Raw genomic sequence first — 71,769 nt, 5'->3', positions numbered from 1 at the left:
TAGAGACTCTGTCTCAAGTAAATAAGTAAAAAGGACTGGGGATATAGTTCAGCAGTAGAGTGCCCCTGCATTAAACAAATAATAAATAAATAAAAATAAAATTAATTGTGGTGATGGTTGCCTGTGAATATAACAAAATCCAACATTTTTATTGTTCTATGTTTTTGTGTGGTGATTTAAAAAATATTTTTATTTGTGTATTATAATTATACATAGTTGTATTCATTGTTACATATTTGTATATGCACATGATATAACAGCATAATTTAGAATTATATATTTTAAATGGTATGTTGTATATTAGTTATGTGTCAACAAATAAAGGCAATCAATAAAAAAAAGACTTATATATGGAAGAACAAAGGATGCATCAGAGTGTTTGTCAGGAATGCCACAAACATAAAGACACTGGAGTAACATCTTTGAAGTGTTGAAAAGCAAAAGTCATCAATCTAGTATTCTATAAATAGAAAAAAAATCCTTCAAAATAAATATGAAACAGCACACTTCTAAACAACACTTTCCTCAAAGAAAAAGTCTCAAGAGGAATGAAAAAAATATTTTAACTAAATGAAAATTTAAAATACAATTTATTGGACTGAGGTTGTGGCTCAGGGTACAGCACTTGCCTAGCAGGTGTGAGGCACTGGGTTTAATTCTCAGCACCACATAAAAATAAACAAATCAAATAAAGGTATTGTGTTCATCTACAACTAAAAAATATATTTTAAAAAATACAATTTATCAAATTTGGGGGGATGTAGCAAAAATAGAACTTAGAAATTTACACCATTAAATATATATACTAGAAGAAAAGATGATCTAAAATCAGTAAACCTAAGCTTCTATCTTAGGAAACTAGAAAAAGAAGAATCTAAGCCTAAAGCAAATAGGAAAAAGGAATAATAAAAACAAGAACAGAAATCAGAAAATTGAAATGGAAAATAGGGAAATTCAATGAAAACATAATCTAGTTTTGAAAGATAAATAAAATTGACAAACCTCTGTAGAACAATCAAGAAAAAGAAGACATAAATTGGAGTCCGATGTAAGTATTGACAAGTACAAGTATTGATACATGTTTACAACAAAGATAAACCTTGAGATCATTATGCTAAAGTGAAAGAAGCCAGTCACAAAGACTACATATTATATTGTTCTATCCGTATAAATGCTCAGACGAGGGAAATATATAGGAACAGTAAGTAGATTAGTGATTGTGTAGGTCTAGACAGAAAGAGGTTAAGGGAGAGGAGAGTAATATCTAAAGGGCAACTGATTTCTTATCTGCTCCCCAGTTTTTAAAAATTGTGGTAAAATACACAAAACATAAAATTTACTATCTTAACCATTTTTCCAGCACTTTTTTTGTTTGGTGCTGGGACTTGAACCCAGGCTTTGTACATACACTCTACCACTGAGCCATATCCCCAGTCCATCTTAACTATTTTTAAAGTATATACTTCACTAGTATTAAATATACAAATATCACCATTATCTCCAAAACTCCTTTCATCTTGTGAAACTGAAACTCTGTTCCCATTGAACAATAACTCCCTATTCCTCCTTCTCTTTATCTAGTGGCAACCACCATTCTAGTTTTATGATCTTGGCTACTCTAAGTACCTCATATAAATGGAGTCATATAACATCTGTCTTTTTGTTACTGACATTTCACTTAGTATTATGTCCTAGAGGTTCATCCATGTTCAGTCTTTTTATAGACTGTATGATATCACATTGTAAGTACATATCGCGCTTTCTTGATCTGTCTGTTGATGGACATCTGGCTCTCTTTCAATCTTGGTTATTAACATGGTTGTGCAAATATAATTTTGAGACTCTGCTTTCATTTTTCTTGAATGTATAACCTGAAGTGGGATTGCTGAATCGTATGGTAATTCTATTTTTAATTTTTGAAGAATCCGCAAACTGTTTTCCACAGCAGCAGTCATTTTACGTTCTCACTGACAGTGCAAAAGGGTTCCAACTTCACATTCTCACCAATACTTGCTGTTTTCTGTCATCCTGATGAGTATTTTGATAGTAGTCATCCTGATGAGTATTAAGGGATATCACACCATGATTTTGATTTGCATTTTTCTGATGATTAGTGATGTTGAGCATCTTTTGACAATCTTATTGTTTCTTTGTATGTATTCTCTAGAGAAATGTCTATTCAGATCCTTGCTGGACGCCTGCAATCGCAGCAACTGGGGAGCCTGAGGCAGGAGGATCATGAGTCCAAAGCCAATCTCAGCAAAAATGGGGTGCTAAGCAACTCAGTGAGAAATAAAATACAAAAATAGGGCTGGGGATGTGATTGAGTGCCCCTGAGTTCAATCCCCGGTATCCAAAAACCAAAACAGATCCTTTGCCCATTTTAAAATCAGGGTACTTTTTTGTTGTTGTTGAGTCATAGAACTTCTTTATGTATTCTGGATATTAACCCCTCATCAGATATATGATTTATAATTTTTTTCCTCTATATAAGTTGCATTGGGGGTAGTTAATGAGGATTGAACTCAGGGACACTTGCCACTGAGCCACATCCCCAGCCCTATTTTGTATTTTATTTAGAGACAGGGTCTCACCGAGTTGCTTAGTGCCTTGCTTTTGCTGAGGCTGGCTTTGAACTCGGGATCGTCCTGCCTCAGCTTCCTGAGCTGCTGGGATTATAGGTATACGCTATTATACCAGGCTATAAATTGCAGTTTTACTCTGTTGATAGTTCCCTCTAATATGCCAAAGTTTTAAAGTTTGATGTAGTCCCATTTATTTACTTCGCTTTTGTTACCTGTGCTTTTGGGATCATATTTAAGAAATCATTGCAAAATCCAAAGTCTTGAACTTTCCCACCCATAATTTCTTTGTGGAATTCTATAGCTTTAGGTCTTAGGGTAAGCTCTTTAATTCACTTTGAGTTAATTTTTTATGTGTTATAAATTTAAGGGTCCAATTTTACTATTTTGTATATTTAGATTTCCCAATATCATTTGTTGAAGAGACTATCCTTTTCCCATTGTGTGGTCTCAGCACCCTTGTTTAAGGTCATTTGCTCATGGACGAGGTTTATTTCTGGACTCTATTCTGTTTCTTTGGCTTATGTGTGTAACATTTTGTTGGGTAAATTGTCCTCATTTGGTTAGGTGAGCACACATTCTAGCAGACTTCTGGGACCTTTTGCTATGTATCCCTCATTTTTTGAGAACTTCTTTGCTTTCTGGCATAAGAGGTTACATTCTCATCACTCATGCACCAGCCTCAAAATCAGTCATTTCTCTAAAGAGCCTTGCCCCTTTTAGTGGATATGATATTAAAAAGCCAGGCATGGTGACACACACCTATAATCCCAGCTATTTCGGAGACTAAGAGAGAGAGATCACAAGTTCAAGGCTGGCCGTGGCATCTGAGTGAGACTGTGTCTCAAAATAAAAAAGGGTAGGGATATAGCTTAATGGTAGAGTGTCCTGGGTTCAATCCCTAGTACCAAAAAATGAAAATAAAAAGCCAAGATCTGGATGCACATACTTTATTAATGAAGTTTCATCATTCCCTCTCAGCAGATAGAATTTGGATATGTCTAATACAAAACCACAGAGTTCACTCTAGCTTTTATTCTTTCTGTATTTTAACTCCCTCGTTAAGACAGTGAAAGCCTTGTCTTCCACTCTTGTATTTAATCATTCCCTTTCCCCTCATATGTAACCAATCTCCCACCTCCTATGGGCTATGGCAACCCACAACAGTTCATTCTTCCCCTAACCCATTCTGACTCCCATGCCAAGCTGCATCCAACCACAGACACCTACCTCATTCTATGTGGGCTGTAATAATCCACAAGGCTACTCCCTGTGGGGATGCATCGGGTGACCTCACTCCACCAGTTTCCCTCTTCCACACGTACGGGCTCTTGTTGTTTAGCTCTGACAGACTATGTAAGCCTGCCCCCATGTGGGCAAGTCTTATCACTCAGCTTGGATCTGACACCATACTCTAGGCCAGTTTTCCTTATGGACTCCCACTTTGCCCTTAAGAAACTGATATTATTTCTTTCTTAAATGTTTGAAATAACTCACCTGATATTTTCTTTGTGGGAATTCCTTTAATAGAGGATTCTTCAGTTTTTTTTTGTACCAGGGATTGAACCCAGGTATGCTTAACCACTGAGTGACATTCCCAGCCCTTTTTATATCTTATTTGGAGACAGGGTCTTGCTAAGTTGCTTGAGACCTCGCTAAATTGCTGAGACTGGCTTTGAACTCATAATCCTCCTGTCTCAGCCTTCCAAGCCGCTGGGATTATAGGCACATGCCACTGTGCCTGGCCACCTTCATTTTTCTCTCATGTCTGTTTTTTTTTTTTTTTTTTAATATTTTTTTAAGTTGTAGATGAACACAATATCTTTATTTATTTTTATGTGGTGCTGAGGATTGAACCCAGTGCTAGGCAAGTGCTCTACCACTGAATTACAACCCCAGCCCCTCATGTAAGTTTTTATAGTTGTTTTTTGTTCTAGGAGTATGTCCATTTCATATAAATTTTCCAGCTTATTAGCATAATTATTTAGTGAACCCTCTTATCTTTTAAATTATGTAAAAATTTCATTAATTTTTTTTTATTCCTGATACTGGTTAGTTTTACCTTCAATTTTTTCTGTCTTGTTAGGGGTTTAATTCTCTTTTCTAAATACCAATTGTTATCTATATTGAATCTGTTTAATATTCCACAAATTTCTACTTGTGTCTTTATGATTGTGTTCCTTCTATTATTAAATTTTGTTTTGTTATCTTATTGTGGCAGAATTGGGGGATTAGTAGTTTTTCAGTAAAGGATCAGGTGTTGAATATTTTAGGCATTGTGAGCCATGCAATTTCTATTGCAACTGTTTGCTCTGCTAAGAGTACCAAAGCAGTCACTGACAAAAATAATGAATCAGTGTAGCTGTGTTCGAATAAACCTTTATAAAAACAGGCAGTGAGATGAATTTAGCCTATGGGTCATAGTTTGCTGACCTCTGACTTAGAACATTAAATTCCTTGTTAGCCTGTTTTTTCTCTTGGCTTTTATCCATATCATGTCTTCTGGTAAATCAGATTAATTTTTGAGTACCTGAATTACACGTGAAGAACTGTAGATAGTGTGAGACTCTAGATGATAATCTTCCCCAGATAACTTTTGCTTCTGATAGGCAGGTAGATTTATGTCACTAGTAGTCCTTTTTAATCCCTCTAATCCAAACAGGCACCGAGATAATGTAAGACTGAGACTTTTGGGGTCTCAAATGAAAACCCAAGATGTACACCTTCTCTTAGCAGCCCTCTCTACTTTTGTCCCTTCAGCTCTGTGCATCTGTGAAAAACCTTGTGTAGCTTCTAGACCTCTTGGTTTCCACTTTCAGAACTGGCAGGGAGAGGGGGCTTCAAGTGCCAGATTTTATCTCTGACTTTCCTCCTTTCCTAGGTTTGAATCCCATAATTCCTCTGGCATCACTTGCTTTCTGATGTTTTCAAGAGATGACTTCTGTATCTATTCTAGTTGTTTTTAATGAGAGAAAAGGCCTAAACCATTGTTCTCCCACTGTTGGGAACAGAACTCTCATTGTGGCAACCATTTTGGGTCAGCATTTCCTAGCACGTAGTATGGGCTTTCAATGTATATATTTGAGTCTTCAGTATTTATTGGCCATTCATATATCTTCTTTGGAGAAATGTCTATTTGGATCCTTTGCAGATTTTTAAATTGGGATACTTGGGTTTTTTGTTGTTAAATTGTAGAAGTTCCCAATTATTCTGGATAGTAATCTCATCAGATATGAGATTTACCATTACAGTTGGTCCTGTGTATCTGCAGGTTTTGCATCCATGCAAAATATTAGGATTGAAAATATTTGGGAAAAAATTGTGTTTGTACTGAGCATGTATAGATTTTTGTCATTATTCCCTACACAATGCCGTGTAACAACTAATAACTGTTTTATGTTGTATTATAAGTAACAGAGATTATTTAAAGTATATGGTAGTGTGTATATAGGTTACGTGCAAATACTATGCCATTTTAAGTGAGGAACTTGAACATTGTGAAATCTGGTACACACAGGGGGTCCTGGAACCAATCCCTGTGGATACTGATAACTTAATTTTCTCTTTGTATAGGTTGTCACTTATTCCGTTGTTTCTTTTGACATGCAGATTTTGTTTGATATCCCCTTTTTCTATTTTTTGCCCTTGTTACCTGCATTTTTAGGTATCATATTCAAGAAGTCATGGCCAAATCCAATGTCCTGGAGACTTTTCCCAAATTTTCCTCAAGGAGTTTTGTAGTTCTAGGTCTTATGGCTGGATCTTAGCCAGGCATGGTGGTGCATACCTGTAATCCCAGTTACTTGGGAGGCTGGGGCAGGAGAAACCCAAGTTTGAGGGTAGCCTTGGCAATTAGCAAGAGCCTGTCCCAAAAAATAAATAAATAAAAAAGGCTGGGAATATAGCTCAGTGGTACAGAGCTTGCCTACCACCATTGGGGCTCTGGGTTCTGTCCCTATACTAGAAAAAAAAAAAAAAAAAAAATCATTGCCAAATCCAATGTTCTGAAGATTTTTCCACATATTTTCCTTGAAAAGTTTTATAATCGTAGGTCTTATGATTAGGTCTTGTCTAAGTTAGCTTTCTATCACTGAGACAGAATATCTGAGAAAACAAAGAAAGATTTATTTTTGGCTTATGGCTTCACAAGTTCCAATCCATGATTGCCTGTCTCCATTATTATGGGCCTGTGATGAGGCAAAGCATTAAGGTGGAAGGGTGTGGAAGAACAAGCTGCTACCTTATGGTAGTGGGGAAGCAGAGAGGGAATGAGAGCAAGGGCCAAGGACAAGATCTTGTCTCCAAGGACATGCCCCCAAGAACCTACTCCCTTCAACTAGGTCCCACTTCCCATAGTTTTCACACTCGCCTGACAGTTCATTCAGCTGTGATGGATTAATCCACTGATGAGGCTAGCACCCTCATGATCCAATCACTCTTCAAAGGCCCCACCTCTGAACATTACTGCATTGGGGATCAAGTCTTCAACACATGAGCCTTTGGGGGACATTCCAAATCCAAACCATAACAGGTCTTTAATCCATTTTAATTTTTCTATGTAGTGTAAGGTATTCTTACACTACTTTATTCTTTTCCACGTATGTAGATATTCAGATTTCCCAACATCATTTGTTGAAGACTGTTCTTTTCCCATTGCGTAGTCTATGTACCCACCCTTGTTGAAGATCATTTGGTCATGTATGTAAGGGTTTGTTTCTGGCTCTTTTTGATGATCCATTGGTCTGAGTGTCTTTATGCTAGTATCATCCTGTCTTAATTACTGTTTTATAGTATGATTTAAAATCAGGAAGTGTGAGGCCTCCAACCTTGTCCTTTTTAAAGACTGCTCTGGCTGTTTGGGATCCTTTGAGATTCCATATGAATTTTAAGATTTTTTTTTTTTCTTAAAAAATGCATTGGGATTTTATGAAGATTGTATTAAATCTGTAGATTGCTTTGGGTAGTATGGAGAGTTTACCAATTTTCAATATGCTGGGCTGCAAGCATGGGATATCTTCCTATTTGTACCTTTGATTTCTTTTCTTAAATGTAAGTTTATTTACTTTTTAAAAATACTTTTTAGTAGTCAATGAACGTTTATTTTATTTATTTATATGTGGTGTTGAGAATCACAGTGCCTCACACATGCTAGGCAAGTGCTGTCACTGCACTACAACCCCAGCCCTGTATCTTTGATTTCTTTAAGCAATGTTTTATAGTGTTCAAGTTTTCACCTCCTAAGTATTTTATCCTTTTTGATGCAAAAGTTAATGACCATTCTCATAATTTCCTTTTCTGATCAGGCATTGTTAGTGTAAAGAAACACAATTGAGCCAGGCAGATGATGCATACCTTAATTCTAGTAACTCAGGAGTCTGAAGCAGGAGGATCTGAGACCTTGCCTTAAAAAAAGAACCAGAGATGTAGCTCAGTGGTAAAGTACCCCAGGTTCAATCCCTAGTACCAAAAAGAAGAAAAAAAAATTTTTTTTACTCTAGTGTTGATTTCGTATCCTGTAATTTTGCTAAAATTGCTTTTTAGTTGTGATTTTTGTACAATCTTATGGTTTTCTAAATACAAGATCATACTGTCTGCAAATACATATTTTACTTTTTTCAATTTTGATGACTTTTTCCTTTTTCTTGCCTAATTGCTCTAGCCAAAACTTCCCATGTTATTAGTGCGGAGAGTGGACATCCTTGTCTTGTTCCTCAGCTTACAGGAAAAGATTTCAGTCTTGCACTATTAAATATGATGTTAGCTTGTCATATATGACCTTTTCTATGTTGAGGTAAATTCCTCATATGCCTAATTTGATGCAAATATATTCGTTAGCGATATTAGTCAATAGTTTTATTTTATTGTTGTCTTTGGTTTTGGTAGCAGGGCAATGCTGACCTTACAGAATGAATTTGGGAATGTTCCCTCTTTCTTAATTCTTTGGAAGAGTCTAAGGGGGGACTGTTATAAATTCTTCAAATATATACAGTTCTCCAGTAAAGCTTCATGGTCATGGGCTTTTCTTTGTTGAGATTTTGATTACTACTTCAATCTCCTTTCTAGTTTTATGTTTATTCAGATTATGTCTATTCATACTTCTCCATGATTTGGTCTTTGTGGATAGTTTGTTTCTAGGAATTTATTCATTTCTTTCAGATTATTCAATTTATTGGCATATCTGTTCATAGTAGTGTCACAACCCTCTTAATTCTGTGATATCTGTTGTAATGCCTTCTTTTGTTTCCAATTTTAGCTACTTGTTTTTTCCTTAGTCTGTTTCTCAATTTTGTTACCAAAAAAGAAATGTTTTATTTTTTTCCTATTATATTTCTAGTTTGTTTACATGTCCTCTAATCTTTTTTTTTTTTTTTTTTTTTTTTTTTTTTTTTTTGCGGTAACCGGGGATTGAGCTCAGGGCCTTGTACTTGTGAGGCAAGCACTCTACCAGCTGAGCTATCTCCCCAGCCCATGTCCTCTAATCTTGAATCCTACCTTCTGTTGACTTTAGGTTTGTTCTTTTCTAGTGTTTGAGGTGTGAGGTTAGGTTGTTTTCAAATATCTTTTTTAAATTATTTTTTTATTTTTTACAGACTGCATATTGATTCATTGTACACAAATGGGGTACATCATTTCATTTCTGTGGTCATATATGATGTCGATTCATACCATTCATGTAATCATACATGTACATAGGGTAATGATGTCTGTCTCATTCCACCATTTTTCATACCCCACCTCATCTCCTTCTACATAATCTAAAGTTTCTCCATTCTTCTCTCACTCCCCACTCCCCCACCCCCATTATATATCATCATCCACTTATAAGGGAAAACATTAAGCCTTTGATTTTTTTGGGATTGGCTTATTTTGCTTAGCATGATATTCTCCAACTCCATCCATTTACCTGCAAATGCCATAATATTATTCTTATTTATGGTTAAATAATATTCCATTGTTTTTTTAAATTTTAATTAAAAATCATAAATTTACATAGGGCAATGTTGTTTGATTCATTTTGTTATTTTTTCCCATCCCCCCTCCCCTCCCACCCTTCTTTTCCCTCTATACATTCCTTTCTTCCTCATTCTTACCACCCTCCTTATCTCTAACCCTAAACCTAACCCTAACCCTAACACTAACCCCTCCTACCCCCCCATGTCCTCATCCGCTTATCAGCGAGATCATTCGTCCTTTAGTTTTTTGAGATTGGCTTATCTCACTTAGCATGATATCCTCCAATTTCATCCATTTGCCTGCGAATGCCATAATTTTGTCATTCCTCATGGCGGAGTAATATTCCATTGTATATATACGCCACAGTTTCTTTATCCATTCATCAACTGAAGGGCATCTGGGTTGGTTCCACAATCTGGCTATAGTGAATAGAGCAGCTATGAACATTGATGTGGCTGTATCTCTGTAGTATGCTGATTTTAAGTCCTTTGGGTATAGGCCGAGGAGTGGGATAGCTGGGTCAAATGGTGGTTCCATTCCAAGCTTTCTGAGGAATCTCCATACTGCTTTCCAGAGTGGCTGCACTAGTATGCAACCCCACCCGCAATGTATGAGTGTACCTTTTTCCCCACATCCTCACCAACACCTATTGTTGCTTATGTTCTTGATAATCGCCATTCTAATTGGGGTGAGATGAAATCTTAGGGTAGTTTTGATTTGCATTTCTCTTATTACTAGAGATGTTGAACATTTTTTCATATATCTGTTGATTGCTTGTACATCTCCTTCTGTGAAGTGTCTGTTCATTTCCTTAGCCCATTTGTTGATTGGATTATTTGTATTCTTGGTGTAGAGTTTTTTGAGTTCTTTATAGATTCGGGATATTAGCGCTCTATCTGAAGTATGATTGGCAAAGATATTCTCCCACTCTGTAGGCTCTCTCTTCACATTACTGATAGTTTCCTTTGCTGAGAGAAAGCTTTTTAGTTTGAATCTATCCCAGTTGTTGATTCTTGCTTTTATTTCTTGGGCTATGGGAGTCCTGTTAAGGAAGTCTGCTCCTAAGCCAACAAGTTGAAGGTTTGAGCCTACTTTTTCTTCTATAAGATGCAGGGTCTCTGGTCTGATTCCGAGGTCCTTGATCCATTGTGAGTTGAGTTTTGTGTAGGGTGAGAGATAGGGTTTTAATTTCATTCTGTTGCATATGGTTTTCCAGTTTTCCCAGCTCCATTTGTTGAAGAGGCTATCTTTTCTCCATTGCATATTTTTGGCCCCTTTGTCTACTATGAGAAAATTGTATTTATTTGGGTTTGTGTCCGTGTCCTCTATTCTGTACCATTGATCTACCTGTCTATTTTGGTACCAATACCATGCTTTTTTTGTTACTATTGCTTTGTAATAGAGTTGAAAATCTGGTATTGCGATACCCCCTGCTTCGCTCTTTCTACTGAGGATTGCTTTAGCTATTCTGGGTTTCTTATTCTTCCAGATGAATTTCATAATTGCTTGCTCTATTTCTGTAAGGTACATCATTGGGATTTTAATTGGAATTGCATTGAATCTATATAGCACTTTTGGTAGTATGGCCATTTTGACAATATTAATTCTTCCTATCCATGAACATGGGAGATCTTTCCATCTTCTAAGGTTTTCTTTAATTTCTTTCTTTAGTGTTCTGTAGTTCTCATTGTAGAGGTCTTTCACCTCTTTTGTGAGATTGATTCCCAGGTATTTTTTTTTTTTTTTGATGCTATTGTGAATGGGGTAGTTTTCCTTATTTCTCTTTCTGAAGATTCATCACTTATGTATAAAAATGCATTCGATTTATGAGCATTGATCTTGTAACCTGCTATTTTACTGAATTCACTTATGAGTTCTAAGAGTTTTCTGGTGGAATTTCCAGGTTCCTCTAAATATATAATCATGTCATCAGCGAACAGGGATAGTTTGAGTTCCTCTTTTCCAATTCGTATCCCTTTAATTTCTTTGGTTTGTCTAATTGCTCTGGCTACAGTCTCAAGAACAATGTTGAGTAGAAGTGGTGAAAGAGGGCATCCCTGCCTTGTTCCAGTTTTTAGGGGGAATGCTTTCAGTTTTTCACCATTTAGAATGATATTGGCCATGGGCTTAGCATAGATGGCCTTCACAATGTTAAGGAATGATCCCACTACCCCAATTTTTTCTAGTGTTTTGAGCATGAAGGGATGCTGTATTTTATCGAATGCTTTTTCTGCATCTATTGAAATAATCATGTGATTCTGAACTTTTAGTCTGTTGATATGGTGAATGACATTTATTCCGGATGTTGAACCAACCTTGCATCCCTGGGATAAAACCCACTTGATCGTGATGCACTATCTTTTTAATATATTTTTGTATGTGATTTGCTAAAATTTTGTTGAGAATTTTTGCGTCGATGTTCATTAAGGATATTGGTCTGAAATTTTCTTTCCTCGATGTATCTCTGTCTGGTTTAGGTATCAGGGTGATATTGGCTTCATAGAATGAGTTTGGGAAGGTTCCCTCCTCTTCTATTTTATGGAACACTTTGAGAAGTATTGGAATGAGCTCTTCTTTAAAGGTTTTGTAGAACTCGACTGAGAACCCATCTGGTCCCGGACTTTTCTTTGTTGGTAGGCTTTTGATGACCTCTTCTATTTCATTGCTTGAAATTGATTTATTTAAGTTGTGTATATCTTCCTCGTTCAGTTTAGGTAATTCGTATGTCTCTAGAAACTTGTTGATGTCTTCGAGGTTTTCTGTTTTGTTGGAGTAGAGATTTTCAAAATAGCTTCTAATTATGTTTTGTATTTCACTCGTGTCTGTTGTGATATTTCCTTGTTTATTCCGAATTTTAGTAATTTGAGTTTTCTCCCTTTTTCTCTTTGTTAGCGTGGCTAAGGGTTTATCAATTTTGTTTATTTTTTTCAAAGAATCAACTATTTATTTTGTTAATTTTTCCGTTTCTTTTGTTTCAATTTCGTTGATTTCAGCTCTGATTTTAACTATTTCCTGTCTTCTACTACTTTTGGTGTTGGTCTGCTCTTCTTTTTCTAGGGCTTTGAGCTGTAGTGTTAAGTCGTTTATTTGTTGATTTCTACTTCTTTTGTTGAATGCGTCCCATGAAATAAATCTTCCTCTCAGTACTGCTTTCATAGTGTCCCAGAGATTTTGATATGATGGGTCTTTGTTCTCATTTACTTCTAAGAATTTTTAAATTTCCCTCCTGATGTCTTCTGTTATCCATTCATCATATAATAGTGTATTATTTAATCTCCAAGTATTGGAGAAGTTTCTGTTTTTTATTCTGTCATTTATTTCTAATTTCAGTCCATTATGATCTGATAGAGTACAAGGTAGTATCTCTATCTTCTTGTATTTGCTAACAGTAGCTTTGTGGCATAAAACATGGTCTATTTTAGAGAAGGATCCATGTGCTGCTGAGAAGAAAGTGTATTCGTTCTTTGTTGGATGGTATATTCTATATAAGTCGGTTAAGTCTAAATTGTTGATTGTTATTGAGATCTATGGTTTCTTTATTCAATTTTTGTTTGGACGATCTATCCAGCGGTGAGAGAGGTGTGTTAAAATCACCTAGTATTATTGTGTTGTGGTCTATTTGATTTCTGGAATTGAGAAGGATTTGTTTGACGTACATGGATGAGCCAATGTTCGGGGCATAGATATTTATGATTGTTATGTCTTGCTGATTTATGCTTCCCTTAAGCAGTATGTAATGTCCTTCTTTATCCCTTCTGACTAGTTTTGGCTTAAAGTCCACATTATCTGAAATGAGGATGGATACTCCAGCTTTTTTGCTGTGTCCGTGTGCATGGTATGTTTTTTCCCATCCTTTCACCTTTAGTCTATGGGTATCTCTTTCTATGAGATGGGTCTCTTGCAGGCAGCATTTTGTTGGATTTTTCTTTTTAATCCAATCTGCCAGTCTATGTCTTTTGATTGATGAGTTCAGGCCATTAAGATTCAGTTATTATTGTGATATGATTGTATTCCTAGTCATTGGACTCATTTTTGTTTTTTGACATGATTTGGTTTCTCCTTTATTTGGCTATTCCTTTAGGCTAGTTCCTCCCGTTGCTGATTTACATTGTTGTTTTTCATCTCTTCCTCATGGAATATTTTGCTGAGAATGTTCTGTAATGCCGGCTTTCTTTTAGTATATTCCTTTAGCTTTTGTTTATCGTGGAAGGATTTTATCTCATAGTCAAATCTGAAAGTAAGTTTTGCTGGGTATAAAATTCTTGGTTGGCATCCATTTTCTTTCAGGGCTTGGTAAATGTAGTTCCAGGCCCTTCTAGCTTTTAGGGTCTGGACTGAAAAATCTGCTGATATTCTTATTGGTTTCCCCCTGAATGTAATCTGATTCTTTTCTCTCGCGGCCTTTAAAATTCTGTCTTTATTTTGAATGTTAGGTATTTTCATAATAATGTGCCTTGGTGTGGGTCTGTTGTAATTTTGCATATTTGGAGTCCTATAAGCCTCTTGTACTTGGTTTTCCATTTCATTCTTGAGATTTGGGAAATTTTCTGATATTATTTCATTGAATAGATTGTTCATTCCTTTGGTTTGTTTCTCTAAGCCTTCCTCAATCCCAATAATTGTTAAATTTGGCCTCTTCATGATATCCCATAATTCTTGTAGATTCTGTTCATGATTTCTTACCATCTTCTCTGTTTGGTCAACCTTGTTTTCAAGATTAAATATTTTGTCTTCAATATCTGAGGTTCTGTCTTCCAGGTGTTCTATCCTATTGTTTATGCTTTCTATGGCATTTTTAACTTGGTTTATTGTTTCCTTCATTTCAAGGATTTCCGTTTGTTTTTTTTTTTCAGTATCTCTAACTCTTTATTGAAATGCTCTTTTGCTTCCGTTATTTGCTCTTTTAACTGTTGATTAGTGCATTCATTTAATGCCTGCATTTATTCTTTCATCTCCTTGTTTGCTTCCCTGATTGTTTTAATTATGTACATTCTGAACTCCCTTTCGGACATATCTTCTGCTGTGCTGTCATTGAGTTTTATTGATATAGTATCTAGGTTTGTTTCAGACATTTTCTTCCCTTGTTTTCTCATATTGGTCAGATGTCAATGGGACTCTGTGATATTGTAGATTTCCTCTATTGGCTTATAGTGACCCTGTAGATTTCCAGTGTATCACCTACCAGCCTTCAGTAGCCAGAAGTCTTGGATTAATTTAATAATGCAGTGCTTCCGAAGAACGCTGCCCCTAGCCCGCTACTGGTTCCAGGGAGAGAGACCTGGAGAGGTCTCTTGTTGCACAGCCCTGGTTCCAGAGGCTGGTTGTAGGTTGGAGGTCTCCACTGGCTTGGGGACTTGTGGCTGGCTCTGCGTTGAGAGGCTCTCACTGGGTGGTCTGCCCTGGGAAGCTAGCCTAGAGAGGCGCTTCCCACCGGAGGGGGCTGGGCTGCTTGGGGGAGTCCCTGGCGCCCTGTGCTGGTCTCTGAAGCAACCTGCGGGCAGGCCGGAGCTGGCAGCAGGGTGGGCCTGAGCTGGCTGCGCTGCTTCTGTGCAGAAGGGCTCTCACTGGGAGGCCTGTTCCGAGAGGCTGGAGGATCTGTCCCTGTGGGTGGAGCCCACCACCAGACTGCACCGAGCTGCCTGGGGGAGACACTATCTGCCCTGTCCCACTGTAATAAGCCACTCAAATCCGGGCCTGCCGCCCAGCTGAGCTTCGCTGGGTGGGGGAGACTCACCCCGTGGTTCTCTTTTAGTCCGAGACTCTCAATGCCTCCCCTTCTTGAATCCTGGGTTCTGGGGCAACTGGAGATGCAGTCACCCTCTAGTCCGCCATCTTGGATCGCCCTGTGGAAAAAGCCTGCAGCTGCAGGGGGACAATGCTGCCTGGAGAGGTCTCTGGCTGCCCAGCCCTGGTCCCAGAAGCTGCTTGCGTGTCGAATATCTCCACTGGCTTGGGGACTTGTTGGCTGGCTCTGCGTTGAGAGGCTCTCACTGGGCGGTCTCTCCATTGTGTTTATATACTACAATTTCTTTATCCATTCATCTGTTGAAGGGCATCTGGGTTGGTTCCACAATCTAGTTATTGTGAACTGAGCTGCTATAAACATTGATGTGGCTATGTTACTGTAGTATGCCGATTTTAAATCATTTGGGTATAAACCAAGGAGTGGGATAACTGGGTCAAAAGGTGGGTTCATTCCAAGTTTTCTGAGGATTCTCCACACTACTTTCCAGAGTGACTGCACCAATTTGCAACTCCAAAAGCAATGGAAAAGTGACTTTTTCCCCACATCCACACCAACATCTATTGTTGTGTTCTTGATAATAGCCATTCTAATTGGAGTAAGATGAAATATTAGCATTGTTTTAATTTGCATTTCTCTAATTACTAGAGATGTTGAACACCTTTTCATATATTTATTGATCACCTGTGTGTCTTCTGTAAAGTGTCTAGTTCCTCAGCCCATTTATTGATTGGGTTCTTTGTATTTTTGGCATAAAGTTTTGTTAGTTCTTTATAAATTTTGGAGAAAAGTGCTCTGTCTGAAATGCGTGTGGAAAAGATTTTCTGCCATTCTGTAGGCTCTCTTTTCATATTATTGACTGCATCCTTTGCTGAGAAAAAGTTTTTTAGTTTGAGTCCATCCCATTTATTCATTCTTGCTTTAATTTTTTGTGCTTTGGAAGTCTTGTTAAGGAAGTCTGATCGGAAGCCAACATGATGAAGAGTCGGACCTACTGTCTTCTATTTGGTGCAGGGTGAGAGATAGAGGTTTAATTTCATCTTACTGCATATGGATTTCCAGTTTTGTCAGCACCATTTGTTGAACAGGCTATCTTTTCTCCATTGTATGTTTTGGCTCCTTTGTCTAGTATGAGGTGACTTTTTATGGGGTTTGTCTCTGTGTCTTCTACTCTGTACCATTGGTCTACTGTCTATTTTGGTGCCAATACCATGCCATTTTTGTTACTATTACTATATTGTAGTATAGTTTAAGGTCTCAATCAATCTAACAAAAGAGGTGAAAGACCTCTACAATGAAAACTATAGAACACTAAAGAAAGAAATTGAAGAAAACCTTGGGAGATGGAAAGATATCCCATGTTCTTGGATAGGCAGAATTAATATTGTCAAAATGGCCATTCTATCAAAGGCGCTATACAGATTCAATGCAATTCCAATTAAAATTCCAATGATATAGAAATAGAGAAAGCAATCCTGTAACTTCATCTGGAAGAATAAGAGACCTCGAATAGCCAAAACAATCCTGAGTAGGAAAAGTGAAGCAGGTGGTATCAGAATATCAAATCTCTCTTCTTTTTTAATCTAAGCATTTGCCACTGTAAACAATCCTTAGTATTACTTACACTGCCTTCTATAATTGGTATGTTATATATTTGTTTCCAGATATTTTCTAAATTCTCCTGTGATTTCTTCTTTGACTCACTGGTTGTGTAAGAGTGTACTGTTTAATTTCCACCTATTCATGGAATTTCTTGTTTTCCTTCTGTTATTGATTTCTAGTTTTATTCCATTGTGGTGTAAAAGTTTTGTATGATTTCAATCTTCTTAAATTTGTTAAGTCTTCTTTTTTGGCTTTAAATTTGGGCTATCTTGGAGAATGCTTCATGTACCCTTGAGAAGAATGCATGTTCTGCTGCTGTTGTCCGGAGCATTCTTATATTGGCCTGTAAGGCCAACTATTTTGTTGTTCAAGTTCTATTTCCTCATTGATCTTTTGTCTGGTTGGTCTATCCTTATAGAAAGAGGAGTATTGATGTCTGTCACTACTATTACAAGTTTTCAATTTTTCCCTTCAGTTTTTTGTTGTTGTTGTTGTTGTTGTTTGGTACCAGGGATTGAACCCAGTAGCACTTAACCACTGAGCCACATCCCCAGCCCTTTTTGTTTTACTTTGAGACAGTCTTGCTAAGTTGCTCAGGGCCTCCATAAGTTGCTGAGGTTGGCTTTGAACTCGTGATCCTCCTGCCTCTACCTGAGTTGCTGGAATTACAGGTGTGCGCCACCACACCCAGCTTTTCCCTTTTGCCTTATATATTTGGGAGTTTTAATGTTAGGTATATATAAACATATTTGGTATATGATCCTAATGAATACACCCTTTTACACTATATATCATTTGACTTGTGACAACTTGTCTTACATCTTATTTTGTTCAATATTAAGCATGACCACTCCTGTTGTCTTAAGGTTTCCATTTATATGGAGTATCTTTTGCATCCTTCACTTTTAGTTGTGTGCATTCATACAACAGGTGAGTCTTGTGGACAGCATAATGATGTTTAGATTGAAGGCTGCATATACACAGTGATTCTATATTTCCTAGTGACATTATAGCCATCTTAGTTTGTGTAAGTACACTTTATGTTAATGATTTTTTCAGAACATATCCCCACTGGTAAGCAATGCCTGACTGGAGTTGGATCTTGTTTTTTTAGTCCAGTCGGCCAATCTATGACTTTTAATTCACTTTAAACTACATTTAAAGTAGTTACTTACCATTGCCATTTACTTGTTTCCTGAATACCTTATAGCCTTCCCCTGCCCTTTCTTCTCTTGCTGTTTTCTTTTTTGTTGATTTTTGTGGTGATACATTTTGATATCCTTCTCATTATCCTCTGTATATATTCTGAAGATCTTTTCTTTGTAGTTACCATTGTGATTCCATAAAGCATCTTAAAGATATAACCATCCATTTTAAAAATGATACCAACTTCATTTGTGTATAAAATGTTAACATGTCCTCTCTCCACTTTACTGATGACACTAATGATCTCTTTTTAGAATGAATTCCCATTAACATAGATTTATAATTACTTTTTATTCGCTTGTTTATAAAATTTTATGCTGAATTTAAAAATTACATAACTACACTAAGATTATAGATGTCTATATAGTAATTCCGTGTATCTGGGGGTGAATGTCCAGACCCCATACAGATACCAAAATCCATTAATGCGCAAATCCCTTAAATAAAATGGCTCAGTATTTGCATATAACTTATTCATATCCTCCTAGGTACTTTAAATCTTCTCATTTATAATGCCTAGTACAATGTAAATGCTATGTAAACAATTATTATACTGTGTTGTTCAGGGAATAATGACAAGAATTAAAGTCTGTACATGTTCAATGTTTTTTTTTTTTTTCCAAATATTTTGATTCATGACTGGTTGAATTCATGCATGTGGAACCTGTAAAGTGTTAATTGTATATTTACCTTTATAGGGGCCTTTACATTTCTGTATGGTTATGTCCTTTCATATGCTGCTGTTTGTCATCTTCTCTCTTCAACTTAAAGGACTCCTTTCAGTACTCCTTGTGGGCATGTCGCATGGTAATGACGTCTCAGTTTTTTGTGCACCTGAGAAAGTCTTCATTTTTTGTTCATTTTTGAAGATGAGTTTCATTGGATAGTGTGCTTGGTTGGCAGTTTTTTCTTCCAGTTCTTTGACTATATTGTATCACTCCCTTCTAGTCTGCAAGGTTTCTACAGAAAAATCTGATAATCCAATAGAAAGCATTCTTGTACATGAATTGCCTTTCTCTTGCTACTGTCAAGATGTTCTCTTTGTGGCTTTTGACAGTTTGATGATGATGTGTCTTGCTGTGGTCTCCTTAGATTTATCCTAGTTGTAGCATTATTTGAACTTTTCATTTGTGTATCTATTTCTCTCAGATTTGAGAAGTTTTCAGCCACTATTTCTTCAAGAAGTTTTTCTTTCCCTTCTCAAACTCTCATAATGTGTATATTTTGCTTGATGGCATCCCATAAGTTCCTTAGGATCTCATTTTTTTATCTTTTTTTCTCCTCTGCCTCGGTAGTTTCAAAGTCCTGTTTTTTGAGTTCTCACTGATTCTTTCTTCTACCTTGCTATGGTTCTGACAAAGTCCACGGTATCAAGTGTGGTGCTATTGAGAGGTGGTTGGGATCTCTTGAGAGTTGGGGCCTTGTGGGAGGTCGTTAGGTCATTGGGATTGTGTCCCTAAAGAAGACTACAGGATCCCAGTTGGTCCTCTCTGCTTCCTGGCTAATGATGTAAAGTTTCCTTCAACAGGCATTCCTTGCCATTACCATTCAATACCCTCAAGAGAGGCCCAAAGCAAAAGTGAATTTTTCAATTCAGGTACTATAGTCTTTAATTCCAGAATTTGTTTGGTTCTTCTTTATAGTTCCTCTTTATTGATATTGTTTGTTCATTATCATTTTCCTGATATCGTCTGTGCTTTTAATTCATTAAACATCCTTATGATCTACTTTTGAATTCTTTGCAACACATATTTTCCATTTCTTTCAGGAAATGGAATTTGTTTCTTTACATGTGCCATGTTTCTGTTCCTTTTTGTCTTGTTAATTTTTGCTGGGATTTCAGCATTGAACAATCTCTCCCAGATTTTGTGATCTGGTCTTATACAGTGAAGACTTTCTTAACCCAGTCTGGCTTGAGACCCTGGAGGTGTCTCAGGCCTTTTCTGGAAATGCATTCTCTCTTGACTTAGGTATATCAACTAATTGAAGATGTTTGCTGGTCAACTCAGGAGTTCCTGGTGTCTGTGATAAGGTGACCTCTCTGGTGCTAAGGTAATCATGATTGATCTCCACCTAGTGTGTGTGTACTACAAACTCTGAGGTACTTCAAATTTCCTTTGTTCTCAGAGACCCCAACCTCACCCATCCTGTTCATATCAGTTATTGGATTCAGGAACAACAGAACCAGTCCCTCTGGCAGAAGAATATTGGACATTTTCTATACCTTTCTTTCCCCCAAGGAAAAGACATGTTGGAGTTTTTCTAATTGTGCCATTTGTGCAGGGAGAGGGGTTGTGTTGGGAGGCTCTGGCAAGAGACACTGCCCTTAATCTTCCTACCCCAGCCTCATTGAGGTTGATTTCAGCCTCACCTATAACTAGGTTTTAAATTTTTCACAAAGACATCTGGTCTGTGTATCTCTGTTCATTTCTGTGTTGGGGAGGGCCTATGTTCTATCATCTTACTGATGTCCTACAACGGTTTTCAAAAGACTATTTCTACTTCCTCCCCTCTCATTCCTTCCTGAATTCACTTGAGTGATCCTTTTGTCCTCACCACACCACTAATGCTACTCGGCCACTAGTGAACTAAAATTGTCAAGTCAAACCTTCATCTTAGTCAATCTCAGTATTAGGTGACATTTTATCGCTCCCTGTTGTAAAACCTGGCTTCTGCAACACTGCCTTCCTCCTTCCCTCTCTTCCATCCCATCTTTCCTTCCTTCTTTCATTTTTTTTTTTTTTTTTTCAGCTCTTATCTCACAGGTTACCTCCTTTCAGTCTTTACTGAATCATTCTCAGTTTAGTTTCCCTATTTTAAATAGGAATCATCCAATGTTTCAGCCTTCTGGTCTTTTTGTCCATCACCATTTTCTCAGTGATTTCATCTAGTCCCACTGTTTTAAACACTGTATATATACCCATACTTCCCACAATTTTGTCTCCAGTGCTGTCCTTGACCCTGAATCCAGATATTTCCATTTGATGGGCTAATAGTTTTCTCAAACTCAATATATTCACGTGAAAATTTTTATTCCTACCCCTTCAAAAAAGATCCCACCCCATTCCCCAGTCTTCTTGAACACAGTTAAGGCAGTTCCATTTTTGGTCAGACGCCCTGGAAATATTCTTGATTTCTTTCTTTTACATTTAGCTGCTTAGCAACAAAGGAAGTTGGCTTTATCTTTAGAATATACTGTCATATACAGTGGTGCACACCTGTAATCCCAGCAACCTGGGAGGCTGAGGCAGGAGGACTGAAAGTTGGTCAACCTTGGCAACTTAGAAAGACCCTGTCTCCAAAAAGTAAATAAATAAATAAATAATAAAAGGGGCTGGGGATGCAGTTCACTAACAGTGCATTCTTGGGTTCGCTCCTCAGTACTGACAACACACACACACACACACAGACACAATCTTAACTGTGCTGTCTCTTCACTGTAGTTACCCTAATTTAAGCCACTATAATGTTTCACCTATATTAATGTAAAATCATTCCAACTGATATGACCATTTCCACCACTGTCCCCTAAAAGCTTATTTTTCAAATAGCAACCAGTAATAAAATGTTAGACCATATAACTTGTTTGCACATACCCTTTCAAGTTTTCTTTCATACCATCAGTAAAGCTAAAATCCTTACCATTCCTATATTTGGTCATGTCCCTAAATATCTTCCTGAACATATTTCCAGCCATTCTCCTTTCTCATTCTGTCAGTCTTCTGAAGTCTCATTTGCACTTTTGGATTTACCATTCCTTCTACAAGAGTGTTTTCCCTAAAAGCCACATGGCTATCTTTTATGTCACACCTTTTAAGAACCATTTCTGACAAACCTATACTTGAAAACTTTTTATAATACTTTGCTTTTAACAAAAACTGATATAGTCTATCACTGTCTTTCCTCACTAAAAATGAGCTCCAAGAGAGAAGAAATGCTATCTATTATACTCACTGTTATATTTTTAGCATCTAAGTCTGGGGTCAACATATTTAACTGAATGAATGCATTCTACCTCAAGAGAGATGCTAAACTGAACTATTCCAATTCAGACCCCATATTTGACACCATATGCTTTTTCAGGACATCCCCAATACTGCAGCACTACCTTTTGTGGGGTGGGGGTGGGGGGAGGGGCAACCCTGAAAACTACATATATAAGCTCAAAAGTGACATTCTTGAACTACATCTTCAACATATTTATCTCTGTAATATCTAAAATCTCAATCATAGTAGACTGGGAACCCACCAAACTCACTGAAATGTATCCACAGCTTCATGAAAAACTTCTCATTTTCTCACTAATCTTGAGATGAAAATTTATTTAGTTTAGTCCTAGAGCAGTGCCAGGCATCCAACAGGTAAATCAGTAGTTCTGGATGAACACACACTGACTGTTAATTAAGGTTTTGAAGGATTCCAAGACACTATTCACTGCCAACCAAATCCTAGTTTCATCAGCCCATGTTGGCCTATCAACTAATGGAAGTTGCTTTCAACACTGTACTAGGACACTTCTGTCCCAAGAGGACTCTGGTTCTGGTGACCTTCATCTTGGACAATTTCTTCAGGAAGCGAACTCCAACTGAAGATTGCAAAATTTGAGAATTGTTGCACTCAAAATAGTATTACAAAAAAGGTTGCACCACACCACCATAAGGGCAGAAATGATTTTGCACAGATGGTTAGTGTGGGGTACAAAGTCATTAAGCTTGGATACTGGTCCAAAATGGATAAAATTCCAGAGCAGTTTGCTTCAAAGATAATGATTATTAAGGAAGATAATGGTTATTAAGTCTTCTCAGTTATATTAACTTGTACTGATTTGTTATCCCATCTAAGACAATGAATACAAGCACTTTGTGTAACATCACATGACCAAATGTTTCAGATTGTTTACCTTGCTACTGACCTACAAATACCATCATTGGTTATTGCACTCTTCCCAACTCTCAGTCCAGTACCTGGGACAATGGTGACCAGGAACTTCCTCTACCCAGTGCTAACTTTAAGGCTATCCTGAGAGAAAGCAGTGTCATAAGCTCACTTCAAATAATTTCCTTATATTTATGAAAGGAATAGAGTTTTAAAAATGTTTGTCAAGTTATACATGTCTTTCATGTTGCAATTCTCTGATGGAGCAGGAGACTGTTATCTCCCACTTCATCCTAAAACAAAATTTCAGATATAAATAGAAGAAAAATTTAAAGTACCAAGTCATGTTCTTGGAGAAATATCTAAATATACTTAATTAAAAAAAAAAAAAAAAAACTTTCACTAGGGTTCAAACCCAGGATCTTGTGTATGCCAAGCAAAGCACTCTACCACTGAGACAAATTTAAAACTTTAAAAAATTTTTTGAGAAAAGTTCTTGCTCAGTTGCTCAAGCTTGTCTTGAATCTGTGATCTTCCTGCCTCAGTCTCCCAAGTAGCTGAGATTACAGGCAAGTACCTTGGTACCCAAACCCAGCTGAAATATTTTTAATGATCATTTTTCTAGGTATGATAGTAGCTTAAATGGTTTAGAATCCAGACTTATAAAACAGTATGTACTATTTTTATCTATTGTAAAATACATCATATATGTGCACTAAAATGTACATTTACAGCCCAGGGTAAAAACATGAGCATCAACATTGTGATCAACAGCTACATTCACATAAGGAGTCTCCTCTGGAATCTCAATTGTATTCCTTTGCTTCCAGAAAAATGCTGAATTGTATTAATAATTTCCTTGTATTGATTTTCTATTATTTCCCTAAAACAGGAACCTTTAATGCGCAAGTCACAATTTTGCTTGTTGGGGAACTTTACGAAGGTGGAATACTGTATGAATTCTTCAGTGATTTGTTTTCTTCCAGTCAACATAATTTAAAAATTCATTTATGTAGCTAGAATTGTTTTCAGGCTACATAGTATTTCATTTATGAATGTCCTACTAATCTGGTCTACTGGCATATATGTATTTTGTGGTGGTGGTGGTGGTGGGGTACTGGGGATTGACCTAGGGGCCTTACCACCAACCTACAACCCCAGTCCTTTTTATTTCAAGACAAGGTCTAAATTGTTGAGGCCTTGCTGAGTTACTGAGATTATAGGCATGTACTGACACCTTGCTATGGGCACACATTCAAGCTATTTTTCCTTTTTTGCTATTAGAAGTAATAACCATGCTATATGTATTCTTGAAAATGTGTCCTGGTGAAAAGATGGAAGAGTTTTTCTAGGAAATACATGCATGCTTACTTTATAAAAAAATACTAACCTGTTTTCCAAAGTGGTTGTACAAACTTGCACTCCCTCCCTCCCACTTCCTAACGTACCATATCCTAGCCAATATTTGGAACAAGTTAAAAGATTTTTTGGCCAATCTTGCAAATGTAAAATGGCACCAGTGACTTTCATATGCTTTTCCAGATCACTAATGGAGTTGAATTATTTCATTTATTTATGGACTGTGTTTCTTCTGTGAAATGGCAGTTCATATCAATTGCTCACTTTTATGCCAGCTTTCTTTTTCTTCCATATTTGTGATTTATTTATTCTTGATAGTAGTCCTTTGTTGGTTATATGCATTTCAGGTATCTTCTCAGTTTGGGACTTCTCTTTTCACTTTCAATGATCATTAGTTCTTAACATATTCAAACTTATCTTTATTATTTTTATGTCTTAAGATATGCTTCTCCAACCAAGGCCATAAATTATTTCCTATACTTTCTTTGCCTCTCATATTAAGCCCATATTTAACCAATCTAGAATTGATATCAATGTATAGCATTAAGATACTATTTTAAATTTTGCCATCCCAGTGCAAATCATGGCAATTCCCATTCTATCATAAATCTAGTTTTCATACATATGCAGCTTCTATTCTCTACATGTGGTTCCTTTGTCTATTCATGCACAAAATCTGTACTACCTTACTCATGCAGGTCATTGGTATCTATTTGGAAAGTTTTCCCCCACCACCTTCTCCTTGGTTATCATTTGCCTCTGGATTTCATAAAAGATTCAGAACCAGACTGCCACATCAAAAAACACGTCTCTTAGGATTTTCATTCCATTTGCACTGATGCTATGGGTCAACTTGGAACATAAAATGCTAACTCTTCCTGTCAATGAACATAGTTATATCTATTGATTTGGATCTATCTTAATATCTTTGATTCAAGTTCAAGATTTTCTACAATGAGGCTTTTTTTTTGGTACCAGGGATTGAACCCAGAGGTGCTAAACCATTGAGCTACACTCCCAGACCTTTTTGTTTTGAAACAGGGTGTCACACCAAGTTGCTTATGGCCCAAGTTGCTGAGGCTGGCTTTGAACCTACAGTCCTCCTGGCTCAGCCTCCTGAAGCTACTGTATCAGTCTTCTAAATTGATTTTGCTCAAATTTTCATTCTAATTTACCCATAGATTCTTTCACATCGTATCTTCACACATCATCTGCACACAATGACTACTAAGAATCGATCCTGCTGTCACATTCTCTAGGATGGCTCTTCCAACTCCAAGATAAGGTGGATCACTGCTTTACTACTGTAACTTCCTTGTTTCCTCATCTGTAAAATAAGGAGTTCCAATAGGATTGTTTTGATGCTTATATGAAATAGCACATGGGAAAGTGACCAAATCTTTTTTTTTTTTTTTGACTTATCAAAACTTTAATCTTCATTAGTGATGTGAGCAACATATTTGTTGAATCAAATAGTAGCTCTTGAATGTTGGAAGAATATTTTCCCAGTAGTTTTTTTAATGTTCACAATATAATGGCTATAGGTAAGATACTTTTAAGTTTAATCTTTATTATTAACCTCATAACAATAGATAATACTAGTAAAATAATTAGAAAGTTATCAGTTTTGGTGTCATATTTAAGAATCCATTGCCAATTTCAAAATTATGAATGTTTACCCTTAATTTTTCTTCTAAGAATTTTATAATAGCATTTTTTTCTTTTTTATTTATTTATTTATTTATTTTATTGTAAACAAATGGGATACATGTTGTTTCTCTGTACATGGCGTAAAGGCATACCATTTGTGTAATCATAAATTTACATAGAGCAATGTTGTTTGATTCATTCTGTTATTTTTCCCTTCCCCCCACCCCTCCCACCCGTCTTTACCCTCTATACAGTAGTTCCTTCCTCCATACTTGCCCCCCCTCCCTAACCCTAACTCTAACCCTTCCCTCCCCCCCATTATGTGTCATCCTCCACTTATCAGCGATATCATTCGTCCTTTGGCTTTTTGAGATCGGCCTATCTCACTTAGCATGATATTCTCCAATTTCATCCATTTGCCTGCAAATGTCATAATTTTATCATTCTTTATGGCTGAGTAATATTCCATTGTATATATATACCACAGTTTCTTTATCCACTCATCAATTGAAGGGCATCTAGGTTGGTTCCACAGACTGGCTATTGTGAACTGAGCAGCTATGAACATTGATGTGGCTGTATTTCTGTAGTATGCAGATTTTAAGTCCTTTGGGTATAGGCCAAGGAGTGGGATAGCTGGGTCAAATGGTGGTTCCATTCCAAGTTTTCTAAGGAATCTCCACACTGCTTTCCATAGTGGCTGCACTAATTTGCAGCCCCACCAGCAGTGTATGAGTGTACCTTTCTCCCCACATCCTCGCCAACACCTGTTGTTGCTCGTATTCTTGATAATCGCCATTCTAATTGGGGTGAGATGGAATCTTAGGGTGGTTTTGATTTGCATTTCTCTTATTACTAGAGATGTTGAACATTTTTCCATATGTTTGTTGATTGCTTGTAGATCTTCTGTGAAGTGTCTATTCATTTCCTTAGCCCATTTGTTGACTGGACTATTTGAATTCTTGGAGTTTTTTGAGTTCTTTATAGATTCTGGAGATTAGTGCTCTATCTGAAGTATGATGGCAAAGATATTCTCCCACTCTGTAGGCTCTTTCTTCGCATTGCTGATAGTTTCCTTTGCTGAGAGAAAGCTTTTTAGTTTGAATTTATCCCAGTGGTTGATTCTAGCTTTTATTTCTTGTGCTATGGGAGTCCTGTTAAGGAAGTCTGGTCCTAGACCAACAAGGTGAAGATTTGGACCTACTTTTTCTTCTATAATCTGCAGGGTCTCTGGTCTGATTCCGAGGTCCTTAATCCATTTTGAGTTTAGTTTCATGCATGGTGAGAGATATGGGTTTAGTTTCATTCTGTTGCATATGGATTTCCAATTCTCCCAGCACCATTTGTTGAAGAGGCTATCTTTTCTCCATTGCATATTTTTGGACCCTTTGTCTACTATGAGAAAATTGTATTTATTTGGGTTTGTGTCCGTGTCCTCTATTCTGTACCATTGATCTACCTTTCTATTTTGGTACCAATACCATGCCGTTTTTGTTACTATTGCTTTGTAGTAGAGTTGAAGATCTGGTATTGCAATACCCCCTGTTTCACTCTTCCTGCTAAGGATTGCTTTAGCTATTCTGGGTTTCTTATTCTTCCAGATGAATTTCATCATTGCTTGCTCTATTTCTGTAAGGTACGTCATTGGGATTTTAATTGGAATTGCATTGAATTTGTATAGCACTTTAGGTAGTATGGCCATTTTGACAATATTAATTCTTCCTATCCAAGAACATGGAAGATCTTTCCATCTTCTAAGGTGTTCTTTAATTTCTTTCTTTAGTGTTGTATAGTTCTCATTGTAGAGGTCTTTCACCTCTTTTGTGAGATTGATTCCCAAGTATTTTATTTTTTTCGAGGCTATTGTGAATGGGGTAGTTTTCCTAATTTCTCTTTCTGAAGATTCATCACTTATGTATAAAAATGCGTTGGATTTATGGGCATTGATCTTGTAACCTGCTACTTTACTGAAATCACTTATGAGTTCTAAGAGTTTTCTGGTGGAATTTCCAGGTTCCTCTAAATATATAATCATGTCATCAGCGAACAGGGATAGTTTGAGTTCCTCTTTTCCAATTCGTATCCCTTTAATTTCTTTGGTTTGTCTAATTGCTCTGGCCAGAGTCTCAAGAACAATGTTGAATAGAAGTGGTGAAAGAGGGCATCCCTGCCTTGTTCCAGTTTTTAGGGGGAATGCTTTCAGTTTTTCACCATTTAGAATGATATTAGCCATGGGCTTAGCATAAATGGCCTTTACAGTGTTAAGGAATGTTCCAACTATCCCTATTTTTTCTAGTGTTTTGAGCATGAAGGGGTGCTGTATTTTATCAAATGCTTTTTCTGCATCTATTGAAATAATCATGTGATTCTTGACTTTAAGTCTATTAATATGGTGAATTACGTTTATTGATTTCCTGATGTTGAACCAACCTTGCATCCCTGGGATGAAACCCACTTGATCATGGTGCACTATCTTTTTAATATGTTTTTGTATGCGATTTGCTAAAATTTTGTTGAGAATTTTTGCGTCGATGTTCATTAAGGATATTGGTCTGAAACCAAATCTTATTAGTCTAATTCCTTTCTTCCAGACAGTCAACTGTTTATGTGCTCAAGGTATTTTGCTTGATGCAATAATTGGTACTGATTGGGTGGAAACCATTTTATGTACTGGATGTACAGAGGATAGAAAGTACACCACTTGACTTTGTATCCCTTTTCTGAATCCCACGTGCAAAGAATGGGCACCCAAACACTAAAAAAGATATGTTTTTCACCTAGGGTTAAAAACAAAAATCAGCATCATATAGCTGTGTAAAACTAATTCCAGTCTGTGGTACCTACTGTAAGAATACAATTCAGCAAGTTAGGACACTAGAAACTCCTTTTAAAAAATGTTAAATGTGTTCCCTAAAGAATGAATTATGTATTTTAAGTACAGAATACTTTCTTTTTAAATGACTCTTATTGTGTGCATTCAAACAAATTTAGAAATACTTTCAATATAAGGATGGATATAAAAATGGATTGTGGGCTGGGGATGTAGCTCAGTTGGTAGAGTGCTTGGGTTCAATCCCCAGCACTGCAAAAAAAAAAAAAAAAAATTATTATAATAATAAAATAGAAAAAAGGGCTGGGGATGTGGCTCAGTGGTTAAGCACCCCTGGGTTTGATCCCCCTTACGAAAAAAAAAAAAAAAAGAGAAAAAATGGATTGTGATCAGCTGATTCCATCACAAGTCAGCATATATATTATACTCATCAGAATTTGACTATTTCTTTTGCATAATGGGGATTCTTGATTAGAAAACAATCTTTTAGATCTTTCAGTTCTTGGGTTACCCTTTATTGGTTGTATAACTTAGGTCCTGAATACATTCACTGAACTGTTTCCTATCATAAAATGGAAATATCAAACCAAGACTTACTTTCACTTTTATACCAACTTACTACTAGATGGCAGCATAGTACTAATATTTAAAAACCTGGTAGAGTGGTTACCTACCATGCGCAAGGCCCTGGGTTCAATCCCCAGCAGCATAAACAAGCCACTATAAAAATCACAAAATATGTAAAATTAATATACCAGTTTTAATATCCCAAATTGACATTTTAAAAAGCAGTCTACTTAAGAAATGCAGAGAAACAGGCATTTTTACCTACAGCTGTAGTAAAGGTAACTCAGGCAATTAAAAGTGTCAAAAACCTCAAGTAGGGCTAGTGATATAGCTCAGTTGGTAGAGTACTTGCCTTGCATGCACAAGGCGCTGGGTTCAATCCCCAGCACCACAAAAAACAAAACAAAACAAAAAAACCCAAAACCTTCAAAGTGTTCACATTTTGAGTGAAGCAGTCAAAAAAATTAATTCCAGAAAAAAGATCTGCCCTAATATTTCCTACAATGATATTAATTGTAGAATCCTTTATCCTGGTTAAAAATGTAGTGAAATAACCTGAATACTCAAAAACTAGTTAAATTATGCTATAAGTCAAAATACCAGGTTTTAGACATTAGTCTAAAAAACGCAACTTGTCAATCTTTAATGGGCATACAAATCACCTGGTCTTGTTCAAATGCAGATTCTGAATCCAGTTCCAAGGTCAGCTGATACCTATGTTGCTGGTTTGTAGACCAAACTTTTAGTATCAAGTTTTTAGACCATTTAATAAGAAAAGTCACTATTTAAAAGCCCAAGTCCCCCACAAGCTACCTATGTTCTCTCTATAAAACATTTGTGCAGCATCAGAATCCAACATAATCCCACTAATTAAGCTATGTTTAGAGTAAGCTGCATCTGTATAGTATTACTTCCTGTGATCTCATAAACCAAGGTATATAACATATAAACCAAGAGAACATGAATGCAAAGAGAACTGACTCCATGAGAACTAAGTTAAATACTTTGGAAACACTCAATAAAGATGAGTCACTGAAAACTACTATTGACAATGAGATACAACTTCACACCCATTAAAGATGATTATTATCAGAAAAAAAGGAAAATGTGACTTCTTATCAGAATGTAAAATGTACAGCTGCTATTTAAAAGTTTTGATTCCTTCAGAAAGTTAAAATACAGAAATACCATTATGATCCAGCAATTCCACTCCTAAGTATATGCCCAGAAGCATCAAGAATGGACTTTAAAAGGTAGTTTATACATCCATGTTGACACCAACATTATTCAAAACAGCCAAAAGATGGAATAGACGCAAATGCTTATTGATTGATAGATAAGCAAAAGTGGTGCATACGATATTATCCAACTATAAAAAGGAATTAATTCTATATTTACATGCTACAAAAGGAACTATGAAAACTTTATGCAAACCAAAATAAGCCTGACACTAAAAGACAATTACTATACAAATAGGTTCCATTTGTATGAGGCACCTAGAATAAGTAGCCTGAGGCAGAAGTATAATCAAGGTTGTCAAGGGCTGGGGCTAGAGTAGAAATGGGAAATTACTGCTTAATGGGTACAAAGTTTCTGTTTGGGATGATGAAAAACTTCTGGGAATGGGTAACAGTGATGGTTATATATCAGAGTGAATAAGCTTGGTATACCGCTGAATTGTACACTTAAACAGTTAAAAGCGTACTGAGCATGGGTAGTACATACCTGTAATCCCAGGTACTCCAGAAGCTGAGGCAGGAGTATCAGAAATTTGAGGCCAACCTGGGCAACTTAGTACCCCAGCCCTGGGTTCAATTCACAGCTCCCTGCCCATCCCCCCAAGCTAAAATATATCCTTTTTACTACTTAAAAAATGAGGTGGCTAAGGATGTGGCTTAGTGGTACAGTGCTTGCCTAGCATGCACCCAAACATCACCAAACTAACAAAACTCCAAAACTATCAGGTCTTAAAATATGCAATAAGTTTAAGGTAACAAAATATGGTAGAAAAAGACATCCATTCTTCGAAATATTTGCTATTTATGTGTCACACACTGATAAAGACACTGTAATTTAACAAAACGAGATCCTTACTTTCATGAGCTTTGTATTTGAATGGAGAAAGCCAATATATGTTAAGTTGGAAATAAAGCAGAAAAAAGGAAGGTTAAGTAGGATCTTTTCTTCAATAGAAAGGTAAAAATAAATCTCATTGAGATACTTGTCATACAGATATCCACAACCACTGCAGGTAGGTGAAATGTCCCATGCAAAGGCTCTGAGGGAGAAGCCTGGCCTGTTTGAAAAATAAGGAAGTCACAGTGGCTGGGATAAACTGAGTATGGAAGAACCTGACAGGGACTTCAGTTTTACTCTGAAATAGGGAATAAAACTGATTAAAGCAGATTAAAAGTCTGACAACTGTGCTGAGAACTGACTGTATGTGGTAATAAGGACAGAAAATTGGCAATAGTATTAAGTGTCATTTTCTGATGACACCTACAAGACATTGATGTGGGGAATCAAGAGCAACCTTTAGTTTTGAGCCTAAGTCACTGAAATGAAGGTATTGATGTTAGCTATAGGAGAAGGCAGTGGGCTAAGGGAGTGGGAAGATAAAAGACTTAAGAATTCAGCCTTGACATTTTTTAGTTTGAAATGCCTATTATTCAATATATGTGGAAACTGACAGTATATATATATATATATATATAACTTAATTGCATAAGAGCACCAAAGAATGCTTTTAGGGAGACTGAATTGTTGGAAGTAGCCCAAAAAATTTTAAAAATATTAGGGAAGAGATACAACAAAACATACCAAGGGTGTAAGAAATGAATATAAATTTCAACTTGCATTTATGACTCCTTGCTTTAACTGTTCCCACTAACTGATGAACCACCAGTCCTGGCTAAGTCTGATAAGAGGGCATGTTCTCTGTCCTTTGTGTGTAAGCTGAGGAAATAACTCATAGAAGCCAACTTTAGGTAATAAAAGAGGTTAGACCATTCATGTTCCTCTTCCTTTTAGTGTTTATTCGTGTATTTAGATCATTTAGTAAGTTGAGAACAATGTAAATGGGCTGCTATGGAACTTTGTAGATAGGCAGTCTCTTGGTGTGCAAATACATATAGCATATTTGTAAGTGATGTGAAACCTAAGAGCTCATTCGCCCACTTGGGGTAGAATGGCTGCCAGCATTCCTAGATCAATTTCTGAGTAGTAATATAAATTACTTCAACAGACTAGTATTTATAACAGATAACCTAAGATATGCTATTAATTCTGAAAAGCTAACACTAGCTTTTTATTGTTCCAGGTTGCACATTCTGCAAATCACTTTCTAATTCTTAGGATGAATGAGATACTCTAGTACAAAGTGGTATACAGGGTCCAAGTTTCTATAGTATACTGGGGTAGTGCTCCATGTTTATATGCAGGGCTCTACCTTATATTCTTAACAGATAGTTATATTATATAGGTAGAATCTGTACAAGTATTTACATGAGACATTTTTTAAAATAACAAAATACCATTAAGTTGCTATGGTCTTATATACATGTAAGCATCTAAGAGCACCCTATAGAGTAGGTGTTCAAGATATGTGAAAACGAACATTTATAAGGAATATATTCCTAAGGGTTTACAGTTCCAGTAAAAAGTTTAACTGAAAAATTGGCATCATAAAATCATTCTAATCTCTACTTACCATTCTGCCAATCCCTTGAAGTTGCCTTGTAAAAGTAGAACATTATCTTACCTATTTTACAGTGATCAAGAAACTAGTGAGTTAACATTTAACTAGTGAGCTAAATCAACTTTTAAGAAATGCTAATGGCCATCTTATTCAAAAAGGGAGGGAATGGGTGATTCTATTTTGTATATGGGTTGACAATCACTAAATTGTAACATAAGGAAGATAATTATTGCTTTCCTCATCCCACAGGTTGATTCACCCACCCTTTCCTGCAAGAAATGTTGCTAAGTGGACCGCCATCACAAGAATTGAGTGCTCTAACCTTAGATATACTCAGAGTCCCCAAATTCTACAGATTGACTTAAGCCATACTCACATCACAATGTACTCAATTTCTATTCCAAATACAAGTCACCAAATATGAGCATCTTAAAATTTCTACCACCTACCTATAAGCCCACAACCTTCCATATATTTCTTATCTGTTCTAAGTAGGGATGTTTCTCTTTGTACCCAAAGCTACTTTTGACACTACTGTTCTCAGTATCATTCAGTTTGCTTCCCACCAAACATAGATGCTGCACTAGATTCTTCACGATTCCCCTTTACAAACTCTTCCCATATTTGGATGTTTTCTCTTTTAACTCCCTTGTATCAGGCTATAAAGTTAAGGTTTTAACCTATACTTTCTTCTCAACTCCAGAACCATGACTATTATGACTACTATTTCTTGGAACTCAAATGTACTAAATTCACACCATTGCCTAATGTTTTCCTGGTATCTCCCCTCTCAGTGAATTGCATACTACCACCCAAGCTCTAAGTTATCCTCCTACCTTTTCATATCCTAACTTTCACTGCATCCTGTTGATTTTGTCTTCTAGGTCTTTCCATCAACTTTATTCTCCCCTCTATTCTTATTCCATTTCCTGCTAGCTGAAGACACAAAAGTTTCATTGGACTACCTTATTTACTTTCTTCTCAATTTAATATGCAATTAATCTACTTGAAATGTTTCACTCACTTCCAACGAATCACAGCATTCGTAGGACAGTCTTTAATGTGACTTTTAAGCCTTAAAGGCCTTGCCTAATTCTGAGTTCTTACTCAGCCAATGTTCCTTACTCCCTGATTCATTCAAACTGGCATTCTTGCAATTCCTACTAATATGCTCACTCCTGTCAAAAGGTCTTTTTCCAAGTTTCTTTTCTGCCTAGAATGTACCTTCTTTCCCTTTCTGAGAGTCAAGTCTTATTCAGATCCCAGTAAACATAATTTCGGGTAAGTAGGGAATGAACTTTTTGAACGTAAAGGATGTTTAAAAAAAAAAAAAGTGTGATGGTGCCTGGTGCCTGCCGGGAGGTTACCGCAGGGTAGTCCCAAGTTTGAGGCCAGTCTGGGCAACTTAGCAAAAGACCCTGTATCAAATGAAAATGGCTGGGAATGTAGTGAACGGGAATGTATGTATCTTTTATCTAGCATTTGACAACGGTTGATCAGAACTGATGTGTCATTTAAAAATCCAAGAACTCTGTTAATGAAATAGAAAAGGGAGACAAAGACCCAGGACAGCACTGGAAACACTTCTAACAACAATTCTTGTTTCATGTAATTGCTGGGGGGGAAAAAAAAAAAAAAAAAGTGTTTCCTTGTAAAAATAAAAAACTCCCAAAATTTAAAAAGTGTATTCTTATCTTATATCAGGCCTTGACTAACTCCTGGAGTTTGGTGTGGCATTGGGTCAAAATTGTTCTCAGCCATCTTTTTTTGTGGTTAAATGTTCTCTACCTCTTTGTACGCTACAAAGTCTCAATTCAACTCAAGTGGGATTAATGAACACCATCTTTAAAATGTGAACGTGTAAGACTACACAGAACCTAACAAAACCTGAACCACAATTTTAATGGAAGCACTGAAAGAGACTTCACTAATGTTAACTACCTTTCTCACATGATAATTTTGATGGTTCAGAGTTGATCTTCAACATACTCTGAAACCTGCAGGTAAGTGATCTGTATCCTGATTTAATACTTCACACACACACACACACACACACACACACGTTGAAATAACATAAATTTATTACTGTTTTAAAAATACCCTTTATTAGGGTCTCCAAGTTAACTGGTAAAATAGATTTGCTATGATCCTGAAACATTTTTAGTTAATTAAAACTCTAATAATTTTAATAATTCCTTAAAATTGGACAAATGTTTTCTGAATCTTAGATTTAAGTATAAAACAGTTTACACTCCTTCTGAATTTCTTAATTTTAATTCTAACCAGATACCATCTAGTTTTAAAGAGCATCAAAATGCCAGCACAGAATTTAAAAAGTCTCTACTGAGGCTGCCTTAAAGACAAAATATTTATGTTACCCTTCATATTACCAATAGACGGTATTCAAAACCATACACAATGGTAGCTGGGTACGGTACCTGTAATTCCAATGACTGGGTGACTGGGGGTGTTGAAGCAAGAGGATCGCAAGGTGGAAGATAGTCCAGTAACTTGGTGAGACCTTGTCTCAAAGCAAAAAGTAAGAAGGGAGAAGGGCTAAGGGTGTAGCTTAAGGTTAAAGCACCCCTGGGTTTCAATCCCTGATACCCAAACCAAAACATACCCCATAGACAATGTTTAACAAATCATAAATCAAACAGGACAAACTGCAAGTATTATCAAAACTTTGTTTTATTTTCAATACAAGATAAATACCATGCTTGTTACTAGTGCAGTTTAAGGCCAACAATGGCCATATAGCAAACTGCTGAACAGTCACCTAAATGCTAAAGAAAAGAAAAGGCAAAAATAAACATTAAACACAAAATTGCAATTACAAACATTTTAATAAAATGGGAAGAAGCTTTTTAATAGAAGCTAATATGGAAGTCTAGTTTTCATGGACATCAAAAAGATGTCTATTTGATCAAAAGTCACCTTACCTTTTGCACAGAAATCTTATTGTGAAGTCACCATAGTCAACAGCTAAAATTTTAAGACTTTCTTTGGCCTTCTGATATTAGACAAATTATTTACAAACTGATTCAGTAATCCATGGATACTGAGAATATGATACAATTTTTGTTTGTTTGTTTTTTAAGGACTTTCCATTAAAAATTATAAAACAACTTTGTAAGGCTGTACCGGGCTGTAAACTACTTTGCTAATACACCATGGGATGAAGAGGAAGAAGGAATAATAAACCTTTTTTTAAGGCTAAAGTCATCAATGTTATAGATGCATTCCTTAGAATACATTATGATTTACCCCAAAGGATCATTTCCCATTAAATACCACCTGAGTACTACATTTTCAAAGTAAAAAAATAAACAAACATGAATTTACCATTGTATTTTGAAGTAATTTAACTTACAGAATGCTGAGAAGTGTTACGCAGTAACAGTGTGACAAAGAACACACCTTCAAAATAAATTTTTTTTTCCTAAATGCAGGGTTCTGTCCAATTATGAAATTAATGTAAAACATTTACACCCATGGTGGAGTTTTAGGATACTCCCACATGAAAAACTGGTAGTGTTCACTATCCACAAATACCATATCAAAATTTGTATGACTTCAATTAAATTCTACCTAGTATTTTTAAAGTCTCCCAATATAGTGTTAATTAATGTAGCAGGAAGTCTTTAAAACACAGAAATCTATCTGTATGTAATCAAGTGTTTATACATCCCATACAAAAATCATAGTACCTATATACTCAGATAGTGAATGCCAACAACCTGAAATTTCAAAGAAACATTGGTTAAGACAAATCAATCTGACAAAACAATTGCCTGAATATTTTGAATATTCATAAAAAATTCATATTGCTTCTTTCTAATGCCAAGAAAGAAGATTATAAGAACTTCCTCCCAGAAGCCTAGACATTTTAACACATTTTCCATTTCAACTTAAAATGAGACTTTAATCCTGAATCTTGATTTCTCTAAATAAAACATCTCACATTATAATACAAGGAATGCCATATGTAAGGCCACATCTTAATAAATTTATAATTTTTGGTTGAATATGTATTTAAAAAACTAGCCTAAGGCTTCTAAGAGTCAAGTTGCTAAAAAATAAAATAAGTACACCAGTGTTTAAACTGAAGGTTAATGTTAAAAAACAAAACAAAAAAAACCACACACACACACACACACTTTAAGAACAGAAAAATAGAATACTTTGCTACAAAAATCCCACTCATATATTACCACAAAAAAATGACTAATATGTACAATGGATAAGCGTGCATTTAAGTACATACAACTGAGGAAAACATTTACAGAGACTATGGGATGCAAATGAACTTAATGAATAAAATTTAAAAAGCAATTATCTGTAAAACAGTGAGAATCTCAATACTGTATTCTCAATAAAGAATTAGAACATAAACTTCCTCTTAAAATAAATTAAGATGAAGCTTAAAACACAAAATTGGAGCCACTTTATAAGATACAGAAAATGCAATAACCATTCAGGTATGAAAACCAAAATGTTGAGAACACTCCAACAGAAAAGTTTTGTAGTATTATCTCATTATATAAAACAGTGTATATTTAGGTTATTGGCACATTTAAATACATAAGGGAAAGATAAAGTCTTTACCTTTTCAACAATTTTCCCCTTTCACTATAAAATATTATACAACATTCATTAAAACTTCGATGTTTATTATTAGAACTGACCTTAAACTAGTTAAAAAAAAATAATAAAGCAACATTCTCCACAGGAGAATCAAATGAAAATAATACCTTAAGCTACAAGTAATTTGTGAACTTCAAATTGTAGTTAACTGCTTAAGAATAATTTGGTAAAGGGGCCTTGAAATCGGTTAACCTATGATCAATAGCCACGGCAAGTTATTCCAAATCTTAAGAAAACTGACAAAATGAAATAAACACTTGTAGATTCACACTGGAATATCCTTTCCACAACATATTTCCTTTAACCAAAAGCAAACACATTTAATTCAAAGTGTTACTTCAGAAGCAATACCACTCAGGTGCTGTTATCACTCGTCCATAATTTTACTACTAGCTGAAAAGGAATGTGACTTCATAGCATTAACAAATGCTATGGTTTAAAATTCAACTCAAGTTTTGTTTTCGTATCCACTAGTTATTATAAATTAAGAAAAAATAAAAGGGTCTCTGAGACCTTTTTTTTTTTTTGGTGTCTTTGCAAAGATTTCTCTCTTTGGATTGTTTTTACACATAAAAAAAGTTTTCAAATAACACCAATTCATAAACAACAGAAGAGGTATGACAAATAAAATAGCTTTACTGCTATACACTCATGTTACCAGGTGGAGAAAGACTTTGCAAAACTACTTGTTCAAATCAAAAAGTTGTTTCCTCCTGATAACACTTAAAACAATGGACTAGAAGCAAACAAATCTAGTACACTCACATTGTCTGCAACAAAAGTCTTGTAATGAAATCAGTCAAGCAGGGAGAAGAGTAATATAGAAGGAACAATTAAAAGGTTCCACTGATAAATGAAAAGGTAGATGAAGGATTAAATTAATACAAAACTTCCAGTTTCACTTCAAGTATATATTTTTGTGATTTCATTTTTAAACTGTTCAGAGAAAACTTTATTCTCATGGACATTTTACTTACCTTTTAATCTTACTATAAACTAATTTCCCTCGTAATATATGTATGTCCAAACTTCTTCACATTAGGGCATTGTAATTAAAATATAAAAAAGCTTAAGAAATGATAAAAACTTACAACACCTACACATAAAACAAGAAAACAGATTTTGATACAACTTTCAAATGTTAAAAAGGCAACTGCATTTTCAACAAGATAAAATAATTTAAAAATCATTTTTGAGAGCAAACAGTTCTGGTAAACACCAATGATCCCATACACAAATATTCCACTCACAAAAATTTTAAAAATAAAACTAGCAGTAATAATAATAATAATTTGAAACAGCTAATTTTGTGAGCAGTTTGAAAAGCAGACAAGACAAAACTGAAGAAAGGCAATGCAAATTTCTAGAGGGCTTCTATGGTTGCACATTATGTAATATCTATGGTACCTAAATACATTTAAGCACTGTCCTAAAATTTGGCCATATTTTAAAAACCAATATGTACTACCAAAGATCTCTCAAAGATATCAGATCTTTAAAATATATTTAAAAACAAATTAGCTTGCTTATAAGAATTTTAACTCAAATTTCTGAAGTAGTGATTCAGAATTATCTTTCCATAAAAATATCCAGTTGATGATCTGTCTCTGCTAATTTTACAATTAAGAACATACTCGAGCCAGATGCTTTTCATGTAGGCCTTTGTATAAGGCGGGTTTTTGAGGGGAAAAAAAAAAACCTTTTATTTACTCTAGCATGAATCAACAAGTTGAATCAACAGGCTGCACAAAAATATATAGAATTTCTTGAACCGTGGAGACAGGTACACCTATAATCTCCCTTTACACTGGAGAATACAACCCAATGTTAATAAACTTCACATCCTTCAGAAACTGGTACCAACGGGAAAATAAAACCAAGGCTCTCCCTACATTTATCTGCTGCATTGGCTGTATTTACACTGCCTATGGCTTCAAAATTAAACCATAAGCACCATCAATAAAAATCAGTAAATCACTACAGCATCAAATCAAATTCAAAATCTCACTTCAATGCTAGCAGTTCACAATTAAGTATTTCAGTACACCTGTGTTGTAACTAAAGCAGCACTACCGTAGCAAATATGTGTGAGTCTTACTAAAATGTTAAAACCTCAAAATTTTTCGACCCCTAACGCATTGACGGGATTTGCTATGTCTGTCAAATTTCAGTTTTTACAAGTTTACATACCATTCAGCAAAGTCACAAGCTAACTAGGTAAAAACAGCTAGAAAAGCAGAATATAGAAATATTAATCACCTATTCTAATATCAAAATCAAGGGCAAGAGACACTTAATTAGTTATGTTTAATTCACTGAACGCAAGATCAGATTGATGCATATCCAAAACCGCTATTGCAATGCTTTTTTTAAAGGACAGTAAAAATGTTGTCATAGTAACATTATCTTTAGATATTGCTGAACACAAGACTTTCCCTGAGGTGTAAACATCAAATAACTTGAACAGCTTTACACATCAGCCCCATTAAACAGTTTATTACAACACTACATCTATTGTAATCAAAGTGGTGCTGTTTACAGACATTATCATATGAACATTTTTAACAAGAACAAACTACTATAAAAACAAGCATATACTTGACTTTTTTTTTTTCCAATTGCTTGCACATTATAATGGCCAAATGTATATAACCAGTAATAAAGTTGCAAAAGCTATTAACTTTTTAAATCACACAGGTTTCCTTCAAATAAAACAGTTAAGCAACATAAAAAATAAAAGTAGAGCTACTGGTTACCATTTATGCAGATTTGCTTTATTCAGATCTATTCCTGTTCAGTTTATCCATGAATCCTTACAGGTTCAGTTCAATCACAAGAAGCAAACTGCTGGACAAGCGTCATTTTTCCCCCATGAAGACTGTTTTGTCTTGGAAGGTGTTCCTCTTCCTTCAGCTGTAATGTGTCAAAATTTGTGATGTAGATTTTGCTATTCCCCATCATACACAGAAAAACGCTGGCTTAACTATACAAACACAAGTCGTGCATTTACCTCATTGTTATGTATTCTAGCACAAAATAAGAATTAAATGAAACAGTAGCTGCCTGTGTGGTGGAGAAATGCTCCCAATTTATCTGATGATTAAAAAATGAGACATTAATTCCATTCTTCTTAGATATTACTGCCTTTGAAATTTAATGACTGATACAAATTAAAATACAGCAGCTACTGTTTCTATGATGATGGAAACAGTCATAAGTCATTTTCTAAAATATGTATACTACAAAAATAAATGGAAAAATGTTTGGATGATTTTAATGTAGATATTTTTCATTCACCCACATATCAATTCTATAGTAATTCATTTAACAATGCTAAACTGAACATAAAATGCAATAAATTTTACAAATCAACTATTTGACAGCATACAGGAACTTCAGTAACTGTTATAAATCGAATGGTGTTCCATGATACAAAATTTATAAATAGTTCAATATGGACATTTAAATATGACATCCACGTACAAATCTTTTAGACATAATACAAACTTGACACATTTACTTTACTTTTACTCTATTCCACCTATATTGAAATATCTAATATAGTAGTATAAACTAACCAAAAACAAGTGGGAATCTACAATGATAAACTTCATTGTAAACTCACATAAAGGAAAAAAAAAACAATAAATTTGATAAATTGAAGTCTCAAGAATACATATGTATGTAAACTTCATGTAGAGGTTCACAAAAGAAACATTCATTTAACTTAAGAAGTGTTCCCCAAAACAACAAAATTTTATATTTAAAATATAAATTTCAAGAGAGAATTTTAAGTGATCTAAGAGTCCAAAGGGCACAATGTTCAGTACGAAATAAAATAATTTTAAAATACTTTTTCTCTACAATTAATTTCTGTCACAACTATGAATTTATCTTTATGTCTTTTTTATGTCCTTTCTTCCCTAACTAGGAAGTACCTTAAGAACATGAGTATGGATATGTGTTCATACTGCCTAGCTATTTAATAACTTAAATCTTAAAACTAAAAAGAAAAACCAGATGTTATAATTATGATCTTTTTCTCCTAAAGTATCTATATGCCTATATTTTTTAGATAGACATAAGCCATTTCCAATGTTAGCTTTTACTGCACCTTCATCACATGCTGATGAAGCTTATTTAGTGGAATTATTTAATAGAAAAAATATAAAATGTCTACTTTCAAAAGTTTTATTTTTATTACTTGCAATGTATTTGGGGATGGGGTGAAGACTGAACCCAAGACCTCATGCATGCTAAGCATACACCTTACCAATGAGCAATATCCCCAGCCCTGCAACCTATCAAAACAAGATCATTAGAAATTCATAAATCTTACTGTAAAAGTATGTTATCTCCCTATTTTGTGTGTGTGTGTGTGTGTGTGTGTGTGTGTGTGTGTGTTGAAAAGGATGAAGAAGGAGAACAACAAAAATAAAACCAATAACATTAAGGGAAAATTATTTAAAATCATAGTCAGCAAAACAAAAATATTCAACACTTCCAAAAAACATGGAGTAAGACAGATGTAGTTACTTGGGAAGATGAGATAGGAAGATCACAAGGATGAGGCCAGCCTGGACAACTTGGTGAGAACCTATCTCAGGGTAAAACATAAAAAGGGCTGGGGATGTAGCTCAGTGGTAGAGTACTCCTAGATTCAATCCCAAGTACTTCAGGGGCCGGGGAAAGGCATATACTGCAACTTTATATCAGTATTTCGCCAAATGGAGAATTTTATTACTTTTATTATAGATAATTCGTTTAAGTTACAATACATATCTTTATCCAGAATTAATGCACTCATCTTTTGTTTGGTTATACTTTAGAGATTAAGTCTTACTATTAATAAGTCTCTAATTTTTACCATACAGACATAAAATTTGGGGGATAGTTTAAGTTTTTGTTTCTATTCCTAAACACTTTACATTTATCCACTTGGAAATACAAATTTTACAATCTCAAACGGAGGCAAATTTGAAGGCAACACAACCCATTTCCAATAATCCAATTTCATATTATAGTCTCAAATGTCTAAGTAAACATCTACATAAACAAAGATATCAAAAAGTTAAGTTTCAAAGTGACAAATACATTCAATGCCCATGTTTTCAGAATAGCATCTGATCAAATCTGCATCGTCAAAGCCACACAATTACTTGCTTTAGCTACCAGCTATAAAAAGAACCACATAAACAGTTGTTCAAACAACTAAAAAAGACAAATGGAAGCTACCACTCTTATTAAAGTCTGCAAACTAAAGTGATCACTAAGTAATATCTTAATACACAAAAGTATGTGCATTTTGAGATAGTGTAAAATCAAGCCATTATTAACAACTCATAATTATGAGTGCTTCTGTTAGAAACTTATTTAAGCAAATTTGTTAGCATTAGTATTTTAAACTCGTGGTAAATTCAACTGTTAGGTAAAATATTTTAATGTATATTTGTTAGAGCACTTTTATAGGTCTCCACGTTAATATATTTAATTAAAAGGATTCTCATAATCTTAGAGATGTACTATTTTTGACTCAACAAAATAAAATATACTATTCTCTATCCTCCAATGTGAGGAATGAAGATGAGGAGGGCAAGAAGTATTTAAATACATGTTAACTTTTTAAAAGATATTTAATTTCTTCTTATAATGACTAGAACACCATACAAAAATCATTCTGTTTATTGTAGATGTTTACAAAAAGTTCCTTGTTACCACATTTCATTATTTTTACCTTTCTACCTCTGGACATGGTACTTACCTCATTTCAACTATAACATTTTACTACTCTATAAAACATATACACAATTGTTGCTCTAGGCAATCCACTGAATATTTGAAATAAACCCCATCACAAAGAAAATCACCTTTGTCCCAAAGATTCACAAAATGGACATCTCAAAACAAGCTGCTTGGTTATTTAGAGTTCACTATGAGTTAAAACATGCTACCACAGAAGGCAAATTCATAAACTTGAATAGCATAAATGACATCCTTACCCCAATTGGTTATTAAATTTTCTTTAAACAATGCTAACTAAATAGTCATTCAACACATTATTTATTCAAAACAATCTAATTTACAAACTAAAACAATGGTAGTAAATTTCACACTGAGATGAGGGTGAGAGCAAGGTGACTCACACTGGCATTGAATCTTTTTTTAACAAGGAACATTACTCATTTATAAACAAAAGTATATTCTTAAACCACAGTGAGCAAAACACACTATACATCCATTTAAGGGATCACTTCCTACCCTCTCATCACTTTGAGTAAGATAGATGTGTAGTCAGACAGGTTTTGCAAATAATACTTTTAAAGCAAGAGAAATTAGAACTAAAGAAATGACAGCTAGCATATCGAGATGAAGCACAGCAGTTAGGCTATTTGGGAAAACACAAGGAAACACAGGGCTGGGAAATATTTAGACAGATCTCAGATGATCTAAGAGTTTCAGAAATAATTTTTACATCTTATTACAACCAGTTATCATTCACCAGGCAACCAAGAGAATTTAATTTTCACACTTCACTTTAACACTAACTCCTAAGCAGATAAAACATCTTAACATTAAGGAAGAACTTTTCATTCTTTTGGCTTTTTGTTTTCCCCAAATTAACAACAAAACTATAATAAGCTGAATAAGCAATGCAAAGCACCCTACTTCCTGTGCAGCAATAAAATCTAAGAACATGTTATTTGTGGTAGAAGTAATAGTAATCTCACAGTCGAGGAAAAGTATAGTTCCTAATCCAGACCTGATACACAAATGTTAAAAACTTTTATTAAGGAAATGGACAATTATTTGAGAATATGTAAAACCTCATAAATTGAGAAGGAAAGCTAAATAAAGAGAATTTAAAAATAAAATTTGCTTTTATTACTCTTCAGTATGCAAAAACTGATTAACAGAAATTTGATGAGTAGGCCTATTTCAAACAAGTAATAAGGAATGAAACCTAAAACAATTAACTAATGAATATAGTTATTTTTGTAAGAAGTGTACAATATTAAATCACTTTTATTTTGCTCAGAGTGGTCTGAGAATAGAGGCAAAAATTACAGAATATGAAGCACAATTTACATACTGAAATTTACAATACTGATATTTTCTCATTGAAATTTTATCTATTTGAACTTAGATATTAAATGCTTTTAAAAAACTAATACATTTTAAAAATGAAAATGCAATTAACATTACCCAACAGTTTAAACACAAAAAAAATCAAGATGGGACAGACATTAACAGCTTGCCAACATCATTGTTTCCAATTAATTAAGAACTTGCCCATTTAATCATTCATCATCTCTTTAATAGATTACATTATTGCTTATTTGTATACAGACTTACTACTCACATTCACTTAAGCTTTCAAGTCACTTTTATTCCATTTATTCCATTTAAGATTTACATGAAAGCTCAAAAGGACTCATATTTAAAAACTTCTAAAGAGGTCAACAATAGACCTTATGATGGTAACGAAATCTGCGAATCATTTTTTGTTTAAAAATTTTTTCACTTGAATATATTTAACCCCAGTCCCCATTCCCTTTATTCATGTCTACTTCCATAATAAATACTGTTTGGTATAGCAAAGGTACAATAATCCAGAGTAACAGAATTTTTTTTGCACTGGAAATGCTTATGTAAAGTTTTGCTTGGATGAAGCAACTGAAGCATTACAATATTACAACCCAATTCTGATTAATGTACAAACAACACGGGAATTCTGGCATGGTACATCAGTGATTAAGAAAAATGTCAACAATAGTTTGCACGTTAGGAATTCATAGTTAATGTCCGAATGTTATGAAACTCAAATCATGATCTGTTTAAGTGCACTCATTACTGAAATATAAATTCAAAATATTTAAAATCAATGGAATTTTCAGAGGGATTTACGTGGTTGACTTTACTAGCTTCACTAAAACCAGTATGAAAATTATCCCTTAGAGTATAAACTGGTTTAAAGCACCCTTGATGGGCACATCTGATTTTGAAAATGACTAAAAATGTTCTCAAGTTTCATTATCATGCCTTCAGTAACTAGAAAACTGGTCACAACTTACAAAGCCTAAAAAAATAGATTAAAGTTGTAGAACCTAAACCTTTCTATAAATGAAAAGGATAATATAGTTAAACATTTCAAGTTATAACCTGGCCACAAATTACCTTCCTTTTAACTGCCAGACAGTAGGAATTTTTCATAGGACAGGATCAGATGTATTATATGTGTGTGTGTGTGTGTGTGTGAGCTACATCTTTAAAATTTAGTGTTTAGATTTACAAGACACAAAATTCAATTTTCACATCCAAAACCAATATCAATTTTGATATGCTTAGTTTTAAAATGAAACATGTTTTGTCTCATATTAAAGGAATGCTTTGAGAATGACATATTGAGTTTTTTAATACCAGAGAACTATACAAAAAGTAAAGTTCTGAAAAATATTCAAGCTGCATATTCAAAATGCAAGGAAAAAGGCATTAAAATGGGCCTTCTCTCTTTGAAAGTTCCTAAAATTGCAAACAGTTTAATAGCTTATCTGTGTTCCATAAAAATGATTGAAATTCTTATTTTCTACAAGGTTATTAAAAAATGATTTCGTTTGCTAATATACATCTGTTATGGTTAAATAAACTGCTATTCTGTTACAGACTTACATACACTTGATAAAGTCTCTGATATATGCCCATTACAATTTAAATACTAACAATTACCGTTGCTGAATCTTCAGTAAGTTTCCCAGATTGCACAGCTATTTACTTATAAGGGGTTTGTTTTAAGCCTAATTTAATTTGGATATGCCCCCAACATATGAAGAAAAATATTTGTTTACAGAATAACCTTCGTGTCATAAGCACAAGCCTTACAGTGACCTTCCCCCACTCTTCACATGAATAAAATGCTATTCACAAATATAAAAATAAAATTACATGTGAAAATGAAGCATAAACAGACAATTCTTCTCACTTTATGAAAAATGTACACAAGAAATAGTTTAAAATACAGAAAAAAGACAATGATTATGGTTTATGAATGAAACATCAAAAGAAATTATTTTAAGATTATTCTAACCTGGAATGTATGGTGTGACACAATAAAAATTTTGGTTTATGTACCCTGAACCCCATTTCAATTGAATAACTTTTCCATCTTCTTTGCAAATTAAAGGATAATGTTTCTCTTTTAAAAACAAAAACCAGATGCCAGAAAAAGTTTTCTTTTAAAAAAAAAAAAAAAAAAAGAAAAAGAAATTCTAAGGAGAAAAGCTTTTCAATGACGAGAAAACATCCTTTTATAAATTATTATGGTGTTAGATTTTCTTAAAAAGTTTTTGGGACAAATGAAGTTAGTTCAAAGAAGAACAGAAACCTTTTTTTTAAAAATCCAAGCATGTAATATTTATATCTGAAACAACTCCCTGTTATTTTCTATTTTTAGTATTTTAAACCACATGCAAACTATGTGATTACAAGAATCCCAATTTTTAGATTTTAGAAGTACACAATGAGTCCTCTTGATTATTTTTCTTGCTTTAATACCATTAATAATCTGAAATCTAAAAGCGATTAACAATAATACCGTATTCAAGGATAAAAGATCAAAATTTTTACCTGTGATCACTTACCTGTTGTCTCAGATGTTTCCAGAAGTTTAAATTCAGAACAAGTACTTGGACCATTTAAAATGTAGATATATACTGTATAAACAATAGCCTTAGAGTTATAATGACTGTTAATAATACACATGCTAAATGTAACAGGAACAAGGAATACCCACCTTCTAACGATGACGATACTCTCGCTCTCGGTCACGTTCTCGGTCACGGTCTCGGTCACGATCCCGGTGTCTCTCTCGTTCTCTGCTTCTCTCTCTATAATAATCGTCATGGCGATCTCTACTACGGGATTTATGACGCCGACTCTTTTCTCGTGATCTACTATGGTCCCTCTCTCTTGATCGTTCACGTCTTCTAAAAGAAATTACTGGATTAATGCTCTCCATAAATGGATAGCTGAAAAATATAGTACAGCTGTCCCCCTTCCTTATATGTGATTTCACTTTCTGTGGTTTTCATTACCCACAGTCAACCATGGTCCGAATATATAAAATAAATGACTTTTAAGTTTTAAACTGCACACCATTCCAAATACTGTGATGAAATCTCATACTGTCCTGCTGCATCCTAACTGGGATGTGAATCATACCTTTATGCAGAACATGCAAACTGTATATACTACCTGCCCAATAGTCATTTAGTAGCTGTCTCAATAATCAGACCAACTATCATGGTATTGCAGCACTGTGTTCAAGTAACCTTTATTTTATTTAATAATAGCCCAAAAGTACAAAAGTAGTGATGTTAACAATTCAAATATGGTTAAGTGAAAAGGCGAAAGTTACTGACTTAATAAGGAAAGAAAAATAATATGCTGAGATTACTAAGTTCCATAGGAAGAATCTGTGAAATTGTGAAGAAGAAATTTGTTTTTCCATCCATCTGAAGATGCAAGATACAAACGCAGTGTTTGATATGTGCTTAATTACAACAGAAAAGACGTTAGGAGAGTTCGGTACAACCTGAAGTTTCAGGCATCCACTGGAGTCTTGAAAAATATTCTTTGTGAATAAGGGAGGGACAACTGTATTTTGGTGTTTAAAAAAATTCTATGGCAAAAAATTCTTTGTAAATATAGTCTAGATTTACTATACTGACCTGTCAATTATCTATTGACTCATGATTAAACATGAACCAAAAATTTAATTTTTAAAAATATTCACCAAAAAATTGAGAAGTAAAATTACAGAATATATCACACCTGTTTAAACTAGTACATAGCTATTACTGAATAAACAAACAAAGGACAGAAAATACCAAAGCACTTGTGTTTCAAGCTAAGGAACTCTTAATTATTTAGATAAAAAAATTCATAAAATCACTTAACATACAGTGGGGCTTAAATACATAAAGAATACCAGCTATGAACATGTTACTTAAACCTATACAGTTGGTCCTCCATATCTAAGGAAAAAGTTGCAGCTGTATTGAACACATAGACTTTTTCTTGTCACTATCTCCTAAACAATACAGTATTAACACCACTGTTTACACAGCATTTACATTGCATTGTGTATTATAAGTAAGATAAGGATGACTTAAAGTACACAGGAGTAAGTGGTCGGAGGGAGGAAAAAAAGTACAGGAGAGGATGAGTGTTGGTTATATGCAAATATTCCATTTTATGTAAGGAACCCGAGCATCTGCAGATTCTGGTATTTTCAGGGTCTGGACACAACCTCTCACAGATGCCAAGAAATCAATGTATATAAATATCAATTGTTATAAATTTATAGATAACCAAAATATGATTTAGCAGGAACACTATACCTCCTTAAAAAACTTTCCTGTGCGTATTTGAAGGAGGGAAGGCAGAAGAGAAGCCTAATAATTATGACTAGTAGAAAGAATTGGTATAGTATTCACACTGTATATTATAAATTGAAATGTCTTCATAAGCTGCCTTTAAAAACACAACAACAAAAATTCCACAAAAAAAACACAGACAATTTAACCAGAGGATAAAGCCTAAACGACCTTTTGAACTTCGAAGTTCAAAATAATTGTTGGCTGAGTACATTGGTATGTTATCTGTAATCCCAGCTAATTGGGAGACTGACACAGGTGGATTCTCAAATTCAGGGCCAGTCTGGGCAACCTAATTAGAGGCCCTACTGCAAAACAAATGAATAAGGGACAGGATATAGTTCAGTGGTAGAGCCCCCTGGTTCTATTCCCAATACTGTCAAAAAACAAATAACAAGCACCTATTAGTTTGAATAAGAATATTTTTTTATCATTTATTTCTGAACCAAACAGCTAGATCTAAACATTATTAGGTGCTAAGCTCCTTGATCAAGATGTCTTTATATTAAAACAAAGACAATGCATGATATGGCCTTTTAGCTATGAAAATTCCGTTTGGATACAAAGATCCTTACACTGGGTCAGGGGAAAAAAAAAAAAAAAAAGAAAAGAAAAAAAGAAAGAAAGATAATAAATTTGGAGACCACACCAAAGACAAACTCCTTTCCCTTAACTTAATGAAGACTATCTCCAGATAAAGTCCACAAATGACAGATAACTTTTCAAAAAATATATAGTACTTCAGGATTACCTAATTCAAAAGGAACTACTGTCTATTAAGGAAAATATCAATCATTCATAACTCCCTCATTCAAAATATATTTATTCTATTCCAGGCAGTTTTCAGACATGAGAAATACCATACTATAGCAAACAGGATAACTAAGGCCCTTTTCCTCATTATGTGTTCTAGTCAGAAAAAAATGGGGAATTAATAATAAACAAGAAAAGGTTATAGTAAGCACAATGAAAGAAATAAATAGAATGGTATGATGAACTAACCTGGGAGAAGAAATCAGATTAAGTTGAGACATGAAGGGATATAGAGCCAAAGACATAAAGATAGTTCCCAACGAAAGAAATACCAAGTATGCAATCAAAAAGATGGGCCAAATACTAGATGTAGAGAGAAGGGATTCCAATTTGGCTAGAGAATAGTGACTAAGGGGAAAGATACAAAACAAGGCTAAAAAGAGACTACACCATATATTGCCTCAATATTTACAGTTTTATTCTAAGAGTAAAGAGGAGCCATACAGTGCTTCAATGATTACAAATTTATTCTAAGTAGACACTTTCTAAAGGATTTTAAGCAAACACCTGGCATTTGATATAGTTAAAAAATTCACTCTGGCAGCTGAGTGAACAATAAGTAAAATCAAAGTCCAACTTTAAAGCCCAAACACAGTACTTTTTCCTTATTAAATAGCAGTTTTATAAAGACATGGGACAGGAAAGTTTTACCTTGATCCAGAACCATATGACTTGGATTCAATTCCATGAAGGCAATCTTGCAAAGAGCTAATAAGAACTTTGCAACGATCATCAGCAGATACTTTGGATTGTTTAATTAAAGAAATTGCAGTTACCAATGTCTCAATAGCACTCCCATAATCACCTGTAGGGGAAAGGAAAAGAGACGATATCAAAACAAATTTTGTTTTCAAAATGCCATCAAGGCACTTGGGGATAAGAGTGATAAAGCATTTTATAAAATCAGTGTGCTTTTAAATGATAATGTCTTTTTGTGTTTCAAAATTTGCAACAAGTTTTCACATTCAGGAAATCAACATGATTTGTTGTTATAGCTCTGTAAAATAAGTTATTTTGCAAATATGAGAACAAATGAGCTGTCATAAGGTCCCTGAAACATTAACTGTGAAGGTGAGTATTTAAATCTAAACCTAATAAAATTGGGGGGTCTTTCCACTAAACTATTGACATACAGCTTCCTCCAATGTTTTTAAAATAAATGAGAGCTAATGATATCAAAATACAAAAAGACTACAGGTAAATGACCTATTTTCAAGACTGCTCCTAAATTTCTGGATCATTCTTAATAACATAAGAAATACTAAATACTGGGAGAAATATACAAACCAGCACTGGCATCAGACACAGCTCTTGAAATAGCACTGCTTGAGATTGCCCTATTTCTATTCATGATTTCTTCAAACTCAGCTTCACTCAATGGTGTTCTTGCAGTATCCATTTCCCTACACAGGGAAAAAAATACCTTAAATTGCCATTCAACAGATTTTTCTAGTCAGTCATAACAGTGTAAACCAATTCATAACAGCAGTTTTTGACATATGCCTGAGAGGTAATAGTTAACTGTCCAGATAGAAGATGCTATTTTTCCTACAGAAAGCACAAGTCTAAGAAAAATTATCTTATGCCAGTATCAGGTGAAACAAAGTAGGAGCTTAGAAACCTCATCTTTCTGGAGGACAGAAATAATATATTTGCATTTTCTATAATACAATAGATTTCAGAGAATCACTGTTCTTATCTTTTATTGATCAAATACTCTGCTATATACAAACTTACCTTCCAGGAGGGCCATAGTCACCCCTATCATATGGTGGAGGTCGGCCATATGGGTCTGTTGGTGGTGGACCTCGACTATCTGATGTAGGCATGCCGCTGTTAGTTGGTGGAGGAAAGAAAGCCGGATTCACATGTGGAGCTGGCGGCGGGGCACCTGGAGGTGGTCCCGGAAGATGCGGAGGAGGAGCAAGTGTAAGGGGTGGCCCAAGTGGACCAGGTGGGCGAGGTGGAAAGGGGCCTGGAGGTGGAGGTGGTCCCTGTTGTGGAGGTGGTGGCCCAGGAGGGGGGCCATAACCTGGAACTGGAGGTGGAGGCCCAGGAGGAAGTGGACCCAATGGAGGCTGACCAAAAGGTTGTCCAGGAAAAAGAACTGGTGGTGGAGGGCGATCTCCTCGATTAGGAGGCCCAGCTAGAGGAGGAGGCAGAACCTGACCAGGAGGTGGAGGACCTGGTGGGCCAGGTGGGCCTGGAGGACCTAAGGGCGGACGTGGTGGAGTCTGTCCAGCTATAGAATAAAGGAGAGAGAGAAAAACATTTCAATAATAAGGGTATTTTAACCTTTATATGACATTATACTTTTAAAGTACAACTTATAGACCAAGATTCTTTCTTTTTAAATAAAACCCATATTGTAAACACTATACTAATAACTACAAAGATGAAGGATATTCTTACGTTTATAACTAGCTCAATTTATGCTTAAGAAAAATTACTAAAACAAAAGCTTTAAAAAGATAACAGTGCTTAGAGATATTTTCCATCTTTCAGTGTATACACACTTCTAACAGTGAAATCACCCACCTTATATTCTACTCTGATGCCAAGCTAGAAAGTGAAACAAGGAAAAATGGTCTTGAAAGGATTTTTTAAGAGGTAAGAAAATAAGACGGATGTAAATATTCTATATATAAGTCAAGCAAGTTTGGAGAAAAATAAAGACCTTTTAGGCCAAAAATGGGTATTTCCTCTATGCTGTGCCCCATATGCCATGGAATCCTAGTTTCCAGGAACAAAGGCCGAGTTCCTTTAACAAGATGCTTGATCAAATTTCCTGGATTCCAAAAATAGCATAACAAGGAGAGTAAGTCACATTAATAATGCATTACTTGAAAAAGAGAGAAAAGGAAAAGAGGTATTAAGGTAGATACGTTTTATCCATGGTAATTTAATAGAAGTTTTACCTGGAAAAGGTGGGGGTGGCCCTCCTGGTCCTGCTGGCCCAGGAAATCTGTCCCCACCAGGAACAGCCCCTGGAAAACGGCCCCGTCCTCTACCACCTTGTGGAAATGCTGCTCGTGAACTGCCTCCTGGAGGACCAGCTTTACCTTCCCCAGACATCTGTCCTGATTGTGTAGCTGCAAACATCCAAATACTCATAAGTAGCACTTATTATACATTTCTCTGAAATGTAACCACTTATATTACAAATAATTCTATTTTAAAATTTACTTATAATATACTATATATTAGCCTGCAGATGTCTTGGGCCTGTGCAAGTTACTTGAGAAGTATTGGTTAGGAAAACATTCACATCTATTTTAAGTTCTTTTGAAATCTTGAAATATCCAGGTTTAAATGTTATTTCCATCGAGTAAATATGAGTTACTTTCAAAATACCAGTACTCTGCAGCAGCCAAGACTGAAATTCTTCAACAGAAATCTTAATTTCAGTAGCACAGATCATTTAAATTTTGGAATGTATTCTTCAGATAAGTGCTAAAACATTAAAAGAGAAACAACCACTTGAATTTCTGTTAATCACATGCTCATCCAATGTTAACATTTGCTAACTGTGTAAATGACAAATCTTTTCTATATTCACTTTGATGAAAAATGGTCTTGGTGCCAAAAAGAAATAAATATTTTCTGGTAATCAGTGGTCTCTCACCAACCATAACATATATTCATACAGCTTTCCTTTTTCTAACATAGGAATGATAGGACAAGCATGGCAGCCCTAAGAACTGTTGTACAGTATTGAGTCCATGACATCTAGAGAAAAATGTAGGGGTCCAGTATGGATCCAGTCATAAACTGATTAAATCAATTCAAAACATGGACTTTATAAAAACAAGTCTCCAAAGAATTAAATGTAACACCTAACAAATGGTGTAAACATTGGTTAAAATGTATGTCTTTAGAAAGAAAAGGCCTGAGAGCTTGCTTACTTTTCCTGGACTGCATTTCAAATTGACTCAGGAACTGTTTATTGCAGGGAGTTACAACAGGATTCTGACCATGAAGTTCTCTCTTAGGCAACAGATCCATTAACTTTTTTGACGATGCCTCAGATCCAACACCAACAAGGGCAAATCTAAAAGGTGTTTAAAGGGAAAGAGGGAGAAAGTGAAGGGGGATAAATAATGGTCATATTATTAAAAATAAAGTGGTTTGAACTTACTTTTATCTAAAACCAAAAAACAATTCTGAGAATATTTCTTAAAGTTATACAAGTTTTTTTTCATGCCTATTTAATATAGAATTCACTCATTTAAAATGTACATTTCAGTGGCTTTAATATATTTGAGAGTTTTTATCACCATCACCATAGTCAATTGTAGAACATTTTCACCACTCTCCAAATCAATCTCCATACCTGTTAGCCATCATTCTCATTTCCTCCCATCCCTCAACCCTAGGGAACCACAAATCCATTTTCTGTCTATGTGGACTTGCCTATTCTGAAATTTCATACAAATGGCATTCTACAATGTGTATCGTTTTATTTATTTATTTATTTACAGTATTTTTAGTTGTACATGGACACAATACCTTTATTTTATTTATTTTTATGTGGTGCCGAGGATCGAACCCAGTGCCTCACACGTGCTTCTACCACTAAGCCACAACCCCAGACCCCTGTATTCTTTTATGACCAGCTTCTTAATATTTTCAAGGTTCATCCATGTTGGAGCATATACCAGCACTTCATTTTTTTACGATTAATAATACATTATAGATATATCAGTTTTTTTCTTTTCTTTTTTGCGGTGCCGGGGATTGAACCCAGGGCCTTGTGCTTGCAAGGCAAGCACTCTACCAACTGAGCTATAGCCCCAGCCCAATATATCACATTTTTTAAAAAAAATCCAACCATCAGTTCATAGGCATTTATGCTAGTTTCACTTTTCACTGCCATGAAAAGATGCTCAACATCATTATGCACCAGGGAAGTACAAATCAAGCCATGATATAAAATACCATTTTATACTCACTAGTATGACTATAATAAAAAAAAATGTTTAACAAGTGCTAGTGAGAATATAGAGAAACTAGAATCCTTGTGCATTGATGATGGGCATATAAAATGATGCAGTCACTTTGGCAATCAATCTAGTGGCTCCTCAAATAATTATAGAGTTGCCATATAACCCAGTAATTCCACTTCTAGACATAAACCCAACAGAAATGAAAAGATATATTTACACAAAACTGGTACATGAATATTCATAGGGGTGTTTTCCTTAAGAGCCCAAAGCAGAAACAACCCAAATGCTCATCAGGTAATGGAGTATAGCTGTGTTTTTGTTTTTTATTAAGTGCTATATCACCAGGCGCACTGGTGCACACCATAATCTCAGAGATTTGGGAGGCGGAGGCCTTAAACAACTTAGCAAGACCCTGTCCCAAAATAAAAAGGAAAAAGGGTTAGGGTGGAGCTCAATGGTAAAAGCACCCCTGGGCTCAATTCCCAGTACCAGCATATTAAAAACAAACAAAAAAAATTTAAAAAGTACTACATCCATATAACAGGATATTATTCAGCTATGAAAAGAAATGCTGATGACATGGATAAATCTTGAAAACATCATGATAAATGAAAAATGCTAGACACACAAGACTACATATTTTATGATTTCACTTAGATGAAATATCCAAGACAGGCAAATCCAGATATACTAAGTACATTAGTGGTTGTTAGCAGAGAAGGAGAGAGGGATTAGGGAGTGATTACCAATAGGCACAGGGTTTCTTTGGGAGTGATGAAATGTTCTGAAATTAGATAGTAGCCATGACTGCTCAATTTTGTAAATATACTTAAAAAAAAAAAACACTGAATTATACACTTTATGGGGATACATTTTATGTTGCATAAATTATATTTCAATAAAAATAATTTTAAAAACCCTGAATGATAATCAATTTGTACAAATATAGAATATGCTATATTATTGGGGGTAAGGACTTTTAGAAGCTTAGAGCCCTTTTCTAATTTTCAATATGGTCCTTAACTAGATCCCTTATTCTACTCAAAAAGAATTCTGTTGCTTAATCTAATATTAACTTGGGTCATGACATTTACAAAACAACTTAACTGGGACTGAGGGTATAGCCCAATGGTAAAGTATGGGCTTACCATGTACCAGACCCTGCGTTCAATCCCCAGCACCAAAAATCAAAAACAAAAGCAAAAGAATTAATTTAATGATTACATACTGAGCACATTTTCTATACGCCAGCACCATTCTAGGGTAGATACACAACAGTGAACAAAACAAAATTTCTGCTCTCATGGAGCTTACAATCTAGTAGGAAAAGACAAGATAATAAACATGTAAAATGTTTTATAGTAGATAAAAAAAATAAAGGAAATAGAGATAGGTTAAGAAGGTTGCTATTTTGCCTAGGGTGGTCAGGAAAGGTAATTCTTATTAAAAAGTCTGAGTCTAGGATGAAGTTAGAGTAAGCCATATGGTATTTGGGGGGAAAAAGAAGATCAAGAAGAATAAAGAGCTAAGAGTAATCTTATGTAGGGACTTACTTGGAAAACAATAAGAAGACTAACGTGTGGGGAAAAAGATCACAGAGCACTTTGTAGACAGAGCACGGTAATAACTATGAGACAAGAAGTCATCTGCAGATTCTGAACAGACAAGTATTAATGTTTAACATTAAAACTAAAATACTTCTACTCTGTGGAGTGTAGAACATGGGGTGACAGTAGGGACACCAGTTTAGAAAATACTGCAAAAGTTCAAGAGAGAGATGATGGTGGCTTGGAACAGAGATAAAGATGGTAAGAAGTGGGCTGGGGAGATAGCTTAGCTGGTAGAGTGCTTGCCTTGTAAGCACAAGGCCCTGAGTTTGATCCCCAGTACCACCAAAAAAAAAAAAAAAAAAAAGATAAGAAGTGATTAGACTACATATTTTGAAGATATTCTTAATTTAGTATAAACTAACAACTTTTTTTAGAGAACTTAACAACAAAAAAAGCCAGCATATTCTTTGTATTCTGTATCTAAAAATTTATCCAAAAAAAAAAAAAAAACAAAACAAAACCCAAAATCTTCCCCTAAACAATGCTTGCTGCAACATTTCTAATACATAAAAGTGGAAACAACCAAAATAACTAAGAATAAAAAGGTAAGATGTATATTTATTGCTAAACATTTGTTCTACTCTTTGTATCAAACATGTTATAAAACATGTAAATTTTAAAACCTGAAAGTATATTCACTAAAATGTGATTATCTGTAGTTGGTGAGATTATGGCATTTTGTTTTCTTACTTTTGGATGCCTGTATTTTCCAATATTCCCATAAAAAAGATCTGATATCATTTGTACAGTCTAGTATTAAGAAAATGAAGCAAAATATCCAGTTTACATCACTTTGCAGTTATTCATCTTTACCCCATTTCTCTTTCTTTGCCTAAAATCCTCCTTCCAATGTAATCATGTGTCTTAAGCACATGTAATTAGCATTGACCTTAAGGAAAACTAACATACATTGAAAACAAAAGCTAACTTAAATTAGAAAAAGAAAAAAAAATACTTACCCCTTTGATTGGCCATTCGCCCGATTTTCAAAAAATTTTATCTCCAAAATATCATTTACTCCCAAAGAATGAACTGCTTCAGTTAAGTCTTCATCTGTTGTCCACTGCAAGACATTTTCCCCTTATTAACTACTAAGACATATCCACGATTTTTATTGCTTTGAATTTAGTTTTTAAAGGTACACACAGGTTAAAATTAATATGCCACAGAAATTAATTACAACCAGTCAGGTCCACAAAACAATCTGGAAACCTAAACTCTTTCAGCTTTTAACTATTATGCTTTTAAGTTTTCAATAAACCAAACTCACTTGTCACTTCCTCCCTTTAAAGGAAAATATTTTGTGAAATAAATTTCATCTTGTGTTTAAATATAAAATGGAAAAAAGAAACTAACATGTATGAATATCTTCTATGTATCTATGTACCTTCTATATGCCAGCACCATTCTAGGGCTAGACACACAAGAGTGAACACAACAAAATTTCTGCACCACGGAGCTTACAATCTAGTGGGAGAAGACAAGATAATGAACAAATTTAAACACTGTTAAGTCCCATCATTACCTTTTTTTTTAAACATATGATGCAACAGAGAGGGTAAAAAGCTTGCCCAAAGTCACAAAATCAAGATAGTGGAGCTAAGATTCAAATTCTTACTTAGCAACCACACTCTCATAACTACTCTGCTATTGTTTTCAATACTGTAAAGATTGCTCAGACTAGCAAAATGGGTGGTGAGAGATCAGTCACTTCGTTTTAAAGGCTGTTCAATAAAAATTAAAGACATTTTTATTAAAAATAATTATTTTTATAAGGAAGGAGAAGAATGCCTTATTTCATTATGACTTGTAGATATATTATTTTTAAACTTTCAAGTTTAATAGCTTAAGTGGGAAAATTCTACAGGATTACTTTTGTATTTCAGGTTTAATGCCAGTTAAAAATACAAATAGATACAATGGATATTCAGATTTCAAATCAAAAGCCTGTAATATGAATTGGGAAATTAAAAATATTTTAAAATCTCAAGTGGTATCATGTCTCTTTCTACATTTGTGAATCCTGGTTTGAGACCCAATCTAAACATTATTCTTAATAAAACTGCAACACCCTAAGTAAGGTAGGAGTAGTAACAAAGAATAATTAAAGCTAGGTGCAGTGGCACGTGTCTGTAATCCCAGAAGCTTGGGAGGCTAAGGCAGAAGGATCTTGAGTTCAAAGCCAGCCTCAGCAAAAGCAAGGCACTAAGCAATTCAATGAAATCCTGTATCTAAATAAAATACAAAATAGGGCTGGGGATGTGGCTTAGTGGTTGAGTGCCCATGGGTTCAATCCCTGGTACCAAAAATAAATAATTAAAGACAAAAAACAATTTAACTATAATTAACTAGTATGTCCACCCAAGATAAGATGAAGGACCACAAAATTCAAAACTAGGAAGAATTAGAATCAGTGACTTTTTAAAGGTACTTGTTTTTGACCTTTTCATTGCATAAGCAAACATAAAGAAAAACAAATATATTAACTTCAAATTTTTATTTTAAAACTCTAAACAAGATGTGCATAGTGGTGCACACCTGTAATCCCAGCAACTTGGGAGGCTGAGGCAAAGTCAGTCTTAGCAACTTAGTGAGACCCTGCCTCAAAATTTAAAAAGAAAAATGTTGGGGATGGGGCACAGTGGTTAAGTACCCCTGGGTTCAATCCCTGTTATGGGGGCAGTAGTGTGGGGAGGAGGATCCGGACAAAAACAAACTACTAGAGTAGTTTACAATTACCAATAATTCAGTTCATATGTTAACTTTACTTACCCATGTTAGATTTCCAATATATAATGCAATTCTTTTTCCAGTATAGGTATAGACAACATTTGGTGCTGCTCCTTTACCCACATCATCACCAACAGTTGGGGGGAGAGTATCCATGTAATCCCGGTCTTCTGGGGCATCTCCATTATTTGCAGATGGAGAGATGACATCATCATATAAATCTATCTGATCATGCCCACCATATTCCGCTTCCTGAGTACAGAAATAATGCTCCAGATTATACAATGGTCAGAATACTAAATAGATTTGAACACAAATTCACTCAACTTTTTTATTTTAAAAATATGATGGAGCGCAGGGCCCTGGGTTCAATTCCCAGGACCCAAAAAAAAAAAAAAAAAAAAGATGGAACCTAGATAAAGTCCCAAAGATCTGAACACAAGTCTTTTCTTACTCTATGCAACAGATGTATTCTTGAACGGCGACTATAACTAAAACTTTCCTTGGATGAATTATTTAAGTAACAATACATGAATACAAGCAGACAAGTTTTAAAAGAATATTTGGCATAACACTTTAACAAAACCCAAAGTCATTTTAAGTTCTTAATATTTGAACACAGAAGAATATAACTGTAATTTTCTATAACATTCAGATCTTACTTCACAATCCTCAGAAAGCTACTAGTTTTAGAAAAAGAACAGTCGGTTGAGCTATAGGAAATTGATGTAGAAATGTGGGTAGGTACATGATCTAAAATGCCATAATAAATGATCTAAAAAAAACAATGAAATACAGGTAAAACTATTCAAATTAGTACCTTATTGTCAGTCAACAAAGAGTTAGTGCTTACCTGACTTTTTATTATCTAGTCAAGTAAATTAGCAAAAGAAAAATATTTACTAGAGTAAGGATCTAGTAAAACTCTGCTGTCAATTATCACCAGAACTAAAGCAATGCTAGTGGGTTTCATATGCCTAAATGATAAGTGAGGAAGAAGGAAAACAAAAAAGAAATAGATATACAACCCAGAGAAAAATGGAAGAAAAGACTTCATTTGTAAATAAGTACAAGAAAAATGTAATGTAGGATTCAGTAGAACATGCAACACCACTTTAATTGCCTTTAATAACCATTACTGGCCACAACCTTAACTAACCCTGTAGCAGAGAAAACTCTCCATTTTTATCTTCCTTCTTTTCCAATCCCAAGTATTTAAAATCAATGTGAGCTATTTTGTTCTTATGAGATAGAACATTTGAGGTAAAAAGACATATGAGAACTAAGAATTGGGACATCATTCAGGTATTATTCATTTATACAATTTATTAAGGAATTGTCATATGAATGGCATATAAGGAAGAACTAATAGTTTTAGGGACTATTACAAGAATAAATGACCTAGAGAAAGCATTTGTAACATGACGGTAAACAGAACAGTAAGATATTACTGTGGACCACAAAGGAACATTGCTACTGTTCTGTTTACTCAGAAGAGTCTGAGTAAGTTTTCTTTAAAAACAAAAACAAAAAAAGAAAAAGAAAAACTACAAGAGTAATTACCATTCATACATATAACCCAAGGGATCTCAAATTTCTAATGTCATCTTCACGTAACCTTCATAAATAATGAGCTATCCAGTTCACTACAGAGGAGAATCTGGGCCAGCGTTTAAGACTTATTTAATAAGGGATTCAAAATATTAAAGGAATAAAGCCATCTTTAGCACTGGGCAGAAACTAAGACCACAAGTCACTAAATAATGCCATTAATTTTATTGTTTGTACAGCAATACCAAAATAATCTCTAAGAAATGAATTTTTGTTAAAGTAACATAGTCAAATTGCAGTGACAGTTAAAACTAGAAAAAAGGAGTGTAAGTTTTGTAATGAAGTTTCAGTGTAGCTGAAGCTTCAGGTGGCATGGTTGCAGCAGTGGTTCCATACACTTAAAATACTAAAAAGCTTCCCACAAGAGATAGTGGGCACTTTAAACTCTTGCAATCCGGTTCTGTACATCAAGTAGAATTATTTTTATTATTCAAAAGGAGTTGTGTTTCCATCCTCCTCAGCAGAGACCAATCACAATATATGGTCTGAGGGAGAGTAAAAAAAAAAAAAAAATGCAAGTGTTATTAATAACAAGACTAAAAAGTATTTAAATTTACACTTACACAAAGACATTGTATTTTTTCATTAGCTGGAAATCTAAAAAAAAGTTTACACAAGTGGACAGTAATTTACAGCATTAATTGCAGCTACACTAACCTAGTACATTATAATTATTTATTATTTTTTTAAGTCCATGAATTCCTATGTTGACATCAACCAATTTTCCATATTGATATGATCCTACCAATATTTAGGATCAGCCATTTTGTCTGGTAGTTGGACTGTTTCCAAATGGTTGAAGTATGATTCTAAATGAGACCATGGTCCTGAGATTTAATCTCCATGCAGACCAGTTAGCTTCACTCTGTTCCAAGGCCACAGTCTGTACTCCTAACCCCAATGGTATACATTTGAACTTGGTAAAAGAATATTAATGATTTTGAATACATTTGCCACCATCTCTAAAACGCAATTCAAAGCAATACTCTTTTTGTAGTATCAGTAGTATTTTCAGCTTCATTATTATCATACCTATGTTTCACATTATAAAATAAAGAACACATCCACTTTATTCCCACCTCAATCAAGTGAGAAAATATGCACATTCTAAAATTTATGCAAAACATTTATCACTGGTCATATATAAAGAAAGCAAGTTCTGAAAACACTGAGAATGTTTCCTCTTTGTCAAAGATAAGTACTCAATAGTGTCAAAAGGTTCTATATGGTTTTTTCAATTATTTCTTTTAATTTTTTAATTAATTAATTTATTTATTTATTTATTTTTTGGCGGTGCTGGGGATCGAACCCAGGGCCCTGTGCCTGCAAGGCAGGCACTTTTACCAACTGAGCTATCTCCCCAGCCCCTCTTTTAATTTTAATGGCATTCAAATACAAGAAAATTTCAACACAATCCCTCTAATTATTTTAAATACCAAAAGTTCCCCAATCTTTTCCACTTTTCATGGGAGCTAGCTAATCACTAGTAAAGGGGCATATTACATACAACTTCTAGTAAGCAACAGCACTTAGGACTTGTTAAAAATTTCACCAAATAATTTTTTTCATTCCCTAACAATCTAAATCGCTATAATCATTCTAAAGACAAGGGATCTTCAAGATTTTATACTCAAGATTGTATTCTACATGATATAAAATTGCTGTTGCCATGTCAGAAAAAGCAAATATAAGATTGATAAAAAAATGACTAACATCCTAATGACTAATTTCCTTAAAATAAGCTTTCACAATCTTTTTTTTTCATTAGCCCTATTCTCCCTCTGTTCGAAGAATTATATTTCAGTAGTTTTTCCCTAATTACTCCCTATAAAATTTTAGTATCACAGATATTCTATATATACTGTATATCATTATTGGGACAGAGCTATCAAAGTATTCTTCATTCTCCCTGATGCGCCTAACAATGGTTTTGATGGTCCTAAAATCATGGTTAATACCATTTGTGCATTATAGAATACTATCAATAACACAAAGGAAGGGCCACTTGTTTTAAAGACCTTCTACTATGAAACAAAAATATAATGGACTTTTAGAGTCATTTCCATTTAGGGAACTATAAAGGGAGAGGAGTTACAAAATGTATTCTACCCATGGAAGAGAACTACTTGCACACAAAATCCAGCAACAAAGGACAGTCATCCCCATTATCAGCAGGCAATTATTTCCAGCATACCATCCCAATCCTGAAACCCATTTGGGAATATCAAAATTTGCAGATGCTCAAGTCCCATATATATGGCCTAGTATTTGCATATAAACCACACACATGCTCTCATATCTTAAATCTTCTCTAAGTTACTTCCCATACATAATAAAATGTAAATGATATGTAAATAGCATACTATTCAGGGAATAATGACAAGAAAAATGTCTGTACATACTCAGGACAGATGCAAATTTTACCCAAAATATTTTAGATCTGTGGTTGGTTGAATCCATGGATGTGGTATCTATAAGAGGGTCTTTTAAAATTTTTTTATTTTTTTATTTTTAGAAAACTCTCACTTTCAGATTATGTTCTGACATTAAAATTAGTTTGTAATCCCTGTGAAAAGTAAGGAAGTAAGGAATAGTAAGGAAGTCAACTTGACATAAAATATGCCATATAATCCACAAAGGGTGCAATTCACAGACAGTTGAATTATGCTCATAACAAAACCGAAGTGGAAAGTACTAACTCCCCTAAACATTTCTATCCATGTTTCTGAATCAATCTCTAACCTACCCCATTCTGGACATTGTAGACTTATCTTAAAACCATTTTCTATTAAGCATAAGCAAATTTATCAGAAACTCGTTCAATAAACTTATTTCCCATTATTGGCTAGAGTAAAAACATAATGACTAAATGCAAAGCAAAATGATTCATGAAATAAAAGTTGACTTATGAGGATGTATAGGTCCCTTAACTCCTAAATGAGTATTTTTTTACAGCCACCAAGTTTATATACTTTTATCTTAAAGCTGGGTGGTCAGATTACTAAATCAGTACTGCTATCAGTGACCCACAGTCTGACAGATGAGAAATTAAATTCTAAATTAAGATCTTTTGATCCCCTAAACAAGAAAAATACATTCTACATCAAGGCATAGAGTACAAGTTGAATATCCCTAATCCCCAAATTAAAACTTTTTGAGCACCAACATGTGGCTCAAGAAGTTTGAGAGTCTGGAGCATTTCCAATTTCAGATTAGTGATGATCAACTGATAAATCTGAATAATTCCAAACTGAAATACTTCTGGTCTAAAACATTTCAGGTAGGGGATATACAACCTGTTTTAATGTTTCTCAAAGTTCACAGAATTTTTCTTGATTCCCCCTCATAACTGAACATTCTACCAGTGTATACATAAAAGAGTGATACCTATAATATAGGACCTGTCTTTGTTGTAATTATGTAATTATTTTACTCCACCGACTATAAGTGTAGAGACTATCTAAACTTTGTAACCCTTGTTGGCACATATAACAAGTACTCAAGAAATGTTATTCTGAACAACTGAATATTTAAAATTTTTATTCAGCTTTAGCCCAAAAAAAAGTCTGAAATTACTAAATACTAAGCTAGTTACTACACTGGAATACAAATCCCAGTTCAAAGTAAACTAGAACAGACCTGCTTTCTGCTCAACTCTAAATGCAAGTAATGTAGACAGGGTCAGAAGTGATTCAAATTCTCCTTCCATTAAAGCAACTTTTCTCAATTTGATGGCATCCAAAAACCTTCAATATAAGAACTAAAGGACACCCATGAATAATAGCCAGTTCCTTGCCGTCTTCTCCCCTTAATTCTCTATTCTTAAATTAATTTGGTTAAGAAAGGAATTCTACATAGTTTCACTTGTTCTCACTCCATCTCCAAATTAGTTCCTTCTAAGACTGTTGAATGTCTTTTTGAAATGAGTGAAATACCAAAATACAAAAAACAAAAACATGACCAATTAAAATAGTAGAAAATAGAAAATACACGACCTCACAGAATTTCAAAGTATACAAATCCAACTAAAACTGTAGCTCACACTGGAAAACAAAGATTTAAAAACTATTCACAGCAGCTTTGGAAGACTGGCTAATGATATGATACTGTAAAATATTTTACTCAACTCAAATGCAAGTCACAGTTTACTATAGTAGCTAGGAGGAAAAAGGTCATCAGCCAATAAGTGTTCAGATTAAATAATTTTGTGGTTGCCTCTAACCCTGATAAGATTTCAGAAAAATAGTTGAATGATAGTAACCTTCAAAAAGACCAGCAATCCTCTTGCAGACATTTTTGGTTCAGGAATTAGTGCAGGAAGCAGATTACTTAAGTGAATCACATGCAAAATAACAACAAAAACAATGCCTCTATTTAATCTCCCCATTAATCTATTCAAACATATAAAGATTTCACTAGTAAAATTATGTAACTGTGTTAGATACAATGCTGTAGGTATAAATTAATGAAAAATTACATTAAAAAACCTATAAAGTAGTTCCTCATTGGGTCCACACAATTTTAATCTTTTTTTTAACCTTCTGTTTAGCCCTAGTTACTGCACAGGGATAAGAAAGTATCACTCATTCAGTTTTATCTGAATATGGTAAACGTCTCTTCCGAATTAAATATGTAAAAGCCTAAAACTATTCCACAGAATAGGTACTAAAGAAAGCTAAACTTCTAAATTGGGTGCGTTGAAAAGTGAAGCACTGTACTTTTGTAAGAAAGGCTAATGCGACAGTCTAGAACACTTAATCATTCCTTTCCTTGAAGTGAAGGTCGTCTTTAGGATAATACTGGATAAATTAAAGGAAATTTCCTAGAGGTCTTTAACCTTAAAACCATTAAAATCTATGTAGCAAGTCAAGGAAATTTTCCAATTTTGACACAACTCAGGCATCAGGTATTCGAATACAAGCACAAAAAGATTTTCAAGCTTAACATTTTATTACAATGGGTTACACTTAAACATATCCGATAGTCTTTAACCAAGTAGTTGTAAATATTTAAAGCTTATGGGAATTGCTTTTTTAATATTTAAACCAGAGGCACAAAGTCACTCCTGAAAAGTACAACAGTAAGGATTTCTGAGTTTCCGTATTTTTAAAAACCTTGAGCCCCTAATTACAAACGGGATTTAATGGAAGGGGGGAGCACAAAAAACAACGGAATTGTATTGTTTCTCAAACGGACCTGGAAAATAAAAATTAAAAAAAAAAATAAAATAAAATACAAGCTTTTAAGTGGTGCAGTAAGGCACAATTTGATGTTTTTAAATGTTACTACATAAAATGAGGTAAAGATACGAACAGCAGGTAAAGAGCTTAAACGTCACACCAGTAACGACAGCTTTTACAAGGATGCGCATCAGGAGACATCTCAGCTCCGCAGCTAGTTCTAGGCAAACCGTGGCCTCTGAGAAAACGGGCAAACCTTGCATTGTCACTTTCTCCAGACTTTCAAAACGTTAAGCAGAGCCCTCAGGGGAAACACTTTGCTTTCAAACATAGGGTCATATCTACAACTCTTTATTTTTCAAATACACCGTAAGAATTTCGGGCGGACGTTCTTTCTTCGTTTCAATCACTCTGATCTGTTGATGAGCTACCATCTTTTTGTTCTATCCAACCACCGCGCTTCCGAGTCTTCCTTTTGGCCCAAGTCATTCATCTTCACAGGTATTTTCATGTCAAAAGCCAAGAACGACAGGGCCCTTACAAAGCTTTCGATTAATGAGGCAGGCGGGCGTACTGATTTTTAAATAACATCTGTGGGTCCAAAAGTCAGAGGACTTGTTGCAGACGTGCCCACCCCCAAAGCCGCCTTCACACCGGGAGAGCCGAGGAGGAGGAAGGCGCCACGCAGAAACCTGTCGCAAACGCGAGCAGGAGCCCCGGGGACTAGGCGCGCGGGATACAAAGGGCTGTGAACGCGGCCTTCCATGAGGCGACCGTGCGCGGACAGGCAGACAAAATGGAGCGACGGGAGGAATCGGAGCCCGGGCAGCAAGGCCGGGCAGGAGGCGGCGGCGGGCTCGCGCCCCGCCGGGGCTTCCTCTCAAGCCGCGGCGGGGGAGGGGGCGCGGCGGCCCGTTCTCCCCTCCGCGCACACGCGGCCCCACCGCCCGGGCCTAGCGCGGCGGGAAGCGCTCGCCGGCCGCCACCAACAATGGGGTGTGAGGCGGCGGCGAGGGAGGGGCCGGCGGCGGCTGCACTGCGACCCGCATCCGCGCTCCAGGCCCCGCAGCCCGCGAAACGACGCGGTAGAACGGAGGGCGAGGGGCGCCGCGCCGGGCTAGAGCGGCGCGGCCCACAGGCGGCAAGGGCGCAAGGTCTGCAGCCGTGCCGGCTCGCGGCCCGCGGCGGGCCCCGGTCGGCGTCCAGGCCGCAGCGCCGCCCGCGTCGGCGGCGGGGGCCCAAGGCCTCACGTACCTGGTTGAACTCTTCGCCCACATCCGCGTAAATGTCTATGTGGTCCACACCGTCCGCCATCTTCCCCTCGGCCTCGGCCGCCGCCGCCTCCTGCAGGTCCGCCCGCCGCGGCAGCAGCAGCGGATCTAGCGGCGGGGGCGGGGCGCGCTGCGTCACTTCCGAGGCCCGAGGGACGGGGGCGGGGGTGGGGGCCCGGTGGCTGGGGCTCTGCAGCCCAGCAGCTTCGAGGCTGAGGGGGAAGGCTGCGCCTCAGAGCTGAGACCCGGTTTCTTTTGTGTCTGGGCTAAGTCCGGGGGCGGAGCAGCTGGGGGACAGTTTCCTTGTCCTGCTAGCGCATCCCGCATACCAGTGGGTCCCGTTTGTTTCCAGAGACTGTCCTTTCACGTTGCCTGTAGCACACAAACATTTACAAAAATATTTTCGTTCTCAAATTTTCATGCATTTCTCACACCCAGGGCTTCTAGAGGTGAGGGTTTTATGTCCACGATTAAATAGAAAGAGCAGTCCCCTGCATTCTGTGAGCGCCTCGAGACCAGAAACAATGCCTATTCCTGCATCTTCAGAACAGCAGTTTTATTTGCATCGTAAGCGCTACATACCCGTTGGTGGTTATTTTGAGTTATTTGCATACTTTTTATGTTTCCATCTCTTACCATCAGTCATAGTCATCAGCTCCTTCCAACTCTCCTCCCCCATCTCTGCCTCCACTTGCCTGTATTTTTTCCTCCTCAGCTCTGCAGTTGGTCTTCTCTGGCATAGTTCAGATGATTCTAACTTCATCTCAGAGCCTACACAAGGTAGAAGTATCCTGAGGCCAGGGGCTTTTTTTCTTAGACTCATAGAATGTCCAAGCCGAAGGACAGCTGAAAAGGTGCTGTTAGATCAAAACTGCCAGTTTTACAGATGCGAGAACTGAGACCCAAAGGAACGTAACTGATTTAGCCGAGATCACAGAATCAATAAAGTTAAGAGCTTTTTGCCACCAATATTTTAGTCAAAGATCTCTCTCCAGTTTGAACCCCCACCCACCACCCCAAGCATTTTTTTCTTTGTAATTTAAAACCCCACACATTAGATGGAGAAGGTAGCTCCCGCCTGAATTTCTAGCGCCCAGCCGGCCAGCGGTAGGTAGGCTGAGACAAGAGGATTACAAATTCAAGGCCAGTCTCAGCAATTTAGGGAGGCCCTGAGCAACTTAGAGCTTGTCTGAAAATAAAAAGTAAAAAGGACTAGGGATGTGACTCAATGGGAAAGCCACCCCCTGGGTTCAATTCCTGGTACCAAATAAATAAATGAATACCCCACACGTTTGAGTGTTTCCTCAGAGACAGACTGATCGGAAATTCTATAAGTCAAGCAACATCTGTTTTGGGTATAGTGGAAACCAGTCTGGTAATCAGGGTCCAAATTTTGAATCAGACGTTTAACAAGCTAGATGACCTCAATCAAATTACTCTTATCTTCAGTCTCAGAATCTTTAATATTGGGTAATGTCTACCTCACCAAAGTCTAAGACCAATGGTTGATTAAATGAGATACTATGCAAAGTAACCCCTCTTCTGCTTCTTGGAAATACTAATTTGCTTTCTTCCATTGGGAATTAGGGAGAAAAAGAGCCACTGAGTGAGAGCAATTTTTAGATTGGCAGTGTAGTAGGCAGAATAATGGCCCACCACAGATGTTCCTATCTGATCCGTGGAACCTGTGTATGTTACCTTAAAAGGCAAAACAGACTTTGCAGATGTGATTAAGTTAAGGATTTTGAGACAGAGAGATTATCCTTGATTGCCTGGTGGTCCCAAAGTCATCACGGGAGTCCTTTGTAAGTGAAAGAGGAAAACAATAGAATAAGAGGAGATGTGGCAAGTGAAGCAGTTTATGTTCTTTGCAGTACACAAAAATCATTCCAAGGTTCTGACTTCCATTGTTGCCTATGAAAGGTCAGCTGTCAGTGGGTCTACTGTTTCTTTGAAGGCAATTAGTCCTTTTTCTCTAGATGCTTTTAAGATTTTTTTTTTCCTTAGACTTTGGTTTTCTGCTCTTTCACTATTGTATTTGGAGGTTCATTGTGTTTTTTATGATGCTTTGGTTTCACTGAAGGTTTTAAATATATGGGTTGACATAGTTTATGAGTTCTGGAAAATTCTTTGCCATCTTTTCTAATATTATCCTTTCCAGATAAAGGAATCACTTTAGTTTCTAGGAGAAAAGCCTGTAATATTAACTTAATGTTAACTGGAATTAGAGGTTATGGAACCATTGAAGAAATTTCCCTTTCATGTCATGGGACAAGAGTGAGAGAGACTGTGTTCTAGAAAATGAATAAATATGTATATGATGCTGCGTAAAACAAAAAACAAAAAGAAGGAAGAAAATTCTCAGCTGTTACTTCTTCAAATATTGCTTATGCCCTCCCTTTCTACAACTCTTTTTTTTTTTTTTTTCTTTTGTGCAGGAGGGTGGGGGGAGGGACAGAGCCTGGATATGTTGCCCAGGTTGGTCTCAAACACCTTGGGTCAAGTGATCCTCCCACTCAGCCTCCTGCGTACTGGGACTATAAACACTAGTTATTAGGATTGGCTATCTTTTTCCCCCCACCCCCATTCTTTTGTCTCCCTATACTTCTTTTGGGGTAGCTTGTTTTCTGATATGTTTGCTAGATTACTGATTCTCTCTTCTGTGATGTTAATTTATCTATTGAGATATTAATTTTGCAATTATTTTTGTAATTTTAGATTCTGGAATTTCTGTTTGATTCTTTTTTGTGGCTCAGTGGTAGAGCATTTGTCTAGCATGTGTGAGGCACTGGGTTCCATCCTCAGCACTGCATTAAAAAACAAACAAATAAAATACTGGGTCATCTATAACTAAAATTTTTTAAATTAAACTATTAAGGTTTATTTCTATAACATCTAATTAATTGTCAACTTTTCAACCTTGTCTGTTATTTCAACTTTACTTCCAAGCACCAGCCTAAAAACATGCTTTATCAAGGTCACCACTGTTGGAAGGTTTTAGACTCCATCCATATTTTGTTCTCCTAGATGTCAAAAGTGTAGCTGTCTCAAGCCATCTTTTTGGATTTGATAATGCCCTAGGGCAGAATTACTTTTTTTTTTTTTTTGTGGTGCTGGGGATCAAACCCATGGCCTTATGCTTGTAAGGCAAGCACTCTACCAACTGAGCTATCTCCCCAGCCCCAGAATTACTCTTAATGCATCCTATTCTCTTCTGCTTCTTGGCCAGGTGATTCATTCATTCACTGTCTTCTTAGCTTTTTGACAATTTTTAAATGTGACTGCCGGATACCTCCTGAGTAGGCAGTTTTCAAAAGAATGAAATATTAGTGTAGATTACAAGGAAAAATGTGTAATAACAAAAACTTGAGCACTTATTGAGTACCTTCTACAAACCAGCCTCTTTGTTGGATATTTTATGGTTACCACTGTACATAGGTAAGAAGTTGGAGACTTGGGATCTTATCCTGGCTCAACAACTGACTGGCAGCCAAGTAACATTTGACAAGTCCTTTACCTCAATTTCTTCATTAGGTCCCCCAATTCTGAAATTCTCTTAGTCAAATCTATATAGAACTGAAAGTTAAATATTCCTTAAGAAGAATTTGAATGATTGTAAGTTAAATGTTGCAAAGGAACTGCCTTTAGCTTACCTATATTAGTTTCTTATTGTTACTATAATAAATTACTACAAATTTAGTGGCTTAAAACACCACATTTGGGGCCAGGGCTGGAGTTCAGTGGTAGAGCCTTGTCTAGTATGTATAAGGCAATGGCTTTGATTCTCAGCACCACATATAAATAAATTAAATAAAGGTCCATCAACAACTAAAAAATTTTTTTAAAAAATCACATTTACTTTCTTATAGTTCTAGAGATCATAAGTCCAAAATAGGTCTCACTAGGCCTATCAAAGTGTCAGCAAGGCTGTATTCTTTCTAGAGGCTCCAGGAGAGAATGCATTATCTTCTCTTTAATAGCTTCCTACTTTACCTGGCTGTGGCCCCATTCCTGCAATTGCATTACTCTAGCAATGTAAACAACATAAAAAATATTTTGAAAGAGTAGAAAAGAAGTTGGAAAGGGGATAATAATGAGCTAAGGTTCTCTACAATCTCTGCTTCTCTGTACAAAGAGCTTTCCTTTGTTTTTTTAAATGCATGTGACTTCGCAACAATGGCAACTAGTTACAGGGTTCAAGCAGCTGCCATCCAAGAAAACAGGCACTGTCTTGGTTTCAGTGACAAAATCTAAGGAGAAAGCAACTGTTTAGTTCAATTTTGTAGGAGTCTACTCTTAGGCCAATCAACAATTTCTAGAGGCAGAGTCAGGGTAAAAATATGGCTGGGGGTATAGTTCAGTGGTAGCTGTTCTAGGCCTAGCATGTTCAAGGTCTTAACTTGATCCCCAAGCAATGGAGAGCAAAACCTACCAAGCAAAAACACAGTGGACAAATCCTATCTT

The 71,769-nt window shown here is 35.5% G+C and overlaps 1 protein-coding gene across 4 annotated transcripts; it reads right to left on the bottom strand.

Moving 5' to 3' along the window:
- Window positions 1-36,143: 36,143 nt before the first annotated feature.
- On the bottom strand, window positions 36,144-67,431 carry CPSF6 (cleavage and polyadenylation specific factor 6). Of its 4 annotated transcripts, none has more exons than XM_079142210.1 (11): window positions 67,289-67,431; window positions 59,286-59,495; window positions 57,473-57,576; window positions 53,863-54,008; window positions 52,876-53,049; window positions 52,635-52,745; window positions 51,695-52,199; window positions 51,245-51,360; window positions 50,609-50,762; window positions 47,500-47,692; window positions 36,144-40,625 (listed from the first exon to the last, which is right to left on the bottom strand). In XM_079142210.1, exons 1-10 carry the CDS (start codon window positions 67,346-67,348, stop codon window positions 47,503-47,505), a joined length of 1,770 nt encoding a protein of 589 aa, XP_078998336.1. In that variant the 5' UTR covers window positions 67,349-67,431; the 3' UTR covers window positions 36,144-40,625; window positions 47,500-47,502. The 4 variants fall into 4 exon arrangements, with proteins under 4 accessions (XP_078998336.1, XP_078998337.1, XP_078998338.1 ...); XM_079142211.1 differs by having other exon boundaries at window positions 47,500-47,689; XM_079142212.1 differs by lacking the exon at window positions 52,635-52,745.
- Between the last annotated feature and the right edge of the window lie 4,338 nt (window positions 67,432-71,769).

The sequence above is a fragment of the Sciurus vulgaris genome (genome assembly GCF_902686455.1).
Source record: "Sciurus vulgaris genome assembly, chromosome: 5".
Lineage (NCBI taxonomy): Eukaryota > Metazoa > Chordata > Mammalia > Rodentia > Sciuridae > Sciurus > Sciurus vulgaris.
The sequence above is the reverse complement of the archived record's forward strand: the minus strand, read 5'-3'. Positions and strand labels throughout refer to the sequence as shown.

Bases quoted from the DNA above. Each gene is read 5' to 3' on its own strand.
- CPSF6 (XM_079142210.1), bottom strand. From the start codon at position 67,348: ATGGCGGACGGTGTGGACCACATAGACATTTACGCGGATGTGGGCGAA. The intron at 52,746-52,875 runs GTAAAACTTCTA...TTTGGAATCCAG, and splicing joins GCCACCCCCACCTTTTCCAG to GAAATTTGATCAAGCATCTT. The intron at 47,693-50,608 runs GTAAAACTTTCC...AATTTCTTTTAG, and splicing joins TCATATGGTTCTGGATCAAG to AAGACGTGAACGATCAAGAG.